The sequence below is a fragment of the Triturus cristatus genome, chromosome 12 (assembly GCF_964204655.1).
Source record: "Triturus cristatus chromosome 12, aTriCri1.1, whole genome shotgun sequence".
Lineage (NCBI taxonomy): Eukaryota > Metazoa > Chordata > Amphibia > Caudata > Salamandridae > Triturus > Triturus cristatus.
In genome coordinates, this window is record NC_140595.1 from 718,662,198 (window position 1) to 718,734,286 (window position 72,089).

Below are 72,089 nucleotides of genomic sequence, written 5' to 3' on the forward strand. Positions count from 1 at the left end.
GCAGCACATTATTATTGGCTCCTTACATGTAAGAATAATTTTCATCACGCAAATGTTGAATACTATTTAAAAAGAAAAGTCTTGTTCTGTGACCTTTAGAATGGTTCATCTTAAATTGAAATAAAAAAAGTGGTATTGTGAAGATTTTTAAAGTAATGCCTTGAATGAAAAAGGGAAAAGACAATGACAAAGAGCAAAATAGAGATAAAAGATGATTCTGGAGTTGAATTCAAGTAATGCATTCTTGAACAAGGCATAAATCAAAATTCTTTGAATATGGTAAGCAGTATATTAATGAGGTGTTTATGAATAAGATGAGTGTTCTCATCTAAAGTGATTGAGTAGAGCATTGTATGAACTTAGAAAAGATTATGAAAGTGAAAAACTCAGGATTTTCTTGAAAACTTTAAGGCAAACTGTGCCTTAAAGCATTTTCAAGAGGTTGCTGTGGCTTAGCTTGTTAAAGTGCCTGTCTAGTAAACAGGAGATCCGGAGTTCAAATCTCAGCAGTGCCTTCTTTATCTTAATATTAAATAAAACATTATTTTCATTAAATCGTACTTTGATACAATTAAATTAGAAAAGTCTGATTCATCTTTCTGTTGAACAGATCATCTTAAACCCGATAAAAAATCAGAGTGTTCTCATGATTATAGTACCAATACTGTGATCGCAAAATGAAAAAGGTAGATCAATGAGGAAGTCACAGTTGAAATATTACCCTAAATTTGAGCAATATTGATGTTTTAAGTAAAACAATTATTTGTAACTATTCAATATAGGGAATTGAGTTTAAAAATAGTTTTTTTTAATACCACATAGTTATTCTTGTTTAGAGATTAGGAATCGTTTCTTTTATAACATTGGAATACATATAAAGAATCTTTATTGCAGGCACCGAATTCGATCGCCAATACTAAATTAATGATTCCTTCTTTGCTACTACAGTAGGTGCTGTGGCTAAGTGGTTAAACTGCCTGTCTCGCAAACAGGAAATCCTGAGTTCAAATCTCAGCAGCACCTTATTATTGGCTCCTTACATGTAAGAATAATTTTAATCATGCAAATGTTGAATACTATTTAAAAAGAAAAGTCTTGTTCTGTGACCTTTAGAATGGTTCATCTTAAATTGAAATAGAAAAAGTGGTATTGTGAAGATTTTTAAAGTAATGCCTTGAATGAAAAAGGGAAAAGACAATGACAAAGAGCAAAATAGAGATAAAAGATCATTCTGGAGTTGAATTCAAGTAATTCATTCTTGAACAAGGCATAATTCAAAATTCTATGAATATGGTAAGCAGTATATTAATGAGGTGTTTATGAATAAGATGAGTGTTCTCATCTAAAATGATTGAGTAGAGCATTGTATGAACTTAGAAAAGATTATGAAAGAGAAAAACTCAGGATTTTCTTGAAAACTATAAGGCAAACTGTCCCTTTCAGCATTTTCAAGAGGGTTCTGTGGCTTAGTTGGTTAAAGCCCCTTTCTAGTAAACAGTAGATCCTGAGTTCAAATCTCAGCAGCGCCTTCATTTTCTTATTCTTAAATAAAAAATTATTTTCATTAAGTCGTACTTTGATACAATTAAATTAGAAAAGTCTGATTCATCTTTCTGTTGAACAGATCATCTTAAACCTAATAAAAAATAAAAGTGTTCTCATGATTATAGTAGCAATACTGTGATCGCAAAATGAAAATTGTATATCAATGAGGAAGTCACAGATCAAATATTACCCTAAATTTGAGCAATATTGATGTTTTTATGTAAAACAATTATTTGTAACTATTCAATATAGGGAATTGAGTTTAAAAATAGTTTTTTTTTAAACCACATAGTTATTCTTGTTTAGAGATTAGGAATCCTTTCTTTTATAACATTGGAATACATATAAAGAATCTTTATTGCAGGCACCGAATTCGATCGCCAATACTAAATTAATGATTCCTTCTTTGCTACAACAGTAGGTGCTGTGGCTAAGTGGTTAAACTGCTTGTCTTGCAAACAGGAAATCCTGAGTTCAAATCTCAGCAGCACCCTATTATTGGCTCCTTACATGTAAGAATAATTTTAATCACGCAAATGTTGAATACTATTTAAAAAGAAAAGTCTTGTTCTGTGACCTTTAGAATGGTTCATCTTAAATTGAAATAGAAAAAGTGGTATTGTGAAGATTTTTAAAGTAATGCCTTGAATGAAAAAGGGAAAAGACAATGACAAAGAGCAAAATAGAGATAAAAGATCATTCTGGAGTTGAATTCAAGTAATGCATTCTTGAACAAGGCATAATTCAAAATTCTATGAATATGGTAAGCAGTATATTAATGAAGTGTTTATGAATAAGATTAATGTTCTCATCTAAAGTGATTGAGTAGAGCATTGTATGAACTTAGAAAAGATTATGAAAGAGAAAAACTCAGGATTTTCTTGAAAACTATAAGGCAAACTGTCCCTTTAAGCATTTTCAAGAGGGTGCTGTGGCTTAGTTGGTTAAAGCACCTGTCTAGGAAATAGGAGATCCTGAGTTCAAATCTCAGCAGCGCCTTCATTTTCTTATTCTTAAATAAAAAATTATTTTCATTAAGTCGGACTTTGATACAATTAAATTAGAAAAGTCTGATTCATCTTTCTGTTTAACAGATCATCTTAAACCTGATAAAAAATCAGAGTGTTCTCATGATTATAGTAGTAATACTGTGATTGCAAAATGAAAATGGTGTATCAATGAGGAAGTCACAGATGAAATATAACCCTAAATTTGAGCAATATTGATTTGTTTATGTAAAACAAATATTTGTAACTATTCAATATAGGGAATTGAGTTTAAAAAGAGTTTTTTTAATACCACATAGTTATTCTTGTTTAGAGATTAGAAATCCTTTCTTTTATAACATTGGAATACAGATAAAGAATCTTTATTGCAGGCACCGAATTCGATCGCCAATACTAAATTAATGATTCCTTCATTGTTACTACAGTAGGTGCTGTGGCTAAGTGGTTAAAGTGCCTATCTCGTAAACAGAAAATCCTGAGTTCAAATCTCAGCAGCACCTTATTATTGGCTCCTTAATTGTAAGAATAATTTTCATCACGCAAATGTTGAATACTATTTAAAAAGAAAAGTCTTGTTATGTGACCTTTAGAATGGTTCATCTTAAATTGGAATAAAAAAAGTTGTATTGTGAAGATTTTTAAAGTAATGCCTTGAATGAAAAAAGGAAAAGACAATGACAAAGAGCAAAATAGAGATAAAAGATCATTCTGGAGTTGAATTCAAGTAATGCATTCTTGAACAAGGCATAATTCAAAATTCTATGAATATGGTAAGCAGTATATTAATGAGGTGTTTATGAATAAGATGAGTGTTCTCATCTAAAGTGATTGAGTAGAGCATTGTATGAACTTAGAAAAGATTATGAAAGAGAAAAACTCAGGATTTTCTTGAAAACTATAAGGCAAACTGTCCCTTTCAGCATTTTCAACCGGGTTCTGTGGCTTAGTTGCTTAAAGCGCCTTTCTAGTAAACAGGAGATCCTGAGTTCAAATCTCAGCAGCGCCTTCATTTTCTTATTCTTAAATAAAAAATTATTTTCAATAAGTCGTACTTTGATACAATTAAATTAGAAAAGTCTGATTCATCTTTCTGTTGAACAGATCATCTTAAACCTAATAAAAAATAAAAGTGTTCTCATGATTATAGTAGCAATACTGTGATCGCAAAATGAAAATTGTATATCAATGAGGAAGTCACAGATTAAATATTACCCTAAATTTGAGCAATATTGATGTTTTTATGTAAAACAATTATTTGTAACTATTCAATATAGGGAATTGAGTTTAAAAATAGTTTTTTTTAATACCACATAGTTATTCTTGTTTAGAGATTAGGAATCCTTTCTTTTATAACATTGGAATACATATAAAGAATCTTTATTGCAGGCACAAAATTCGATCGCCAATACTAAATTAATGATTCCTTCTTTGCTACAACAGTAGGTGCTGTGGCTAAGTGGTTAAACGGCCTGTCTTGCAAAGAGGAAATCCTGAGTTCAAATCTCAGCAGCTCCTTACATGTAAGAATAATTTTAATCACGCAAATGTTGAATACTATTTAAAAAGAAAAGTCTTGTTCTGTGACCTTTAGAATGGTTCATCTTAAATTGAAATAGAAAAAGTGGTATTGTGAAGATTTTTAAAGTAATGCCTTGAATGAAAAAGGGAAAAGACAATGACAAAGAGCAAAATAGAGATAAAAGATCATTCTGGAGTTGAATTCAAGTAATGCATTCTTGAACAAGGCATAATTCAAAATTCTATGAATATGGTAAGCAGTATATTAATGAAGTGTTTATGAATAAGATTAATGTTCTCATCTAAAGTGATTGAGTAGAGCATTGTATGAACTTAGAAAAGATTATGAAAGAGAAAAACTCAGGATTTTCTTGAAAACTATAAGGCAAACTGTCCCATTAAGCATTTTCAAGAGGGTGCTGTGGCTCAGTTGGTTAAAGCACCTGTCTAGCAAACAGGAGATCCTGAGTTCAAATCTCAGCAGCGCCTTCATTATCTTATTCTTAAATAAAAAAATATTTTCATTAAGTCGTACTTTGATACAATTAAATTACAAAAGTCTGATTCATCTTTCTGTTGAACAGATCATCTTAAACCTAATAAAAAATAAAAGTGTTCTCACGATTATAGTAGCAATACTGTGATCGCAAAATGAAAAAGGTATATCAATGAGGAAGTCACAGTTGAAATATTACCCTAAATTTGAGCAATATTGATGTTTTTATGTAAAACAATTATTTGTAACTATTCAATAAAGGGAATTGAGTTTAAAAATAGTTTTTTTTAATACCACATAGTTATTCTTGTTTAGAGATTAGGAATCCTTTCTTTTATAACATTGGAATATATATAAAGAATCTTTATTGCAGGCACCGAATTCGATCGCCAATACTAAATTAATGATTCCTTCATTGTTACTACAGTAGGTGCTGTGGCTAACTGGTTAAAGTACCTGTTTTGTGAATAGGAAATCCTGAGTTCAAATCTCAGCAGCACCTTATTATTGGCTCCTTACATGTAAGAATAATTTTCATCACGCAAAAAAGAAAAGTCTTGTTCTGTGACCTTTAGAATGGTTCATCTTAAATTGAAAGAAAAAACGTGTTATTGTGAAGATTTTTAAAGTAATGCCTTGAATGAAAAAAGGAAAAGACAATGACAAAGAGCAAAATAGAGATAAAAGATGATTCTGGAGTTGAATTCAAGTAATGCATTCTTGAACAAGGCATAATTCAAAATTCTATGAATATGGTAAGCAGTATATTAATGATGTGTTTATGAATAAGATGAGTGTTCTCATCTAAAGTGATTGAGTAGAGCATTGTATGAACTTAGAAAAGATTATGAAAGAGAAAAACTCAGGATTTTCTTGAAAACTATAAGGCAAACTGTCCCTTAAAGCATTTTAAAGAGGATACTGTGGCTTAGCTAGTTAAAGCGCCTGTCTAGTAAACAGGAGATCATGAGCTCAAATCTCAGAAGTGCCTTCATTTTCTTATTCTTAAATAAAAAATAATTTTCATTAAGTCGGACTTTGATACAATTAAATTAGAAAAGTCTGATTCATCTTTCTGTTTAACAGATCATCTTAAACCTGATAAAAAATCAGAGTGTTCTCATGATTATAGTAGCAATACTGTGATTGCAAAATGAAAATGGTGTATCAATGAGGAAGTCACAGATGAAATATAACCCTAAATTTGAGCAATATTGATTTGTTTATGTAAAACAAATATTTGTAACTATTCAATATAGGGAATTGAGTTTAAAAAGAGTTTTTTTAATACCACATAGTTATTCTTGTTTAGAGATTAGAAATCCTTTCTTTTATAACATTGGAATACAGATAAAGAATCTTTATTGCAGGCACCGAATTCGATCGCCAATACTAAATTAATGATTCCTTCATTGTTACTACACTAGGTGCTGTGGCTAAGTGGTTAAAGTGCCTATCTCGTAAACAGAAGATCCTGAGTTCAAATCTCAGCAGCACCTTATTATTGGCTCCTTACATGTAAGAATAATTTTCATCACGCAAATGTTGAATACTATTTAAAAAGAAAAGTCTTGTTCTGTGACCTTTAGAATGGTTCATCTTAAATTGAAATAAAAAAAGTTGTATTGTGAAGATTTTTAAAGTAATGCCTTGAATGAAAAAAGGAAAAGACAATGACAAAAGAGCAAAATAGAGATAAAAGATCATTCTGAAGTTGAATTCAAGTAATGCATTCTTGAACAAGGCATAATTCAAAATTCTATGAATATGGTAAGCAGTATATTAATGAGGTGTTTATGAATAAGATGAGTGTTCTCATCTAAAGTGGTTGAGTAGAGCATTGTATGAACTTAGAAAAGATTATGAAAGAGAAAAACTCAGGATGTTCTTGAAAACTATAAGGCAAACTGTCCCTTTAAGCATTTTCAAGAGGGTGCTGTGGCTTAGTTGGTTAAAGCGCCTTTCTAGTAAACAGGAGATCCTGAGTTCAAATCTCAGCAGCGCTTTCATTTTCTTATTCTTAAATAAAAAATTATTTTCATTAAGTCGTACTTTGATACAATTAAATTAGAAAAGTCTGATTCATCTTTCTGTTGAACAGATCATCTTAAACCTAATAAAAAATAAAAGTGTTCTCATGAATATAGTAGCAATACTGTGATCGCAAAATGAAAAAGGTATATCGATGAGGAAGTCACAGTTGAAATATTACCCTAAATTTGAGCAATATTGATGTTTTTATGTAAAACAATTATTTGTAACTATTCAATAAAGGGAATTGAGTTTAAAAATAGTTTTTTTTAATACCACATAGTTAGTCTTGTTTAGAGATTAGGAATCCTTTCTTTTATAACAATGGAATACATATAAAGAATCTTTATTGCAGGCACCGAATTCGATCGCCAATACTAAATTAATGATTCCTTCATTGTTACTACAGTAGGTGCTGTGGCTAAGTGGTTAAAGTGCCTGTCTCGTAAACAGGAAATCCTAAGTTCAAATCTCAACAGCACTTTATTATTGGCTCCCTACATGTAAGAATCATTTTCATCACGCAAATGTTGAATACTATTTAAAAAGAAAAGACTTGTTCTGTGACATTTAGAATGGTTCATCTTAAATTGAAATAAAAAAAGTGGTATTGTGAAGATTTTTAAAGTAATGCCTTGAATGAAAAAGGGAAAAGACAATGACAAAGAGCAAAATAGAGATAAAAGATCATTCTGGAGTTGAATTCAAGTAATGCATTCTTGAACAAGGCATAATTCAAAATTTTATGAATATGGTAAGCAGTATATTAATGAGGTGTTTATGAATAAGATGAGTGTTCTCATCTAAAGTGATTGAGTAGAGCATTGTATGAACTTAGAAAAGATTATGAAAGAGAAAACTCAGGATTTTCTTGAAAACTATAAGGCAAACTGTCCCTTTAAGTATTTTCAAGAGGGTGCTGTGGCTTAGCTGGTTAAAGCACCTGTCTAGTAAACAGGAGATCCTTAGTTCAAATCTCAGCAGCGCCTTCATTTTCTTATTCTTAAATAAAAAATTATTTTCATTAAGTCGTACTTTGATACAATTAAATTAGAAAAGTCTGATTCATCTTTCTGTTGAACAGATCATCTTAAACCTAATAAAAAATAAAAGTGTTCTCATGATTATAGTAGCAATACTGTGATCGCAAAATGAAAATTGTATATCAATGAGGAAGTCACAGATTAAATATTACCCTAAATTTGAGCAATATTGATGTTTTTATGTAAAACAATTATTTGTAACTATTCAATATAGGGAATTGAGTTTAAAAATAGTTTTTTTTAATACCACATAGTTATTCTTGTTTAGAGATTAGGAATCCTTTCTTTTATAACATTGGAATACATATAAAGAATCTTTATTGCAGGCACAAAATTCGATCGCCAATACTAAATTAATGATTCCTTCTTTGCTACAACAGTAGGTGCTGTGGCTAAGTGGTTAAACGGCCTGTCTTGCAAAGAGGAAATCCTGAGTTCAAATCTCAGCAGCTCCTTACATGTAAGAATAATTTTAATCACGCAAATGTTGAATACTATTTAAAAAGAAAAGTCTTGTTCTGTGACCTTTAGAATGGTTCATCTTAAATTGAAATAGAAAAAGTGGTATTGTGAAGATTTTTAAAGTAATGCCTTGAATGAAAAAGGGAAAAGACAATGACAAAGAGCAAAATAGAGATAAAAGATCATTCTGGAGTTGAATTCAAGTAATGCATTCTTGAACAAGGCATAATTCAAAATTCTATGAATATGGTAAGCAGTATATTAATGAAGTGTTTATGAATAAGATTAATGTTCTCATCTAAAGTGATTGAGTAGAGCATTGTATGAACTTAGAAAAGATTATGAAAGAGAAAAACTCAGGATTTTCTTGAAAACTATAAGGCAAACTGTCCCATTAAGCATTTTCAAGAGGGTGCTGTGGCTCAGTTGGTTAAAGCACCTGTCTAGCAAACAGGAGATCCTGAGTTCAAATCTCAGCAGCGCCTTCATTATCTTATTCTTAAATAAAAAATTATTTTCATTAAGTCGTACTTTGATACAATTAAATTACAAAAGTCTGATTCATCTTTCTGTTGAACAGATCATCTTAAACCTAATAAAAAATAAGTGTTCTCACGATTATAGTAGCAATACTGTGATCGCAAAATGAAAAAGGTATATCAATGAGGAAGTCACAGTTGAAATATTACCCTAAATTTGAGCAATATTGATGTTTTTATGTAAAACAATTATTTGTAACTATTCAATAAAGGGAATTGAGTTTAAAAATAGTTTTTTTTAATACCACATAGTTATTCTTGTTTAGAGATTAGGAATCCTTTCTTTTATAACATTGGAATATATATAAAGAATCTTTATTGCAGGCACCGAATTCGATCGCCAATACTAAATTAATGATTCCTTCATTGTTACTACAGTAGGTGCTGTGGCTAACTGGTTAAAGTACCTGTTTTGTGAATAGGAAATCCTGAGTTCAAATCTCAGCAGCACCTTATTATTGGCTCCTTACATGTAAGAATAATTTTCATCACGCAAAAAAGAAAAGTCTTGTTCTGTGACCTTTAGAATGGTTCATCTTAAATTGAAAGAAAAAACGTGTTATTGTGAAGATTTTTAAAGTAATGCCTTGAATGAAAAAAGGAAAAGACAATGACAAAGAGCAAAATAGAGATAAAAGATGATTCTGGAGTTGAATTCAAGTAATGCATTCTTGAACAAGGCATAATTCAAAATTCTATGAATATGGTAAGCAGTATATTAATGATGTGTTTATGAATAAGATGAGTGTTCTCATCTAAAGTGATTGAGTAGAGCATTGTATGAACTTAGAAAAGATTATGAAAGAGAAAAACTCAGGATTTTCTTGAAAACTATAAGGCAAACTGTCCCTTAAAGCATTTTAAAGAGGATACTGTGGCTTAGCTAGTTAAAGCGCCTGTCTAGTAAACAGGAGATCATGAGCTCAAATGTCAGAAGTGCCTTCATTTTCTTATTCTTAAATAAAAAATAATTTTCATTAAGTCGGACTTTGATACAATTAAATTAGAAAAGTCTGATTCATCTTTCTGTTTAACAGATCATCTTAAACCTGATAAAAAATCAGAGTGTTCTCATGATTATAGTAGCAATACTGTGATTGCAAAATGAAAATGGTGTATCAATGAGGAAGTCACAGATGAAATATAACCCTAAATTTGAGCAATATTGATTTGTTTATGTAAAACAAATATTTGTAACTATTCAATATAGGGAATTGAGTTTAAAAAGAGTTTTTTTAATACCACATAGTTATTCTTGTTTAGAGATTAGAAATCCTTTCTTTTATAACATTGGAATACAGATAAAGAATCTTTATTGCAGGCACCGAATTCGATCGCCAATACTAAATTAATGATTCCTTCATTGTTACTACACTAGGTGCTGTGGCTAAGTGGTTAAAGTGCCTATCTCGTAAACAGAAGATCCTGAGTTCAAATCTCAGCAGCACCTTATTATTGGCTCCTTACATGTAAGAATAATTTTCATCACGCAAATGTTGAATACTATTTAAAAAGAAAAGTCTTGTTCTGTGACCTTTAGAATGGTTCATCTTAAATTGAAATAAAAAAAGTTGTATTGTGAAGATTTTTAAAGTAATGCCTTGAATGAAAAAAGGAAAAGACAATGACAAAAGAGCAAAATAGAGATAAAAGATCATTCTGAAGTTGAATTCAAGGAATGCATTCTTGAACAAGGCATAATTCAAAATTCTATGAATATGGTAAGCAGTATATTAATGAGGTGTTTATGAATAAGATGAGTGTTCTCATCTAAAGTGGTTGAGTAGAGCATTGTATGAACTTAGAAAAGATTATGAAAGAGAAAAACTCAGGATGTTCTTGAAAACTATAAGGCAAACTGTCCCTTTAAGCATTTTCAAGAGGGTGCTGTGGCTTAGTTGGTTAAAGCGCCTTTCTAGTAAACAGGAGATCCTGAGTTCAAATCTCAGCAGCGCTTTCATTTTCTTATTCTTAAATAAAAAATTATTTTCATTAAGTCGTACTTTGATACAATTAAATTAGAAAAGTCTGATTCATCTTTCTGTTGAACAGATCATCTTAAACCTAATAAAAAATAAAAGTGTTCTCATGAATATAGTAGCAATACTGTGATCGCAAAATGAAAAAGGTATATCGATGAGGAAGTCACAGTTGAAATATTACCCTAAATTTGAGCAATATTGATGTTTTTATGTAAAACAATTATTTGTAACTATTCAATAAAGGGAATTGAGTTTAAAAATAGTTTTTTTTAATACCACATAGTTAGTCTTGTTTAGAGATTAGGAATCCTTTCTTTTATAACAATGGAATACATATAAAGAATCTTTATTGCAGGCACCGAATTCGATCGCCAATACTAAATTAATGATTCCTTCATTGTTACTACAGTAGGTGCTGTGGCTAAGTGGTTAAAGTGCCTGTCTCGTAAACAGGAAATCCTAAGTTCAAATCTCAACAGCACTTTATTATTGGCTCCCTACATGTAAGAATCATTTTCATCACGCAAATGTTGAATACTATTTAAAAAGAAAAGACTTGTTCTGTGACATTTAGAATGGTTCATCTTAAATTGAAATAAAAAAAGTGGTATTGTGAAGATTTTTAAAGTAATGCCTTGAATGAAAAAGGGAAAAGACAATGACAAAGAGCAAAATAGAGATAAAAGATCATTCTGGAGTTGAATTCAAGTAATGCATTCTTGAACAAGGCATAATTCAAAATTTTATGAATATGGTAAGCAGTATATTAATGAGGTGTTTATGAATAAGATGAGTGTTCTCATCTAAAGTGATTGAGTAGAGCATTGTATGAACTTAGAAAAGATTATGAAAGAGAAAACTCAGGATTTTCTTGAAAACTATAAGGCAAACTGTCCCTTTAAGTATTTTCAAGAGGGTGCTGTGGCTTAGCTGGTTAAAGCACCTGTCTAGTAAACAGGAGATCCTTAGTTCAAATCTCAGCAGCGCCTTCATTTTCTTATTCTTAAATAAAAAATTATTTTCATTAAGTCGTACTTTGATACAATTAAATTAGAAAAGTCTGATTCATCTTTCTGTTGAACAGATCATCTTAAACCTAATAAAAAATAAAAGTGTTCTCATGATTATAGTAGCAATACTGTGATCGCAAAATGAAAATTGTATATCAATGAGGAAGTCACAGATTAAATATTACCCTAAATTTGAGCAATATTGATGTTTTTATGTAAAACAATTATTTGTAACTATTCAATATAGGGAATTGAGTTTAAAAATAGTTTTTTTTAATACCACATAGTTATTCTTGTTTAGAGATTAGGAATCCTTTCTTTTATAACATTGGAATACATATAAAGAATCTTTATTGCAGGCACAAAATTCGATCGCCAATACTAAATTAATGATTCCTTCTTTGCTACAACAGTAGGTGCTGTGGCTAAGTGGTTAAACGGCCTGTCTTGCAAAGAGGAAATCCTGAGTTCAAATCTCAGCAGCTCCTTACATGTAAGAATAATTTTAATCACGCAAATGTTGAATACTATTTAAAAAGAAAAGTCTTGTTCTGTGACCTTTAGAATGGTTCATCTTAAATTGAAATAGAAAAAGTGGTATTGTGAAGATTTTTAAAGTAATGCCTTGAATGAAAAAGGGAAAAGACAATGACAAAGAGCAAAATAGAGATAAAAGATCATTCTGGAGTTGAATTCAAGTAATGCATTCTTGAACAAGGCATAATTCAAAATTCTATGAATATGGTAAGCAGTATATTAATGAAGTGTTTATGAATAAGATTAATGTTCTCATCTAAAGTGATTGAGTAGAGCATTGTATGAACTTAGAAAAGATTATGAAAGAGAAAAACTCAGGATTTTCTTGAAAACTATAAGGCAAACTGTCCCATTAAGCATTTTCAAGAGGGTGCTGTGGCTCAGTTGGTTAAAGCACCTGTCTAGCAAACAGGAGATCCTGAGTTCAAATCTCAGCAGCGCCTTCATTATCTTATTCTTAAATAAAAAATTATTTTCATTAAGTCGTACTTTGATACAATTAAATTACAAAAGTCTGATTCATCTTTCTGTTGAACAGATCATCTTAAACCTAATAAAAAATAAAAGTGTTCTCACGATTATAGTAGCAATACTGTGATCGCAAAATGAAAAAGGTATATCAATGAGGAAGTCACAGTTGAAATATTACCCTAAATTTGAGCAATATTGATGTTTTTATGTAAAACAATTATTTGTAACTATTCAATAAAGGGAATTGAGTTTAAAAATAGTTTTTTTTAATACCACATAGTTATTCTTGTTTAGAGATTAGGAATCCTTTCTTTTATAACATTGGAATATATATAAAGAATCTTTATTGCAGGCACCGAATTCGATCGCCAATACTAAATTAATGATTCCTTCATTGTTACTACAGTAGGTGCTGTGGCTAACTGGTTAAAGTACCTGTTTTGTGAATAGGAAATCCTGAGTTCAAATCTCAGCAGCACCTTATTATTGGCTCCTTACATGTAAGAATAATTTTCATCACGCAAAAAAGAAAAGTCTTGTTCTGTGACCTTTAGAATGGTTCATCTTAAATTGAAAGAAAAAACGTGTTATTGTGAAGATTTTTAAAGTAATGCCTTGAATGAAAAAAGGAAAAGACAATGACAAAGAGCAAAATAGAGATAAAAGATGATTCTGGAGTTGAATTCAAGTAATGCATTCTTGAACAAGGCATAATTCAAAATTCTATGAATATGGTAAGCAGTATATTAATGATGTGTTTATGAATAAGATGAGTGTTCTCATCTAAAGTGATTGAGTAGAGCATTGTATGAACTTAGAAAAGATTATGAAAGAGAAAAACTCAGGATTTTCTTGAAAACTATAAGGCAAACTGTCCCTTAAAGCATTTTAAAGAGGATACTGTGGCTTAGCTAGTTAAAGCGCCTGTCTAGTAAACAGGAGATCATGAGCTCAAATCTCAGAAGTGCCTTCATTTTCTTATTCTTAAATAAAAAATAATTTTCATTAAGTCGGACTTTGATACAATTAAATTAGAAAAGTCTGATTCATCTTTCTGTTTAACAGATCATCTTAAACCTGATAAAAAATCAGAGTGTTCTCATGATTATAGTAGCAATACTGTGATTGCAAAATGAAAATGGTGTATCAATGAGGAAGTCACAGATGAAATATAACCCTAAATTTGAGCAATATTGATTTGTTTATGTAAAACAAATATTTGTAACTATTCAATATAGGGAATTGAGTTTAAAAAGAGTTTTTTTAATACCACATAGTTATTCTTGTTTAGAGATTAGAAATCCTTTCTTTTATAACATTGGAATACAGATAAAGAATCTTTATTGCAGGCACCGAATTCGATCGCCAATACTAAATTAATGATTCCTTCATTGTTACTACACTAGGTGCTGTGGCTAAGTGGTTAAAGTGCCTATCTCGTAAACAGAAAATCCTGAGTTCAAATCTCAGCAGCACCTTATTATTGGCTCCTTACATGTAAGAATAATTTTCATCACGCAAATGTTGAATACTATTTAAAAAGAAAAGTCTTGTTCTGTGACCTTTAGAATGGTTCATCTTAAATTGAAATAAAAAAAGTTGTATTGTGAAGATTTTTAAAGTAATGCCTTGAATGAAAAAAGGAAAAGACAATGACAAAAGAGCAAAATAGAGATAAAAGATCATTCTGAAGTTGAATTCAAGTAATGCATTCTTGAACAAGGCATAATTCAAAATTCTATGAATATGGTAAGCAGTATATTAATGAGGTGTTTATGAATAAGATGAGTGTTCTCATCTAAAGTGGTTGAGTAGAGCATTGTATGAACTTAGAAAAGATTATGAAAGAGAAAAACTCAGGATGTTCTTGAAAACTATAAGGCAAACTGTCCCTTTAAGCATTTTCTAGAGGGTGCTGTGGCTTAGTTGGTTAAAGCGCCTTTCTAGTAAACAGGAGATCCTGAGTTCAAATCTCAGCAGCGCTTTCATTTTCTTATTCTTAAATAAAAAATTATTTTCATTAAGTCGTACTTTGATACAATTAAATTAGAAAAGTCTGATTCATCTTTCTGTTGAACAGATCATCTTAAACCTAATAAAAAATAAAAGTGTTCTCATGAATATAGTAGCAATACTGTGATCGCAAAATGAAAAAGGTATATCGATGAGGAAGTCACAGTTGAAATATTACCCTAAATTTGAGCAATATTGATGTTTTTATGTAAAACAATTATTTGTAACTATTCAATAAAGGGAATTGAGTTTAAAAATAGTTTTTTTTAATACCACATAGTTAGTCTTGTTTAGAGATTAGGAATCCTTTCTTTTATAACAATGGAATACATATAAAGAATCTTTATTGCAGGCACCGAATTCGATCGCCAATACTAAATTAATGATTCCTTCATTGTTACTACAGTAGGTGCTGTGGCTAAGTGGTTAAAGTGCCTGTCTCGTAAACAGGAAATCCTAAGTTCAAATCTCAACAGCACTTTATTATTGGCTCCCTACATGTAAGAATCATTTTCATCACGCAAATGTTGAATACTATTTAAAAAGAAAAGACTTGTTCTGTGACATTTAGAATGGTTCATCTTAAATTGAAATAAAAAAAGTGGTATTGTGAAGATTTTTAAAGTAATGCCTTGAATGAAAAAGGGAAAAGACAATGACAAAGAGCAAAATAGAGATAAAAGATCATTCTGGAGTTGAATTCAAGTAATGCATTCTTGAACAAGGCATAATTCAAAATTTTATGAATATGGTAAGCAGTATATTAATGAGGTGTTTATGAATAAGATGAGTGTTCTCATCTAAAGTGATTGAGTAGAGCATTGTATGAACTTAGAAAAGATTATGAAAGAGAAAACTCAGGATTTTCTTGAAAACTATAAGGCAAACTGTCCCTTTAAGTATTTTCAAGAGGGTGCTGTGGCTTAGCTGGTTAAAGCACCTGTCTAGTAAACAGGAGATCCTTAGTTCAAATCTCAGCAGCGCCTTCATTTTCTTATTCTTAAATAAAAAATTATTTTCATTAAGTCGTACTTTGATACAATTAAATTAGAAAAGTCTGATTCATCTTTCTGTTGAACAGATCATCTTAAACCTAATAAAAAATAAAAGTGTTCTCATGATTATAGTAGCAATACTGTGATCGCAAAATGAAAATTGTATATCAATGAGGAAGTCACAGATTAAATATTACCCTAAATTTGAGCAATATTGATGTTTTTATGTAAAACAATTATTTGTAACTATTCAATATAGGGAATTGAGTTTAAAAATATTTTTTTTTAATACCACATAGTTATTCTTGTTTAGAGATTAGGAATCCTTTCTTTTATAACATTGGAATACATATAAAGAATCTTTATTGCAGGCACCGAATTCGATCGCCAATACTAAATTAATGATGCCTTCATTGTTACTACAGTAGGTGCTGTGGCTAAGTGGTTAAACTGCCTGTCTCGCAAACAGGAAATCTTGAGTTCAAATCTCAGCAGCACATTATGATTGGCTCCTTACATGTAAGAATAATTTTCATCACGCAAATGTTGAATACTATTTAAAAAGAAAAGTCTTGTTCTGTGACCTTTAGAATGGTTCATCTTAAATTGAAATAAAAAAAGTGGTATTGTGAAGATTTTTAAAGTAATGCCTTGAATGAAAAAGGGAAAAGACAATGACAAAGAGCAAAATAGAGATAAAAGATGATTCTGGAGTTGAATTCAAGTAATGCATTCTTGAACAAGGCATAATTCAAAATTTTATGAATATGGTAAGCAGTATATTAATGAGGTGTTTATGAATAAGATGAGTGTTCTCATCTAAAGTGATTGAGTAGAGCATTGTATGAACTTAGAAAAGATTATGAAAGAGAAAACTCAGGATTTTCTTGAAAACTATAAGGCAAACTGTCCCTTTAAGTATTTTCAAGAGGGTGCTGTGGCTTAGCTGGTTAAAGCACCTGTCTAGTAAACAGGAGATCCTTAGTTCAAATCTCAGCAGCGCCTTCATTTTCTTATTCTTAAATAAAAAATTATTTTCATTAAGTCGTACTTTGATACAATTAAATTAGAAAAGTCTGATTCATCTTTCTGTTGAACAGATCATCTTAAACCTAATAAAAAATAAAAGTGTTCTCATGATTATAGTAGCAATACTGTGATCGCAAAATGAAAATTGTATATCAATGAGGAAGTCACAGATTAAATATTACCCTAAATTTGAGCAATATTGATGTTTTTATGTAAAACAATTATTTGTAACTATTCAATATAGGGAATTGAGTTTAAAAATATTTTTTTTTAATACCACATAGTTATTCTTGTTTAGAGATTAGGAATCCTTTCTTTTATAACATTGGAATACATATAAAGAATCTTTATTGCAGGCACCGAATTCGATCGCCAATACTAAATTAATGATGCCTTCATTGTTACTACAGTAGGTGCTGTGGCTAAGTGGTTAAACTGCCTGTCTCGCAAACAGGAAATCTTGAGTTCAAATCTCAGCAGCACATTATGATTGGCTCCTTACATGTAAGAATAATTTTCATCACGCAAATGTTGAATACTATTTAAAAAGAAAAGTCTTGTTCTGTGACCTTTAGAATGGTTCATCTTAAATTGAAATAAAAAAAGTGGTATTGTAAAAGATTTTTAAAGTAATGCCTTGAATGAAAAAGGGAAAAGACAATGACAAAGAGCAAAATAGAGATAAAAGATGATTCTGGAGTTGAATTCAAGTAATGCATTCTTGAACAAGGCATAAATCAAAATTCTTTGAATATGGTAAGCAGTATATTAATGAGGTGTTTATGAATAAGATGAGTGTTCTCATCTAAAGTGATTGAGTAGAGCATTGTATGAACTTAGAAAAGATTATGAAAGTGAAAAACTCAGGATTTTCTTGAAAACTTTAAGGCAAACTGTGCCTTAAAGCATTTTCAAGAGGTTGCTGTGGCTTAGCTTGTTAAAGTGCCTGTCTAGTAAACAGGAGATCCGGAGTTCAAATCTCAGCAGTGCCTTCTTTATCTTAATATTAAATAAAACATTATTTTCATTAAATCGTACTTTGATACAATTAAATTAGAAAAGTCTGATTCATCTTTCTGTTGAACAGATCATCTTAAACCCGATAAAAAATCAGAGTGTTCTCATGATTATAGTACCAATACTGTGATCGCAAAATGAAAAAGGTAGATCAATGAGGAAGTCACAGTTGAAATATTACCCTAAATTTGAGCAATATTGATGTTTTAAGTAAAACAATTATTTGTAACTATTCAATATAGGGAATTGAGTTTAAAAATAGTTTTTTTTAATACCACATAGTTATTCTTGTTTAGAGATTAGGAATCGTTTCTTTTATAACATTGGAATACATATAAAGAATCTTTATTGCAGGCACCGAATTCGATCGCCAATACTAAATTAATGATTCCTTCTTTGCTACTACAGTAGGTGCTGTGGCTAAGTGGTTAAACTGCCTGTCTCGCAAACAGGAAATCCTGAGTTCAAATCTCAGCAGCACCTTATTATTGGCTCCTTACATGTAAGAATAATTTTAATCATGCAAATGTTGAATACTATTTAAAAAGAAAAGTCTTGTTCTGTGACCTTTAGAATGGTTCATCTTAAATTGAAATAGAAAAAGTGGTATTGTGAAGATTTTTAAAGTAATGCCTTGAATGAAAAAGGGAAAAGACAATGACAAAGAGCAAAATAGAGATAAAAGATCATTCTGGAGTTGAATTCAAGTAATTCATTCTTGAACAAGGCATAATTCAAAATTCTATGAATATGGTAAGCAGTATATTAATGAGGTGTTTATGAATAAGATGAGTGTTCTCATCTAAAATGATTGAGTAGAGCATTGTATGAACTTAGAAAAGATTATGAAAGAGAAAAACTCAGGATTTTCTTGAAAACTATAAGGCAAACTGTCCCTTTCAGCATTTTCAAGAGGGTTCTGTGGCTTAGTTGGTTAAAGCCCCTTTCTAGTAAACAGTAGATCCTGAGTTCAAATCTCAGCAGCGCCTTCATTTTCTTATTCTTAAATAAAAAATTATTTTCATTAAGTCGTACTTTGATACAATTAAATTAGAAAAGTCTGATTCATCTTTCTGTTGAACAGATCATCTTAAACCTAATAAAAAATAAAAGTGTTCTCATGATTATAGTAGCAATACTGTGATCGCAAAATGAAAATTGTATATCAATGAGGAAGTCACAGATCAAATATTACCCTAAATTTGAGCAATATTGATGTTTTTATGTAAAACAATTATTTGTAACTATTCAATATAGGGAATTGAGTTTAAAAATAGTTTTTTTTTAAACCACATAGTTATTCTTGTTTAGAGATTAGGAATCCTTTCTTTTATAACATTGGAATACATATAAAGAATCTTTATTGCAGGCACCGAATTCGATCGCCAATACTAAATTAATGATTCCTTCTTTGCTACAACAGTAGGTGCTGTGGCTAAGTGGTTAAACTGCTTGTCTTGCAAACAGGAAATCCTGAGTTCAAATCTCAGCAGCACCTTATTATTGGCTCCTTACATGTAAGAATAATTTTAATCACGCAAATGTTGAATACTATTTAAAAAGAAAAGTCTTGTTCTGTGACCTTTAGAATGGTTCATCTTAAATTGAAATAGAAAAAGTGGTATTGTGAAGATTTTTAAAGTAATGCCTTGAATGAAAAAGGGAAAAGACAATGACAAAGAGCAAAATAGAGATAAAAGATCATTCTGGAGTTGAATTCAAGTAATGCATTCTTGAACAAGGCATAATTCAAAATTCTATGAATATGGTAAGCAGTATATTAATGAAGTGTTTACGAATAAGATTAATGTTCTCATCTAAAGTGATTGAGTAGACCATTGTATGAACTTAGAAAAGATTATGAAAGAGAAAAACTCAGGATTTTCTTGAAAACTATAAGGCAAACTGTCCCTTTAAGCATTTTCAAGAGGGTGCTGTGGCTTAGTTGGTTAAAGCACCTGTCTAGGAAATAGGAGATCCTGAGTTCAAATCTCAGCAGCGCCTTCATTTTCTTATTCTTAAATAAAAAATTATTTTCATTAAGTCGGACTTTGATACAATTAAATTAGAAAAGTCTGATTCATCTTTCTGTTTAACAGATCATCTTAAACCTGATAAAAAATCAGAGTGTTCTCATGATTATAGTAGTAATACTGTGATTGCAAAATGAAAATGGTGTATCAATGAGGAAGTCACAGATGAAATATAACCCTAAATTTGAGCAATATTGATTTGTTTATGTAAAACAAATATTTGTAACTATTCAATATAGGGAATTGAGTTTAAAAAGAGTTTTTTTAATACCACATAGTTATTCTTGTTTAGAGATTAGAAATCCTTTCTTTTATAACATTGGAATACAGATAAAGAATCTTTATTGCAGGCACCGAATTCGATCGCCAATACTAAATTAATGATTCCTTCATTGTTACTACACTAGGTGCTGTGGCTAAGTGGTTAAAGTGCCTATCTCGTAAACAGAAAATCCTGAGTTCAAATCTCAGCAGCACCTTATTATTGGCTCCTTAATTGTAAGAATAATTTTCATCACGCAAATGTTGAATACTATTTAAAAAGAAAAGTCTTGTTATGTGACCTTTAGAATGGTTCATCTTAAATTGGAATAAAAAAAGTTGTATTGTGAAGATTTTTAAAGTAATGCCTTGAATGAAAAAAGGAAAAGACAATGACAAAGAGCAAAATAGAGATAAAAGATCATTCTGGAGTTGAATTCAAGTAATGCATTCTTGAACAAGGCATAATTCAAAATTCTATGAATATGGTAAGCAGTATATTAATGAGGTGTTTATGAATAAGATGAGTGTTCTCATCTAAAGTGATTGAGTAGAGCATTGTATGAACTTAGAAAAGATTATGAAAGAGAAAAACTCAGGATTTTCTTGAAAACTATAAGGCAAACTGTCCCTTTCAGCATTTTCAACCGGGTTCTGTGGCTTAGTTGGTTAAAGCGCCTTTCTAGTAAACAGGAGATCCTGAGTTCAAATCTCAGCAGCGCCTTCATTTTCTTATTCTTAAATAAAAAATTATTTTCAATAAGTCGTACTTTGATACAATTAAATTAGAAAAGTCTGATTCATCTTTCTGTTGAACAGATCATCTTAAACCTAATAAAAAATAAAAGTGTTCTCATGATTATAGTAGCAATACTGTGATCGCAAAATGAAAATTGTATATCAATGAGGAAGTCACAGATTAAATATTACCCTAAATTTGAGCAATATTGATGTTTTTATGTAAAACAATTATTTGTAACTATTCAATATAGGGAATTGAGTTTAAAAATAGTTTTTTTTAATACCACATAGTTATTCTTGTTTAGAGATTAGGAATCCTTTCTTTTATAACATTGGAATACATATAAAGAATCTTTATTGCAGGCACAAAATTCGATCGCCAATACTAAATTAATGATTCCTTCTTTGCTACTACAGTAGGTGCTGTGGCTAAGTGGTTAAACGGCCTGTCTTGCAAAGAGGAAATCCTGAGTTCAAATCTCAGCAGCTCCTTACATGTAAGAATAATTTTAATCACGCAAATGTTGAATACTATTTAAAAAGAAAAGTCTTGTTCTGTGACCTTTAGAATGGTTCATCTTAAATTGAAATAGAAAAAGTGGTATTGTGAAGATTTTTAAAGTAATGCCTTGAATGAAAAAGGGAAAAGACAATGACAAAGAGCAAAATAGAGATAAAAGATCATTCTGGAGTTGAATTCAAGTAATGCATTCTTGAACAAGGCATAATTCAAAATTCTATGAATATGGTAAGCAGTATATTAATGAAGTGTTTATGAATAAGATTAATGTTCTCATCTAAAGTGATTGAGTAGAGCATTGTATGACCTTAGAAAAGATTATGAAAGAGAAAAACTCAGGATTTTCTTGAAAACTATAAGGCAAACTGTCCCATTAAGCATTTTCAAGAGGGTGCTGTGGCTCAGTTGGTTAAAACACCTGTCTAGTAAACAGGAGATCCTGAGTTCAAATCTCAGCAGCGCCTTCATTATCTTATTCTTAAATAAAAAATTATTTTCATTAAGTCGTACTTTGATACAATTAAATTACAAAAGTCTGATTCATCTTTCTGTTGAACAGATCATCTTAAACCTAATAAAAAATAAAAGTGTTCTCACGATTATAGTAGCAATACTGTGATCGCAAAATGAAAAAGGTATATCAATGAGGAAGTCACAGTTGAAATATTACCCTAAATTTGAGCAATATTGATGTTTTTATGTAAAACAATTATTTGTAACTATTCAATAAAGGGAATTGAGTTTAAAAATAGTTTTTTTTAATACCACATAGTTATTCTTGTTTAGAGATTAGGAATCCTTTCTTTTATAACATTGGAATATATATAAAGAATCTTTATTGCAGGCACCGAATTCGATCGCCAATACTAAATTAATGATTCCTTCATTGTTACTACAGTAGGTGCTGTGGCTAACTGGTTAAAGTACCTGTTTTGTGAATAGGAAATCCTGAGTTCAAATCTCAGCAGCACCTTATTATTGGCTCCTTACATGTAAGAATAATTTTCATCACGCAAAAAAGAAAAGTCTTGTTCTGTGACCTTTAGAATGGTTCATCTTAAATTGAAAGAAAAAACGTGTTATTGTGAAGATTTTTAAAGTAATGCCTTGAATGAAAAAAGGAAAAGACAATGACCAAGAGCAAAATAGAGATAAAAGATGATTCTGGAGTTGAATTCAAGTAATGCATTCTTGAACAAGGCATAATTCAAAATTCTATGAATATGGTAAGCAGTATATTAATGATGTGTTTATGAATAAGATGAGTGTTCTCATCTAAAGTGATTGAGTAGAGCATTGTATGAACTTAGAAAAGATTATGAAAGAGAAAAACTCAGGATTTTCTTGAAAACTATAAGGCAAACTGTCCCTTAAAGCATTTTAAAGAGGATACTGTGGCTTGGCTAGTTAAAGCGCCTGTCTAGTAAACAGGAGATCATGAGCTCAAATCTCAGAAGTGCCTTCATTTTCTTATTCTTAAATAAAAAATAATTTTCATTAAGTCGGACTTTGATACAATTAAATTAGAAAAGTCTGATTCATCTTTCTGTTTAACAGATCATCTTAAACCTGATAAAAAATCAGAGTGTTCTCATGATTATAGTAGCAATACTGTGATTGCAAAATGAAAATGGTGTATCAATGAGGAAGTCACAGATGAAATATAACCCTAAATTTGAGCAATATTGATTTGTTTATGTAAAACAAATATTTGTAACTATTCAATATAGGGAATTGAGTTTAAAAAGAGTTTTTTTAATACCACATAGTTATTCTTGTTTAGAGATTAGAAATCCTTTCTTTTATAACATTGGAATACAGATAAAGAATCTTTATTGCAGGCACCGAATTCGATCGCCAATACTAAATTAATGATTCCTTCATTGTTACTACACTAGGTGCTGTGGCTAAGTGGTTAAAGTGCCTATCTCGTAAACAGAAAATCCTGAGTTCAAATCTCAGCAGCACCTTATTATTGGCTCCTTACATGTAAGAATAATTTTCATCACGCAAATGTTGAATACTATTTAAAAAGAAAAGTCTTGTTCTGTGACCTTTAGAATGGTTCATCTTAAATTGAAATAAAAAAAGTTGTATTGTGAAGATTTTTAAAGTAATGCCTTGAATGAAAAAAGGAAAAGACAATGACAAAAGAGCAAAATAGAGATAAAAGATCATTCTGAAATTGAATTCAAGTAATGCATTCTTGAACAAGGCATAATTCAAAATTCTATGAATATGGTAAGCAGTATATTAATGAGGTGTTTATGAATAAGATGAGTGTTCTCATCTAAAGTGGTTGAGTAGAGCATTGTATGAACTTAGAAAAGATTATGAAAGAGAAAAACTCAGGATTTTCTTGAAAACTATAAGGCAAACTGTCCCTTTAAGCATTTTCAAGAGGGTGCTGTGGCTTAGTTGGTTAAAGCGCCTTTCTAGTAAACAGGAGATCCTGAGTTCAAATCTCAGCAGCGCTTTCATTTTCTTATTCTTAAATAAAAAATTATTTTCATTAAGTCGTACTTTGATACAATTAAATTAGAAAAGTCTGATTCATCTTTCTGTTGAACAGATCATCTTAAACCTAATAAAAAATAAAAGTGTTCTCATGAATATAGTAGCAATACTGTGATCGCAAAATGAAAAAGGTATATCGATGAGGAAGTCACAGTTGAAATATTACCCTAAATTTGAGCAATATTGATGTTTTTATGTAAAACAATTATTTGTAACTATTCAATAAAGGGAATTGAGTTTAAAAATAGTTTTTTTTAATACCACATAGTTAGTCTTGTTTAGAGATTAGGAATCCTTTCTTTTATAACAATGGAATACATATAAAGAATCTTTATTGCAGGCACCGAATTCGATCGCCAATACTAAATTAATGATTCCTTCATTGTTACTACAGTAGGTGCTGTGGCTAAGTGGTTAAAGTGCCTGTCTCGTAAACAGGAAATCCTAAGTTCAAATCTCAACAGCACTTTATTATTGGCTCCCTACATGTAAGAATCATTTTCATCACGCAAATGTTGAATACTATTTAAAAAGAAAAGACTTGTTCTGTGACATTTAGAATGGTTCATCTTAAATTGAAATAAAAAAAGTGGTATTGTGAAGATTTTTAAAGTAATGCCTTGAATGAAAAAGGGAAAAGACAATGACAAAGAGCAAAATAGAGATAAAAGATCATTCTGGAGTTGAATTCAAGTAATGCATTCTTGAACAAGGCATAATTCAAAATTTTATGAATATGGTAAGCAGTATATTAATGAGGTGTTTATGAATAAGATGAGTGTTCTCATCTAAAGTGATTGAGTAGAGCATTGTATGAACTTAGAAAAGATTATGAAAGAGAAAACTCAGGATTTTCTTGAAAACTATAAGGCAAACTGTCCCTTTAAGTATTTTCAAGAGGGTGCTGTGGCTTAGCTGGTTAAAGCGCCTGTCTAGTAAACAGGAGATACTTAGTTCAAATCTCAGCAGTGGCTTCATTTTCTTATTCTTAAATAAAAAATTATTTTCATTAAGTCGTACTTTGATACAATTAAATTAGAAAAGTCTGATTCATCTTTCTGTTGAACAGATCATCTTAAACCTAATAAAAAATAAAAGTGTTCTCATGATTATAGTAGCAATACTGTGATCGCAAAATGAAAATTGTATATCAATGAGGAAGTCACAGATTAAATATTACCCTAAATTTGAGCAATATTGATGTTTTTATGTAAAACAATTATTTGTAACTATTCAATATAGGGAATTGAGTTTAAAAATAGTTTTTTTTAATACCACATAGTTATTCTTGTTTAGAGATTAGGAATCCTTTCTTTTATAACATTGGAATACATATAAAGAATCTTTATTGCAGGCACAAAATTCGATCGCCAATACTAAATTAATGATTCCTTCTTTGCTACAACAGTAGGTGCTGTGGCTAAGTGGTTAAACGGCCTGTCTTGCAAAGAGGAAATCCTGAGTTCAAATCTCAGCAGCTCCTTACATGTAAGAATAATTTTAATCACGCAAATGTTGAATACTATTTAAAAAGAAAAGTCTTGTTCTGTGACCTTTAGAATGGTTCATCTTAAATTGAAATAGAAAAAGTGGTATTGTGAAGATTTTTAAAGTAATGCCTTGAAGGAAAAAGGGAAAAGACAATGACAAAGAGCAAAATAGAGATAAAAGATCATTCTGGAGTTGAATTCAAGTAATGCATTCTTGAACAAGGCATAATTCAAAATTCTATGAATATGGTAAGCAGTATATTAATGAAGTGTTTATGAATAAGATTAATGTTCTCATCTAAAGTGATTGAGTAGAGCATTGTATGACCTTAGAAAAGATTATGAAAGAGAAAAACTCAGGATTTTCTTGAAAACTATAAGGCAAACTGTCCCATTAAGCATTTTCAAGAGGGTGCTGTGGCTCAGTTGGTTAAAGCACCTGTCTAGTAAACAGGAGATCTTGAGTTCAAATCTCAGCAGCGCCTTCATTATCTTATTCTTAAATAAAAAATTATTTTCATTAAGTCGTACTTTGATACAATTAAATTACAAAAGTCTGATTCATCTTTCTGTTGAACAGATCATCTTAAACCTAATAAAAAATAAAAGTGTTCTCACGATTATAGTAGCAATACTGTGATCGCAAAATGAAAAAGGTATATCAATGAGGAAGTCACAGTTGAAATATTACCCTAAATTTGAGCAATATTGATGTTTTTATGTAAAACAATTATTTGTAACTATTCAATAAATCAATCAATCAATCAATCAATCAATCAATCAATCAATCAGTGACACTTATAGAGCGCGCTACATACCCGTAGGGTCTCAAGGCGCTGGGGAGGGGTGGTGCCGCTACTGCTCGAACAGCCAGGTCTTCAGCTTCTTCCTGAAGGAGAGGTGGTCTTGGGTCAGGCGCAGGTCGGACGGGAGGGAGTTCCAGGTCTTGGCGGCCAGGTAGGAGAAGGATCTTCCTCCTGTAGTCGCTCTTCGGATGCGGGGGACAGCGGCGAGGGCGTGGTTAGCTGATCGGAGGTGGCGTTTGGGAGCGTAGAAGTTGACTCGGCTGTTGAGGTAGCTCGGGCCTTGGTCGTGTAGGGCTTTGTGTGCGTGGGTGAGGAGGCGGAATGTGATTCTCTTGTTGACGGGGAGCCAGTGAAGGCCTCTCAGATGTCCGGAGATGTGGCTGGATCGTGGGATGTCGAGGATGAGTCTGGCTGAGGCGTTTTGGATCCGCTGGAGTCTCTTCTGGAGCTTGGCGGTGGTCCCGGCGTAGAGGGCGTTGCCGTAGTCCAGTCGGCTGGTGACGAGGGCCTGGGTGACGGTCTTCCTGGTCTCTGTGGGGATCCACCAGAAGATCTTCCGTAGCATGCGTAGGATGTTGAAGCACGCCGAGGAGACGCTGTTGACTTGTCTGGTCATGGAGAGGGAGGAGTCCAGGATGAAGCCCAGGTTTCGTGCATGGTCAGTTGGTTTGGGTGCGGTGCCCAGGGCGGGGGTCCACCAGGAGTCGTCCCAGGCCACAAAGGGAATTGAGTTTAAAAATAGTTTTTTTTAATACCACATAGTTATTCTTGTTTAGAGATTAGGAATCCTTTCTTTTATAACATTGGAATATATATAAAGAATCTTTATTGCAGGCACCGAATTCGATCGCCAATACTAAATTAATGATTCCTTCATTGTTACTACAGTAGGTGCTGTGGCTAACTGGTTAAAGTACCTGTTTCGTGAATAGGAAATCCTGAGTTCAAATCTCAGCAGCACCTTATTATTGGCTCCTTACATGTAAGAATAATTTTCATCACGCAAAGAAGAAAAGTCTTGTTCTGTGACCTTTAGAATGGTTCATCTTAAATTGAAAGAAAAAACGTGGTATTGTGAAGATTTTTAAAGTAATGCCTTGAATGAAAAAGGGAAAAGACAATGACAAAGAGCAAAATAGAGATAAAAGATGATTCTGGAGTTGAATTCAAGTAATGCATTCTTGAACAAGGCATAATTCAAAATTCTATGAATATGGTAAGCAGTATATTAATGATGTGTTTATGAATAAGATGAGTGTTCTCATCTAAAGTGATTGAGTAGAGCATTGTATGAACTTAGAAAAGATTATGAAAGAGAAAAACTCAGGATTTTCTTGAAAACTATAAGGCAAACTGTCCCTTAAAGCATTTTAAAGAGGATACTGTGGCTTAGCTGGTTAAAGCGCCTGTCTAGTAAACAGGAGATCATGAGCTCAAATCTCAGAAGTGCCTTCATTTTCTTATTCTTAAATAAAAAATAATTTTCATTAAGTCGGACTTTGATACAATTAAATTAGAAAAGTCTGATTCATCTTTCTGTTTAACAGATCATCTTAAACCTGATAAAAAATCAGAGTGTTCTCATGATTATAGTAGCAATACTGTGATTGCAAAATGAAAATGGTGTATCAATGAGGAAGTCACAGATGAAATATAACCCTAAATTTGAGCAATATTGATTTGTTTATGTAAAACAAATATTTGTAACTATTCAATATAGGGAATTGAGTTTAAAAAGAGTTTTTTTAATACCACATAGTTATTCTTGTTTAGAGATTAGAAATCCTTTCTTTTATAACATTGGAATACAGATAAAGAATCTTTATTGCAGGCACCGAATTCGATCGCCAATACTAAATTAATGATTCCTTCATTGTTGCTACAACAGTAGGTGCTGTGGCTAAGTGGTTAAACGGCCTGTCTTGCAAAGAGGAAATCCTGAGTTCAAATCTCAGCAGCTCCTTACATGTAAGAATAATTTTAATCACGCAAATGTTGAATACTATTTAAAAAGAAAAGTCTTGTTCTGTGACCTTTAGAATGGTTCATCTTAAATTGAAATAGAAAAAGTGGTATTGTGAAGATTTTTAAAGTAATGCCTTGAAGGAAAAAGGGAAAAGACAATGACAAAGAGCAAAATAGAGATAAAAGATCATTCTGGAGTTGAATTCAAGTAATGCATTCTTGAACAAGGCATAATTCAAAATTCTATGAATATGGTAAGCAGTATATTAATGAAGTGTTTATGAATAAGATTAATGTTCTCATCTAAAGTGATTGAGTAGAGCATTGTATGACCTTAGAAAAGATTATGAAAGAGAAAAACTCAGGATTTTCTTGAAAACTATAAGGCAAACTGTCCCATTAAGCATTTTCAAGAGGGTGCTGTGGCTCAGTTGGTTAAAGCACCTGTCTAGTAAACAGGAGATCTTGAGTTCAAATCTCAGCAGCGCCTTCATTATCTTATTCTTAAATAAAAAATTATTTTCATTAAGTCGTACTTTGATACAATTAAATTACAAAAGTCTGATTCATCTTTCTGTTGAACAGATCATCTTAAACCTAATAAAAAATAAAAGTGTTCTCACGATTATAGTAGCAATACTGTGATCGCAAAATGAAAAAGGTATATCAATGAGGAAGTCACAGTTGAAATATTACCCTAAATTTGAGCAATATTGATGTTTTTATGTAAAACAATTATTTGTAACTATTCAATAAAGGGAATTGAGTTTAAAAATAGTTTTTTTTAATACCACATAGTTATTCTTGTTTAGAGATTAGGAATCCTTTCTTTTATAACATTGGAATATATATAAAGAATCTTTATTGCAGGCACCGAATTCGATCGCCAATACTAAATTAATGATTCCTTCATTGTTACTACAGTAGGTGCTGTGGCTAACTGGTTAAAGTACCTGTTTCGTGAATAGGAAATCCTGAGTTCAAATCTCAGCAGCACCTTATTATTGGCTCCTTACATGTAAGAATAATTTTCATCACGCAAAGAAGAAAAGTCTTGTTCTGTGACCTTTAGAATGGTTCATCTTAAATTGAAAGAAAAAACGTGGTATTGTGAAGATTTTTAAAGTAATGCCTTGAATGAAAAAGGGAAAAGACAATGACAAAGAGCAAAATAGAGATAAAAGATGATTCTGGAGTTGAATTCAAGTAATGCATTCTTGAACAAGGCATAATTCAAAATTCTATGAATATGGTAAGCAGTATATTAATGATGTGTTTATGAATAAGATGAGTGTTCTCATCTAAAGTGATTGAGTAGAGCATTGTATGAACTTAGAAAAGATTATGAAAGAGAAAAACTCAGGATTTTCTTGAAAACTATAAGGCAAACTGTCCCTTAAAGCATTTTAAAGAGGATACTGTGGCTTAGCTGGTTAAAGCGCCTGTCTAGTAAACAGGAGATCATGAGCTCAAATCTCAGAAGTGCCTTCATTTTCTTATTCTTAAATAAAAAATAATTTTCATTAAGTCGGACTTTGATACAATTAAATTAGAAAAGTCTGATTCATCTTTCTGTTTAACAGATCATCTTAAACCTGATAAAAAATCAGAGTGTTCTCATGATTATAGTAGCAATACTGTGATTGCAAAATGAAAATGGTGTATCAATGAGGAAGTCACAGATGAAATATAACCCTAAATTTGAGCAATATTGATTTGTTTATGTAAAACAAATATTTGTAACTATTCAATATAGGGAATTGAGTTTAAAAAGAGTTTTTTTAATACCACATAGTTATTCTTGTTTAGAGATTAGAAATCCTTTCTTTTATAACATTGGAATACAGATAAAGAATCTTTATTGCAGGCACCGAATTCGATCGCCAATACTAAATTAATGATTCCTTCATTGTTACTACACTAGGTGCTGTGGCTAAGTGGTTAAAGTGCCTATCTCGTAAACAGAAAATCCTGAGTTCAAATCTCAGTAGCACCTTATTATTGGCTCCTTACATGTAAGAATAATTTTCATCACACAAATGTTGAATACTATTTAAAAAGAAAAGTCTTGTTCTGTGACCTTTAGAATGGTTCATCTTAAATTGAAATAAAAAAAGTTGTATTGTGAAGATTTTTAAAGTAATGCCTTGAATGAAAAAAGGAAAAGACAATGACAAAAGAGCAAAATAGAGATAAAAGATCATTCTGAAGTTGAATTCAAGTAATGCATTCTTGAACAAGGCATAATTCAAAATTCTATGAATATGGTAAGCAGTATATTAATGAGGTGTTTATGAATAAGATGAGTGTTCTCATCTAAAGTGGTTGAGTAGAGCATTGTATGAACTTAGAAAAGATTATGAAAGAGAAAAACTCAGGATTTTCTTGAAAACTATAAGGCAAACTGTCCCTTTAAGGATTTTCAAGAGGGTGCTGTGGCTTAGTTGGTTAAAGCGCCTTTCTAGTAAACAGGAGATCCTGAGTTCAAATCTCAGCAGCGCTTTCATTTTCTTATTCTTAAATAAAAAATTATTTTCATTAAGTCATACTTTGATACAATTAAATTAGAAAAGTCTGATTCATCTTTCTGTTGAACAGATCATCTTAAACCTAATAAAAAATAAAAGTGTTCTCATGATTATAGTAGCAATACTGTGATCGCAAAATGAAAATTGTATATCAATGAGGAAGTCACAGATTAAATATTACCCTAAATTTGAGCAATATTGATGTTTTTATGTAAAACAATTATTTGTAACTATTCAATATAGGGAATTGAGTTTAAAAATAGTTTTTTTTAATACCACATAGTTATTCTTGTTTAGAGATTAGGAATCCTTTCTTTTATAACATTGGAATACATATAAAGAATCTTTATTGCAGGCACCGAATTCGATCGCCAATACTAAATTAATGATTCCTTCTTTGCTACAACAGTAGGTGCTGTGGCTAAGTGGTTAAACGGCCTGTCTTACAAACAGGAAATCCTGAGTTCAAATCTCAGCAGCACCTTATTATTGGCTCCTTACATGTAAGAATAATTTTAATCACGCAAATGTTGAATACTATTTAAAAAGAAAAGTCTTGTTCTGTGACCTTTAGAATGGTTCATCTTAAATTGAAATAGAAAAAGTGGTATTGTGAAGATTTTTAAAGTAATGCCTTGAATGAAAAAGGGAAAAGACAATGACAAAGAGCAAAATAGAGATAAAAGATCATTCTGGAGTTGAATTCAAGTAATGCATTCTTGAACAAGGCATAATTCAAAATTCTATGAATATGGTAAACAGTATATTAATGAAGTGTTTATGAATAAGATTAATGTTCTCATCTAAAGTGATTGAGTAGAGCATTGTATGAACTTAGAAAAGATTATGAAAGAGAAAAACTCAGGATTTTCTTGAAAACTATAAGGCAAACTGTCCCATTAAGCATTTTCAAGAGGGTGCTGTGGCTCAGTTGGTTAAAGCACCTGTCTAGTAAACAGGAGATCCTGAGTTCAAATCTCAGCAGCGCCTTCATTTTCTTATTCTTAAATAAAAAATTATTTTCATTAAGTCGTACTTTGATACAATTAAATTAGAAAAGTCTGATTCATCTTTCTGTTGAACAGATCATCTTAAACCTAATAAAAAATAAAAGTGTTCTCACGATTATAGTAGCAATACTGTGATCGCAAAATGAAAAAGGTATATCAATGAGGAAGTCACTGTTGAAATATTACCCTAAATTTGAGCAATATTGATGTTTTTATGTAAAACAATTATTTGTAACTATTCAATAAAGGGAATTGAGTTTAAAAATAGTTTTTTTAATACCACATAGTTATTCTTGTTTAGAGATTAGGAATCCTTTCTTTTATAACATTGGAATATATATAAAGAATCTTTATTGCAGGCACCGAATTCGATCGCCAATACTAAATTAATGATTCCTTCATTGTTACTACAGTAGGTGCTGTGGCTAACTGGTTAAAGTACCTGTTTCGTGAATAGGAAATCCTGAGTTCAAATCTCAGCAGCACCTTATTATTGGCTCCTTACATGTAAGAATAATTTTCATCACGCAAAAAAGAAAAGTCTTGTTCTGTGACCTTTAGAATGGTTCATCTTAAATTGAAAGAAAAAATGTGGTATTGTGAAAATTTTTAAAGTAATGCCTTGGATGAAAAAGGGAAAAGACAATGACAAAGAGCAAAATAGAGATAAAAGATGATTCTGGAGTTGAATTCAAGTAATGCATTCTTGAACAAGGCATAATTCAAAATTCTATGAATATGGTAAGCAGTATATTAATGATGTGTTTATGAATAAGATGAGTGTTCTCATCTAAAGTGATTGAGTAGAGCATTGTATGAACTTAGAAAAGATTATGAAAGAGAAAAACTCAGGATTTTCTTGAAAACTATAAGGCAAACTGTCCCTTAAAGCATTTTAAAGAGGATACTGTGGCTTAGCTGGTTAAAGCGCCTGTCTAGTAAACAGGAGATCATGAGCTCAAATCTCAGAAGTGCCTTCATTTTCTTATTCTTAAATAAAAAATAATTTTCATTAAGTCGGACTTTGATACAATTAAATTAGAAAAGTCTGATTCATCTTTCTGTTTAACAGATCATCTTAAACCTGATAAAAAATCAGAGTGTTCTCATGATTATAGTAGCAATACTGTGATTGCAAAATGAAAATGGTGTATCAATGAGGAAGTCACAGATGAAATATAACCCTAAATTTGAGCAATATTGATTTGTTTATGTAAAACAAATATTTGTAACTATTCAATATAGGGAATTGAGTTTAAAAAGAGTTTTTTTAATACCACATAGTTATTCTTGTTTAGAGATTAGAAATCCTTTCTTTTATAACATTGGAATACAGATAAAGAATCTTTATTGCAGGCACCGAAATCGATCACCAATACTAAATTAATGATTCCTTCATTGTTACTACACTAGGTGCTGTGGCTAAGTGGTTAAAGTGCCTATCTCGTAAACAGAAAATCCTGAGTTCAAATCTCAGTAGCACCATATTATTGGCTCCTTACATGTAAGAATAATTTTCATCACGCAAATGTTGAATACTATTTAAAAAGAAAAGTCTTGTTCTGTGACCTTTAGAATGGTTCATCTTAAATTGAAATAAAAAAAGTTGTATTGTGAAGATTTTTAAAGTAATGCCTTGAATGAAAAAAGGAAAAGACAATGACAAAAGAGCAAAATAGAGATAAAAGATCATTCTGAAGTTGAATTCAAGTAATGCATTCTTGAACAAGGCATAATTCAAAATTCTATGAATATGGTAAGCAGTATATTAATGAGGTGTTTATGAATAAGATGAGTGTTCTCATCTAAAGTGGTTGAGTAGAGCATTGTATGAACTTAGAAAAGATTATGAAAGAGAAAAACTCAGGATTTTCTTGAAAACTATAAGGCAAACTGTCCCTTTAAGGATTTTCAAGAGGGTGCTGTGGCTTAGTTGGTTAAAGTGCCTTTCTAGTAAACAGGAGATCCTGAGTTCAAATCTCAGCAGCGCTTTCATTTTCTTATTCTTAAATAAAAAATTATTTTCATTAAGTCGTACTTTGATACAATTAAATTAGAAAAGTCTGATTCATCTTTCTGTTGAACAGATCATCTTAAACCTAATAAAAATAAAAGTGTTCTCATGAATATAGTAGCAATACTGTGATCGCAAAATGAAAAAGGTATATCGATGAGGAAGTCACAGTTGAAATATTACCCTAAATTTGAGCAATATTGATGTTTTTATGTAAAACAATTATTTGTAACTATTCAATAAAGGGAATTGAGTTTAAAAATAGTTTTTTTTAATACCACATAGTTATTCTTGTTTAGAGATTAGGAATCCTTTCTTTTATAACAATGGAATACATATAAAGAATCTTTATTGCAGGCACCGAATTCGATCGCCAATACTAAATTAATGATTCCTTCATTGTTACTACAGTAGGTGCTGTGGCTAAGTGGTTAAAGTGCCTGTCTCGTAAACAGGAAATCCTAAGTTCCAATCTCAACAGCACTTTATTATTGGCTCCCTACATGTAAGAATCATTTTCATCACGCAAATGTTGAATACTATTTAAAAAGAAAAGTCTTGTTCTGTGACATTTAGAATGGTTCATCTTAAATTGAAATAAAAAAAGTGGTATTGTGAAGATTTTTAAAGTAATGCCTTGAATGAAAAAGGGAAAAGACAATGACAAAGAGCAAAATAGAGATAAAAGATCATTCTGGAGTTGAATTCAAGTAATGCATTCTTGAACAAGGCATGAATCAAAATTCTTTGAATATGGTAAGCAGTATATTAATGAGGTGTTTATGAATAAGATGAGTGTTCTCATCTAAAGTGATTGAGTAGAGCATTGTATGAACTTAGAAAAGATTATGAAAGTGAAAAACTGAGGATTTTCTTGAAAACTTTAAGGCAAACTGTGCCTTAAAGCATTTTCAAGAGGTTGCTGTGGCTTAGCTTGTTAAAGTCCCTGTCTAGTAAACAGGAGATCCGGAGTTCAAATCTCAGCAGCGCTTTCATTTTCTTATTCTTAAATAAAAAATTATTTTCATTAAGTCGTACTTTGATACAATTAAATTAGAAAAGTCTGATTCATCTTTCTGTTGAACAGATCATCTTAAACCTCATAAAAAATAAAAGTGTTCTCATGGTTATAGTAGCAATACTGTGATCGCAAAATGAAAAATGTATATCAATGCAGAAGTTACAGTTGAAATATTACCCTAAATTTGAGCAATATTGATGTTTTTATGTAAAACAACTATTTGTAACTATTCAATATAGGGAATTAGTTTAAAAATAGTTTTGTTTAATACCACATAGTTATTCTTGTTTAGAGATTAGGAATCCTTTCTTTTATAACATTGGAATACATATAAAGAATCTTTATTGCAGGCACCGAATTCGATCGCCAATACTAAATTAATGATTCCTTCATTGTTACTACAGTAGGTGCTGTGGCTAACTGGTTAAAGTGCCTGTCTCGTAAACAGAAAATCCTGAGTTCAAATCTCAGCAGCACCTTATTATTGGCTCCTTACATGTAAGAATAATTTTCATCACGCAAATGTTGAATACTATTTAAAAAGAAAAGTCTTGTTCTGTGACCTTTAGAATGGTTCATCTTAAATTGGAATAAAAAAAGTTGTATTGTGAAGATTTTTAAAGTAATGCCTTGAATGAAAAAAGGAAAAGACAATGACAAAGAGCAAAATAGAGATAAAAGATCATTCTGGAGTTGAATTCAAGTAATGCATTCTTGAACAAGGCATAATTCAAAATTCTATGAATATGGTAAGCAGTATATTAATGAGGTGTTTATGAATAAGATGAGTGTTCTCATCTAAAGTGATTGAGTAGAGCATTGTATGAACTTAGAAAAGATTATGAAAGAGAAAAACTCAGGATTTTCTTGAAAACTATAAGGCAAACTGTCCCTTTCAGCATTTTCAAGAGGGTTCTGTGGCTTAGTTGGTTAAAGCGCCTTTCTAGTAAACAGGAGATCCTGAGTTCAAATCTCAGCAGCACCTTCATTTTCTTATTCTTAAATAAAAAATTATTTTCATTAAGTCGTACTTTGATACAATTAAATTAGAAAAGTCTGATTCATCTTTCTGTTGAACAGATCATCTTAAACCTAATAAAAAATAAAAGTGTTCTCATGATTATAGTAGCAATACTGTGATCGCAAAATGAAAATTGTATATCAATGAGGAAGTCACAGATTAAATATTACCCTAAATTTGAGCAATATTGATGTTTTTATGTAAAACAATTATTTGTAACTATTCAATATAGGGAATTGAGTTTAAAAATAGTTTTTTTTAACACCACATAGTTATTCTTGTTTAGAGATTAGGAATCCTTTCTTTTATAACATTGGAATACATATAAAGAATCTTTATTGCAGGCACCGAATTCGATCGCCAATACTAAATTAATGATTCCTTCTTTGCTACAACAGTAGGTGCTGTGGCTAAGTGGTTAAACGGCCTGTCTTGCAAAGAGGAAATCCTGAGTTCAAATCTCAGCAGCACCTTATTATTGGCTCCTTACATGTAAGAATAATTTTAATCACGCAAATGTTGAATACTATTTAAAAAGAAAAGTCTTGTTCTGTGACCTTTAGAATGGTTCATCTTAAATTGAAATAGAAAAAGTGGTATTGTGAAGATTTTTAAAGTAATGCCTTGAATGAAAAAGGGAAAAGACAATGACAAAGAGCAAAATAGAGATAAAAGATCATTCTGGAGTTGAATTCAAGTAATGCATTCTTGAACAAGGCATAATTCAAAATTCTATGAATATGGTAAGCAGTATATTAATGAAGTGTTTATGAATAAGATTAATGTTCTCATCTAAAGTGATTGAGTAGAGCATTGTATGAACTAAGAAAAGATTATGAAAGAGAAAAACTCAGGATTTTCTTGAAAACTATAAGGCAAACTGTCCCATTAAGCATTTTCAAGAGGGTGCTGTGGCTCAGTTGGTTAAAGCACCTGTCTAGTAAACAGGAGATCCTGAGTTCAAATCTCAGCAGCGCCTTCATTATCTTATTCTTAAATAAAAAATTATTTTCATTAAGTCGTACTTTGATACAATTAAATTACAAAAGTCTGATTCATCTTTCTGTTGAACAGATCATCTTAAACCTAATAAAAAATAAAAGTGTTCTCACGATTATAGTAGCAATACTGTGATCGCAAAATGAAAAAGGTATATCAATGAGGAAGTCACAGTTGAAATATTACCCTAAATTTGAGCAATATTGATGTTTTTATGTAAAACAATTATTTGTAACTATTCAATAAAGGGAATTGAGTTTAAAAATAGTTTTTTTTAATACCACATAGGTATTCTTGTTTAGAGATTAGGAATCCTTTCTTTTATAACATTGGAATATATATAAAGAATCTTTATTGCAGGCACCAAATTCGATCGCCAATACTAAATTAATGATTCCTTCATTGTTACTACAGTAGGTGCTGTGGCTAACTGGTTAAAGTACCTGTTTCGTGAATAGGAAATCCTGAGTTCAAATCTCAGCAGCACCTTATTATTGGCTCCTTACATGTAAGAATAATTTTCATCACGCAAAAAAGAAAAGTCTTGTTCTGTGACCTTTAGAATGGTTCATCTTAAATTGAAAGAAAAAACGTGGTATTGTGAAGATTTTTAAAGTAATGCCTTGAATGAAAAAGGGAAAAGACAATGACAAAGAGCAAAATAGAGATAAAAGATGATTCTGGAGTTGAATTCAAGTAATGCATTCTTGAACAAGGCATAATTCAAAATTCTATGAATATGGTAAGCAGTATATTAATGATGTGTTTATGAATAAGATGAGTGTTCTCATCTAAAGTGATTGAGTAGAGCATTGTATGAACTTAGAAAAGATTATGAAAGAGAAAAACTCAGGATTTTCTTGAAAACTATAAGGCAAACTGTCCCTTAAAGCATTTTAAAGAGGATACTGTGGCTTAGCTAGTTAAAGCGCCTGACTAGTAAACAGGAGATCATGAGCTCAAATCTCAGAAGTGCCTTCATTTTCTTATTCTTAAATAAAAAATAATTTTCATTAAGTCGGACTTTGATACAATTAAATTAGAAAAGTCTGATTCATCTTTCTGTTTAACAGATCATCTTAAACCTGATAAAAAATCAGAGTGTTCTCATGATTATAGTAGCAATACTGTGATTGCAAAATGAAAATGGTGTATCAATGAGGAAGTCACAGATGAAATATAACCCTAAATTTGAGCAATATTGATTTGTTTATGTAAAACAAATATTTGTAACTATTCAATATAGGGAATTGAGTTTAAAAAGAGTTTTTTTAATACCACATAGTTATTCTTGTTTAGAGATTAGAAATCCTTTCTTTTATAACATTGGAATACAGATAAAGAATCTTTATTGCAGGCACCGAATTCGATCGCCAATACTAAATTAATGATTCCTTCATTGTTACTACACTAGGTGCTGTAGCTAAGTGGTTAAAGTGCCTATCTCGTAAACAGAAAATCCTGAGTTCAAATCTCAGGAGCACCTTATTATTGGCTCCTTACATGTAAGAATAATTTTCATCACGCAAATGTTGAATACTATTTAAAAAGAAAAGTCTTGTTCTGTGACCTTTAGAATGGTTCATCTTAAATTGAAATAAAAAAAGTTGTATTGTGAAGATTTTTAAAGTAATGCCTTGAATGAAAAAAGGAAAAGACAATGACAAAAGAGCAAAATAGAGATAAAAGATCATTCTGAAGTTGAATTCAAGTAATGCATTCTTGAACAAGGCATAATTCAAAATTCTATGAATATGGTAAGCAGTATATTAATGAGGTGTTTATGAATAAGATGAGTGTTCTCATCTAAAGTGGTTGAGTAGAGCATTGTATGAACTTAGAAAAGATTATGAAAGAGAAAAACTCAGGATTTTCTTGAAAACTATAAGGCAAACTGTCCCTTTAAGCATTTTCAAGAGGGTGCTGTGGCTTAGTTGGTTAAAGCGCCTTTCTAGTAAACAGGAGATCCTGAGTTCAAATCTCAGCAGCGCTTTCATTTTCTTATTCTTAAATAAAAAATTATTTTCATTAAGTCGTACTTTGATACAATTAAATTAGAAAAGTCTGATTCATCTTTCTGTTGAACAGATCATCTTAAACCTAATAAAAAATAAAAGTGTTCTCATGAATATAGTAGCAATACTGTGATCGCAAAATGAAAAAGGTATATCGATGAGGAAGTCACAGTTGAAATATTACCCTAAATTTGAGCAATATTGATGTTTTTATGTAAAACAATTATTTGTAACTATTCAATAAAGGGAATTGAGTTTAAAAATAGTTTTTTTTAATACCACATAGTTATTCTTGTTTAGAGATTAGGAATCCTTTCTTTTATAACAATGGAATACATATAAAGAATCTTTATTGCAGGCACCGAATTCGATCGCCAATACTAAATTAATGATTCCTTCATTGTTACTACAGTAGGTGCTGTGGCTAAGTGGTTAAAGTGCCTGTCTCGTAAACAGGAAATCCTAAGTTCAAATCTCAACAGCACTTTATTATTGGCTCCCTACATGTAAGAATCATTTTCATCACGCAAATGTTGAATACTATTTAAAAAGAAAAGTCTTGTTCTGTGACATTTAGAATGGTTCATCTTAAATTGAAATAAAAAAAGTGGTATTGTGAAGATTTTTAAAGTAATGCCTTGAATGAAAAAGGGAAAAGACAATGACAAAGAGCAAAATAGAGATAAAAGATCATTCTGGAGTTGAATTCAAGTAATGCATTCTTGAACAAGGCATAATTCAAAATTTTATGAATATGGTAAGCAGTATATTAATGAGGTGTTTATGAATAAGATGAGTGTTCTCATCTAAAGTGATTGAGTAGAGCATTGTATGAACTTAGAAAAGATTATGAAAGAGAAAACTCAGGATTTTCTTGAAAACTATAAGGCAAACTGTCCCTTTAAGTATTTTCAAGAGGGTGCTGTGGCTTAGCTGGTTAAAGCGCCTGTCTAGTAAACAGGAGATACTTAGTTCAAATCTCAGCAGTGGCTTCATTTTCTTATTCTTAAATAAAAAATTATTTTCATTAAGTCGTACTTTGATACAATTAAATTAGAAAAGTCTGATTCATCTTTCTGTTGAACAGATCATCTTAAACCTAATAAAAAATAAAAGTGTTCTCATGATTATAGTAGCAATACTGTGATTGCAAAATAAAAATTGTATATCAATGAGGAAGTCACAGATTAAATATTACCCTAAATTTGAGCAATATTGATGTTTTTATGTAAAACAATTATTTGTAACTATTCAATATAGGGAATTGAGTTTAAAAATATTTTTTTTAATACCACATAGTTATTCTTGTTTAGAGATTAGGAATCCTTTCTTTTATAACATTGGAATACATATAAAGAATCTTTATTGCAGGCACCGAATTCGATCGCCAATACTAAATTAATGATGCCTTCATTGTTACTACAGTAGGTGCTGTGGCTAAGTGGTTAAACTGCCGGTCTCGCAAACAGGAAATCTTGAGTTCAAATCTCAGCAGCACATTATTATTGGCTCCTTACATGTAAGAATAATTTTCATCACGCAAATGTTGAATACTATTTAAAAAGAAAAGTCTTGTTCTGTGACCTTTAGAATGGTTCATCTTAAATTGAAATAAAAAAAAGTGGTATTGTGAAGATTTTTAAAGTAATGTCTTGAATGAAAAAGGGAAAAGACAATGACAAAGAGCAAAATAGAGATAAAAGATGATTCTGGAGTTGAATTCAAGTAATGCATTCTTGAACAAGGCATAAATCAAAATTCTTTGAATATGGTAAGCAGTATATTAATGAGGTGTTTATGAATAAGATGAGTGTTCTCATCTAAAGTGATTGAGTAGAGCATTGTATGAACTTAGGAAAGATTATGAAAGTGAAAAACTCAGGATTTTCTTGAAAACTTTAAGGCAAACTGTGCCTTAAAGCATTTTCAAGAGGTTGCTGTGGCTTAGCTTGTTAAAGTGCCTGTCTAGTAAACAGGAGATCCGGAGTTCAAATCTCAGCAGTGCCTTCTTTATCTTAATATTAAATAAAACATTATTTTCATTAAATCGTACTTTGATACAATTAAATTAGAAAAGTCTGATTCATCTTTCTGTTGAACAGATCATCTTAAACCTGATAAAAAATCAGAGTGTTCTCATGATTATAGTACCAATACTGTGATCGCAAAATGTAAAAGGTAGATCAATGAGGAAGTCACAGTTGAAATATTACCCTAAATTTGAGCAATATTGATGTTTTTATGTAAAACAATTATTTGTAACTATTCAATATAGGGAATTGAGTTTAAAAATAGTTTTTTTTAATACCACATTGGTATTCTTGTTTAGAGATTAGGAATCGTTTCTTTTATAACATTGGAATACATATAAAGAATCTTTATTGCAGGCACCGAATTTGATCGCCAATACTAAATTAATGATTCCTTCTTTGCTACTACAGTAGGTGCTGTGGCTAAGTGGTTAAACTGCCTGTCTCCCAAACAGGAAATCCTGAGTTCAAATCTCAGCAGCACCTTATTATTGGCTCCTTACATGTAAGAATAATTTTAATCATGCAAATGTTGAATACTATTTAAAAAGAAAAGTCTTGTTCTGTGACCTTTAGAATGGTTCATCTTAAATTGAAATAGAAAAAGTGGTATTGTGAAGATTTTTAAAGTAATGCCTTGAATGAAAAAGGGAAAAGACAATGACAAAGAGCAAAATAGAGATAAAAGATCATTCTGGAGTTGAATTCAAGTAATTCATTCTTGAACAAGGCATAATTCAAAATTCTATGAATATGGTAAGCAGTATATTAATGAGGTGTTTATGAATAAGATGAGTGTTCTCATCTAAAGTGATTGAGTAGAGCATTGTATGAACTTAGAAAAGATTATGAAAGAGAAAAACTCAGGATTTTCTTGAAAACAATAAATCAAACTGTCCCTTTAAGTATTTTCAAGAGGGTGCTGTGGCTTAGCTGCTTAAAGCGCCTGTCTAGTAAACAGGAGATCCTGAGTTCAAATCTCAGCAGCGCTTTCTTTATCTTAATATTAAATAAAACATTATTTTCATTAAATCGTACTTTGATACAATTAAATTAGAAAAGTCTGATTCATCTTTCTGTTGAACAGATCATCTTAAACCTCATAAAAAATAAAAGTGTTCTCATGATTATAGTAGCAATACTGTGATCGCAAAATGAAAAAGGTATATCAATGAGGAAGTCACAGTTGAAATATTACCCTAAATTTGAGCAATATTGATGTTTTTATGTAAAACAATTATTTGTAACTATTCAATATAGGGAATTAGTTTAAAAATAGTTTTTTTTAATACCACATAGTTATTCTTGTTTAGAGATTAGGAATCCTTTCTTTTATAACATTGGAATACATATAAAGAATCTTTATTGCAGGCACCGAATTCGATCACCAATACTAAATTAATGATTCCTTCATTGTTACTACAGTAGGTGCTGTGGCTAACTGGTTAAAGTACCTGTCTCGTAAACAGGCAAAACTGAGTTCAAATCTCAGCTGCACCTTATTATTGGCTCCTTACATGTAAGATTAATTTTCATCACGCAAATGTTGAATACCATTTAAAAAGAAAAGTCTTGTTCTGTGACCTTTAGAATGGTTCATCTTAAATTGAAAGAAATAACGTGGTATTGTGAAGATTTTTAAAGTAATGCCTTGAATGAAAAAGGGAAAAGACAATGACAAAGAGTAAAATAGAGATAAAACATCATTCTGGAGTTGAATTCAAGTAATGCATTCTTGAACAAGGCATAATTCAAAATTCTATGAATATGGTAAGCAGTATATTAATGAGGGGTTTATGAATAGGATGAGTGTTCTCATCTAAAGTGATTGAGTAGAGCATTGTATGAACTTAGAAAAGATTATGAAAGAGAAAAACTCAGGATTTTCTTGAAAACTATAAGGCAAACTGTTCCTTAAAGCAATCTGTAGAGGGTCCTGTGGCTTAGCTGGTTAAAGCGCCTGTCTAGTAGACAGGAGATCCTGAGTTCAAATCTCAGCAGCGCCTTTTATTCTCTTATTCTTAAATAAAAAAATAATTTTCATTAAGTCGTATTTTGAGACAATTAAATTAGAAAAGTCTGATTCATCTTTCTGTTGAACAGATCATCTTAAACCTGATAAAAAATCAGTGTTCTCATGATTATAGTAGCAATACTATGATTGCAAAATGAAAATGGTATATCAATGAGGAAGTCACAGATGAAATATAACCCTACATTTGAGCAATATTGATTTTTTTATGTAAAACAATTATTTGTAACTATTCAATATAGGGAATTGAGTTTAAAAAGAGTTTTGTTTAATACCACATAGTTATTCTTGTTTAGAGATTAGGAATCCTTTCTTTTATAACATTGGAATACATATAAAGAATCTTTATTGCAGGCACCGAATTCGATCGCCAGTACTAAATTAATGATTCCTTCATTGTTACTACAGTAGGTGCTGTGGCTAAGTGGTTAAAGGACCTGTCTCGTAAACAGGAAATTCTGAGTTCAAATCTCAGCAGTACCTGATTGTTGGCTCCTTACATGTAAGAATAATTTTCATCACGCGAATGTTGAATACTATTTAAAAAGAAAAGTCTTGTTCAGTGACCTTTAGAATGGTTCATCTTAAATTGAAATAAAAAAAGTGGTAGTGTGAAGATTTTTAAAGTAATGCCTTGAATGAAAAAGGGAGAAGACAATGACAAAGAGCAAAATAGAGATAAAAGATGATTCTGGAGTTGAATTCAAGTAATGCATTCTTGAACAAGGCATAATTCAAAATTCTATGAATATGGTAAGCAGTATATTAATGAGGTGTTTATGAAATATGATGAGTGTTCTCGTCTAAAGTGATTGAGTAGAGCATTGTATGAACTTAGAGAAGATTATGAAAGTGAAAAACTCAGGATTTTCTTGAAAACTTTAAGGCAAACTATGACTTAAAGCATTTTCAGGAGGGTGCTGTGGCTTAGCTGGTTAAAGTGCTTGTCTAGTAAACAGGAGATCCTGAGTTCAAATCTCAGCAGTGCCTTCTTTATCTTAATATTAAATAAAACATTATTTTCATTAAATCGTACTTTGATACAATTGAATTAGAAAAGTCTGATTCATCTTTCTGTTGAACAGATCATCTTAAACCTGATAAAAAATCAGAGTGTTCTCATGATTATAGTAGCAATACTGTGATTGCAAAATGAAAATGGTGTATCAATGAGGAAGTCACAGATGAAATATAACCCTAAATTTGAGCAAAATTTATTTTTTTTATGTAAAACAATTATTTGTAACTATTCAATATAGGGAATTGAGTTTAAAAAGAGTTTTTTTTAATACCACATAGTTATTCTTGTTTAGAGATTAGGAATCCTTTCTTTTATAACATTGGAATACATATAAAGAATCTTTATTGCAGGCACCGAATTCGATCACCAATACTAAATTAATGATTCCTTCGTTGTTACTACTGTAGGTCCTGTGGCTAAGTGGTTAAATTCCCTGTCTCGTAAACAGGAAATCCTGAGTTCAAATCTCAGCAGCACCTTATTATTGGCTCCTTACATGTAAGAATAATTTTCTTCATGCAAGTTTTGAATACTATTTAAAAAGAAAAGTCTTGTTCTGTGACCTTTAGAACGGTTCATCTTAAATTGAAATAAAAACGTGGTATTGTGAAGATTTTTAAAGTAATGCCTTGAATGAAAAAGAGAAAAGACAATGACAAAGAGCAAAATAGAGATAAAGGATCATTCTGGAGTTGAATTCAAGTAATGCATTCTTGAACAAGGCATAATTCAAAATTATATCAGTATGGTAAGCAGTATATTAATGAGGTGTTTATGAATAATATGAGTGTTCTCATCTAAAGTGATTGAGTAGAGCATTTTATGAACTTAGAAAAGATTATGAAAGAGAAAAACTCAGGATTTTCTTGAAAACTATAAGGCAAACTGTCCCTTTAAGTATTTTCAAGAGGGTGCTGTGGCTTAGCTTGTTTAAGTGCCAGTCTAGTAAACAAGAAGTCCTGAGTTCAAATTTCAGCAGTGCCTTTTTTTTCTTATTCTTAAATAAAAAATTATTTTCAATAAGTCGTACTTTGATACAATTAAATTAGAAAAGTCTGATTCATCTTTCTGTTGAACAGATCATCTTAAACCTAATAAAAAATCAGTGTTCTCATGATTATAGTAGCAATACTGTGATTGCAAAATGAAAATGGTATATCAATGAGGAAGTCAAAGATGAAATATTACCCTAAATTTGAGCAATATTGATGTTTTTATGTAAAACAATTATTTGTAACTATTCAATATAGGGAATTGAGTTTAAAAAGAGTTTTTTAATACCACATAGTTATTCATGTTTAGAGATTAGGAATCCATTCTTTTTTAACATTGGAATACGTATAAAAAATCTTTATTGCAGGCACCGAATTCGATCGCCAATACTAAATTAACGATTCCTTCATTATTACTACAGTAGGTGTTGCGGCTAAGTGGTTAAAGTGCCTGTCACGTAAACAGGAAATCCTGAGTTCAAATCTCAGCAGCACATTATTATTGGCTCCTTACATGTAAGAATAATTTTCATCACGCAAATGGTGAATACTATGTAAAAAGAAAAGTCTTGTTCTGTGACCTTTAGAATGGTTCATCTTAAATTGAAATAAAAAACGTGGTATTGTGAAGATTTTTAAATTAATGCCTTGAATGAAAAAGGGAAAAGACAATGACAAAGAGCAAAATAGAGATAAAAGATAATTCTGGAGTTGAATTCAAGTAATGCATTTTTGAACACGGCATAACTCAAAATTCTGTGAATATGGTAAGCAGTATATTAATGAGGTGTTTATGAATAAGATGAGTGTTCTCATCTAAAGTGATTGAGTAGAGCATTGTATGAACTTAGAAAGGGTTAAGAAAGTGAAAAACTCAGGATATTCTTGAAAATTATATGGCAAACTGTTCCTTAAAGCACTTTTCATTGGGTGCTGTGGCTTAGCTGGTTAAAGCGCTTGTCTAGTAAACAGGAGATCCTGAGTTCAAATCTCAGCAGCGCCTTCTTTTTCTTATTCTTAAATAAAAAGTTATTTTCATTGAGTCGTACTTTGATACAATTAAATTAGAAAAGTCTGATTCATCTTTCTGTTGAACAGATCATCTTAAACCTAATAAAAAATAAAAGTGTTCTCATGATTATAGTAGCAATACTGTGATCGCAAAATGAAAAAGGTATATCAATGAGGAAGTCACAGTTGAAATATTACCCTAAATTTGAACAATATTGATGTTTTTATGTAAAACAATTATTTGTAACTATTCAATATAGGGAATTGAGTTTAATAGGAGTTTTTTTTTTTAATACCACATAGATATTCTTGTTTAGAGATTAGGAATCCTTTCTTTTTTAACATTGGAATACACATAAAAAATCTTTATTGCAGGCACCGAATTCGATCGCCAATACTAAATTAATGATTCCTTCATTTTTACTAGAGTAGGTGCTGTGGCTAAGTGGTTAAAGTGCCTGTCTCGTAAACAGGAAATCCTGAGTTCAAATCTGAGCAGCACCTTATTACTGGATCTTTACATGTACGAATAATTTTCATCACGCAAATGTTGAATACCGTTTAAAAACAAAAGTCTTGTTCTGTGACATTTAGAATAGTTCATCTTAAATTGAAATAACAATTGTGGTATTGTGAAGATTTTTAAAGTAATGCCTTAAATGAAAAAGGGAAAAGACAATGACAAAGAGCAAAATAGAGATAAAAGATCATTCTGGAGTTGAATTCGAGAAATGCATTCTTGAACAAGGCATAATTCAAAATTCTATGAACATGGTAAGCAGTATATTAATGAGATGTTTATGAATAACATGAGTGTTCTCATCTAAAGTGATTGAGTAGAGCATTGTATGAACTTAGAAAAGAGTATGAAAGAGAAAAACTCAGGATTTTCTTGAAAACTATAAGGCAAACTGTCCCTTAAATCTTTTTCAAGAGGGTGCTGTGGCTTTGCTGGTTAAAGCGCCGTCTAGTAAACAGGAGATCCTGAGTTCAAATATCAGCAGCGCCTTCTTTTTCTTATTCTTAAATAAAAAAATATTTTCATTAAGTCGTACTTTGATACAATTAAATTAGAAAAGTCTGATTCATCTTTCTGTTGAACAGATCATCTTAAACCTAATAAAAAATCAAAGTGTTTTCATGATTATAGTAGCAATACTGTGATTGCAAAATGAAAAAGGTGTATCAATGAGGAAGTCACAGTTGAAATATTACGCTAAATTGGAGCAATATTGCTGTTTTTATGTAAAACAATTATTTGTAACTATTCAATATAGGGAATTGAGTTTAAAAATAGTGTTTTTTTAATACCACATAGTTATTCATGTTTAGAGATTAGGAATCCATTCTTTTTTAACATTGGAATACATATAAAAAATCTTTATTGCAGGCACCGAATTCAATCGCCAATACTAAATTAACGATTCCTTCATTGTTACTACAGTAGGTGCTGCGGCTAAGTGGTTGAAGTGCCTGTCACGTAAACAGGAAATCCTGAGTTAAAATCTCAGCAGCACCTTTTTAGTGGCTCCTTACATGGAGAATAATTTTCATCACGCAAATGTTGAATACTATGTAAAAAGAAAAGTCTTGTTCTGTGACCTTTAGAATGGTTCATCATAAATTGAAATAAAAAACGTGGTATTGTGAAGATTTTTAAAGTAATGTCTTGAATGAAAAAGGGAAAAGACAATGACAAAGAGCAAAATAGAGAAAAAAGATCATTCTGGAGTTGAATTCAAGTAATGCATTCTTGAACAAGGCATAATTCAAATTTCTATGAATATGGTAAGTAGTATGTTAATGAGGTGTTTATGAAATATGATGAGTGTTCTCGTCTAAAGTGATTGAGTAGAGCATTGTATGAACTTAGAGAAGATTATGAAAGTGAAAAACTCAGGATATTCTTGATAATTATATGGCAAACTGTTCTTTAAAGTACTTTCCATAGGGTGCTGTGGCTTAGCTGGTTTAAGCGCCTGTCTAGTAAACAGGAAATCCTGAGTTCAAATCTCAGCCGCTCCTTCATTTTCTTATTCTTAAATAAAAAAATATTTTCATTAAGTCGTACTTTGATACAAGTAAATTAGAAAAATCTGATTCATCTTTCTTTTGAACATATCATCTTAACCCCTTCGATGCTCATGACGGAGCGGTTCCGTCATGAGCATCGGTTGAGCTGTACTCATGACGGAACCGCTCCGTCATGAGCACAGCCCCTGGGGGAAGCGCTGGCCCTCCCCCCCTGGGGCATCGATCGTGCCCCCACAGAGGGGGATGGCAGCGGAAGAGTTTCCGCTGCCACCCCCGAGCCCCCCCACGCTTCCTGATGACGTCAGCGCGCACAGTGCGCGCCGGCGTCATCAGGAAGCGTTGGACGCGCTGGAATTCATTTCTTCCAGCGCGTCCAACGGGGAGGGTGAGTATTTTGCTGCGGTATGGCGGGTGGGGGCGGAATTCAAAGGCCTTGATGCATCGGGGGAGAGGAAAGAGTATTTCCTCTCCCCTGATGTCTCAATGCTGGGCCTTCCTGTCCCACGATCGCGCACAGCGTCGCGATCGTGGAGCAGGGATGCCCCACTAGACACCAGGGATGTCCTTTTGGTGATTTGGGAAGCGACCCCTTGGGTAAGGGCCGCTTCCCTAGGTGGCTGATATTTACACAGACTTTTCTGCCCCCCCCCTTCCCGGGGGCAGATCGGTCCACTTTCGGTCCGTTTCTGACCCCAGGGGGGGCAGAAAAGCCCACTAGACACCAGGGATGTGTTTTTATTTATATGGGAAGCGGTCCCTTGAGTAAGGGTCGCTTCCCTGGGTGGCTAATATTTACACAGACTTTTCTGCCCCCCCCCCCGGGGGCAGATCAGTCCACTTTCGGCCCGTTTCTGCCCCCGGGGGGGCAGAAAAGCGCACTAGACACCAGGGACGTGTTTTTATTTATATGGGAAGCGGCCCCTTGGGCAAGGGTCGCTTCCCTTGGGGAATAATTTTTGCTAAGACTTTTCTGTCCCCCCTGGGGGCAGATCGGTCCACTTTCGGTCCATTTCTGCCCCCACGGGGGACAGAAAAGCCCACTAGACACCAGGGATGTGGTTATATTGATATGGGAAGCGACCCCTTGGGCAAGGGTCGCTTCCTTGGGGGCATAATTTTCTGGAAGACTTTTCTGCTCCCCCTGGGGGAAGATCGGTCGACTTTCGGTCCGTCCGCAGCGGGGGCAGAAAAAGCCACTAGACACTAGAGAATTAGTGTAAATAAAAATGGAAGTGACCCCTTTGGCAAGTGTCGCTTCCAGGGGGCAATTTTTATAATATGTATTTGGCCCACCCGCCCCGGGACAGAGTAGCCTTTTTTTTCCTGCTGTTTTCTGCCCCACCTGGCACATAACCCGATTGACCATTTGGGTAGTAACATAGCATGTTTATTGTTATATTTTTTGAGAATTGCAATAGTAATGTTTTTTTTTTTACTTTTTTGTTCTAGGTGAAGGCTTTTGCTCTTTTCAGTTTGCCGAGTTACTGGTGGTTCTGCTGTTTGTTATAATGTTTATTGTTATATTTTTTGTGATTTCCAATTGTAATGTTTTTTTTTTGTTTACTTTTTTGTTCTAGGTGAAGGCTTTTCTTCTTTCCACGTTGACGTTTTGTTACTGGTGGTTCTGCTGTTTGTGTAGTTTGGTAAGAGACTGTTTTTTTGTACAATGTAAATGTGTTTGATTTCTCTGCCTGTTTTTTTTTTGCAAATGGTGTAATAATAGCAGTATGTTTGGTTTTTGAGTGTCAAAAACTTTTTGCATTGGTGCTCGATGTGTATTTTGTTGTCTTGTGAGTAATTTGTTTTTTTTCCTTCTTTCTAGTTTGATATCGTTGGTTTTTGCTGTCTCACTGCAGAGTTGGTTTCTGGTGAGTGCAGCTGTCTCTTGTAATTGGATTGTATAGTTTTTGAGTACATTGATCTTTGTGATAAAGGTACACATTTCTTTACTTACTTGGTGTGCACATTGTTGGTTGTTGTTGACTTGTTTGTGCAGTCTTCTATCTTAGTAAGTATAATGGCTAGCCACAGGATTACTGCTCAGCAGGTTGTTGGTTTGCTGTTTGAGTCTTCCTCTGATATTGGTTCAGAGACTGACTCTGCATCTGAGGGAGAGGAGGCAGGGGACGATTCTGGCAGTGAGTTGTCTCTCCGTATGGAGTCATCGGATGATGAAGATACTCTTAGTGCGGATGAAGTGCCTGTGTTAGAGGCGGAGACTGATGTGCCGATAGTGCGGCAAGAGGCATCTGGGCTGCAGCCTGGGGCTGCAAGGCTTCCCGTTGGTGTAGTGCGGCAAGAGGCATCTGGGCTGAAGGCTGGGGCTGCAAGGCTTCCCTTTGAAAGTGATGACCTCTGGGTTGCCCCTGGCATGGTGCAGCCGGCATTGCCAGAGTTTACTGGTGTTCCAGGGTCTAGAGTGAATATTGAGAACTTTTTGCCGGTCAATTTTTTTCAGTTGTTTATGGACGATGTGTTTTTGGCAGAGATTGTTGAGCAGACTAATTTGTATGCCGAGCAGTTTTTGAGGGACAACAGTGCCAGTCTTAAGCCACACTCTAGAGCTACCCGGTGGACTCCCACAAATGTTGAAGAGATGAAGAAGTTCTTGGGTTTAACTTTTTTGATGGGCTTGCTAAGGAAGCCATCAATGAATTCATATTGGTCTAGCAGTCCCTTGATGGCAACGTCTATTTTTCCGGCAGTCATGAGTCGTGACAGGTATTTGCTTCTGCTTCGGATGATGCATTTTGTTGATAATGGTTTAGCGTTGCCACGAGATCACCCTGACTGTGACCGTCTTTTTAAGATTAGGCCTGTCCTTGATCACTTTGTTGATCGATTTTCTGAGATTTATGCCCCTGGAAAAGAAATTGCAGTGGATGAGTCTTTGGTGTTGGTCAAGGGCCGCTTGGTTTTTAGGCAATACATTCCTAGTAAGAGGGCACGCTATGGAATAAAGCTGTATATGCTGTGTGACAGTAGGACTGGATATGTCTCAAATTTCAGGGTGTACACCGGTAAGGAATCTAGGTTTAACCTCCCTGGTTGTCCGTCCACTTTTGGAGTGACTGAGAAAATTGTTTGGGAACTTGGTAGAGGATTTTTTAACAAAGGCCACCATTTATATGTAGATAACTTCTACACTGGTGTGCGGTTGTTCAGGGAATTGGCCAAAGTGGACACTCTTGCTTGTGGCACAATCCGCTCTAACCGTAAAGGTTTCCCGAAAGAACTTGTTTGTCAAAAGCTTGTGCGGGGACAGTGCAGTGCGTTGCGTTGCCAGGAGCTTCTTGCTGTGAAGTTTACAGACAGGAGAGATGTCTACATGCTGACTACCATCTATGATGAAAGCACTGCACCTGTGACTGTTTGGGGTCAGGTCGCTGAAGCGCAAACCTGTGTGCATTTTAGACTATAATAGGCACATGGGTGGTGTTGACAGAGTAGATCAGAGGTTGGAACCTTACACTGCTCTTCGTATGGCTTACATTTGGTACAAGAAGTTGGCTATCCATCTTTTCCACTTGGCAATGTTTAATGCTTTTGTTGTGTTCCAGGATTCTTGCCATGAGTCAAAGATGACTTTTTCTAAGTTTCAGGAGTCTGTAATAGGCAGCCTTGTTGTAGTGGAACAGGCAAGTGTTCCTAGAGTTGGAGTGGTGGAGGATGTTGCTAGATTGAAAGAATGCCACTTTCCAGATCACATTCCTCCCACACCCGCAAAAGATTTTCCCAGTAGGAGATGTAGAGTCTGTTGGCGAAGAGGTTCGCGGAAGGAGAGTCGTATGTACTGCCCCGACTGTCCTTCTCATCCTGCACTGTGTCTCCCTGCTTGTTTCAGAGCGTACCACACGCGAAATAATTTTTGGGAGCATTCATGAGTGGTAAAGTGATTCTGTTTCAAGGTTGGTGTTAGTGCAATGTATTTAGTTGCTGATTTTCTGTTAGAAGATTTGTATCTATTTGCAATTTGTTTGTGTTTTTATTTTTTTCTACAAAAATCCTAAATGGGATGGCGGTGTGTGTAGGCTTGCGCTTGGCTGTTGGTGTGTGTGGACTGGCACTTGGTTGGTGGTGTGCGTGGAATGGTGCTTGGCTGGCGGTGTGCGTGGACTGGCGGTGTGCATGGACTGGCGGTGTGCGTGGACTGGTGCGTGGCTGGTGGTGTGCGTGGACTGGAGCTTGGCTGGTGGTGTGCGTGGAATGGTGCTTGGCTGGCGGTGTGCGTGGACTGGTACTTGGCTGGCGGTGTGCGTGGACTGGTGGTGTGTGCGGACTGGTGTTTGGCTGGTGGTGTCCGTGGACTGGAGCTTGGCTGGTGGTGTGCGTGGACTGAAGCTTGGCTGGCGGTGTGCGTGGAATGGTGCTTGGCTGGCGGTGTGCGTGAACTGGTACTTGGCTGGCGGTGTGCGTGGACTGGTGGTGTGTGCGGACTGGTGCTTGGCTGGTGGTGTCCGTGGACTGGAGCTTGGCTGGCGGTGTGGGTGGATTGGTGATTGGCTGCTGGTGTGCCTGGACTGGCGATTGGCTGGCGGTGTGCCTGGACTGGCGATTGGCTGGCGGTATGCGTGGACTGGCGCTTGGCTTGCAGTGTGTGTGGACTGGTGCTCGGCTTGCTGTGTGTGAGTAGTGACTTTCTGCTGGTCACTACACACACTGCTAGCTGAGTGCCACTCCACGCAATGCATCAGCCTGTGTAGTTGCTGTGTCTGGATTGTGGGCGTGTGAAAGTGATGGGCCCTTGAATGGCGCTGTGTGCTGGTGTGAGTTTTGTTATGTGATGGGCCCGCGGCTGGCGGTGTGAATGGTTTTGTATGTCTCACACGTATGAAAGGTGTATGAATGGCCTGTAAAGAGGTTGGTGCCTTGTCGTGGGTTTACAGCTCACGAGCTGTGAGTCAATGGTTCAGTTTCTCGCCCTTTCAATTATTGCCAGCGCATTTCATTTCTGTGAAATCACTTGCTAATACAATTGTATCTACTGATCCATCATTCACCCTCGTGCCAAATCCAACCAGTATGCGTGTGTGCTTGCAGATTAGATGGCTGTGCAGTAATATTTGTCTTTCTGAAGCAGGGTGTACCTTGTCCCTTTTTGGTGAATTATGAAATGTGTTGCTTTTGTGCCTGGTGGTGCGAATGGTCTTGTTTGTATCACGTATGAAAGGTGTGTGAATGGCCTGTAAAGTGGTTGGTGCCTTGACGTGGCTTTACAGCTCACGAGCTGCGAGTCATTGGTTTGGTTTTTTGTGTATTTAATTATTGACAGTGCATTTCATTTTTGTGAAATCTCTTGTTAATAACATTTAATACACTGAACCATGACTCGCCCTCGTGCCAAATCCAACCAGTATGTGTGTGTGTTTGAGGAATAGATGGTTGTGCAGGAATCTTTGTCTTTAGTTTCTCTGCCAAGGTACACTTTCCATGCAAGAATAACCCACCAACTGTAGATATTGTCGAAAACCCATGGGAGTTCATGGTGATGTCTCTCTTGTGAATTCAAATTTTTTTTTTATCCCCAATGTCCTGTAAACCTCAAAATGTCTGCCACATTTTCTTTGCAATATTATTCCAAAATTCACACGCTGTAGGAACAATAGTTAATCTGGTTTTGCAAGGGGGGTCACTTTGGTTTTTGGCCCGGTGCTCGGCGGCCATCTAAGGAAACCTACCAAACCCACACATTTCTGAAAACTAGACACCCGGCGGCTTCCAGGGAGGTATGGCTTGCGTGGATCCCCCAACGTTTCCTTACCCAGAATCGCCTGCAAACCTCAATTTTTGCTGAAAAAATCACTTTTTTCTCACATTTTGGGGTGGGAAAGTTGTGGCATCACCGGGCTCACACAAATTGACCACCACCCAGCATTCCCCCAGGTCTCCCGGTAAAAATGATGCCTCACTTGTGTGGGAGGCCCAAGTACCCGCAGCAGGCAAGGGCCCAAAACGTAGTGAGGCGACATCAAAATGGCCTATTGTAAAACCACCTGGTTTTGCAAGGAGGGTCACTTTGGTTTTTGGCCCGGTGCTCGGCGGCCATCTAGGGAAACCTACCAAACCCACACATTTCTGAAAACTAGACACCCGGCGGCTTCCAGGGAGGTATGGCTTGCGTGGATCCCCCAACGTTTCCTTACCCAGAATCCCCTGCAAACCTCAATTTTTGCTGAAAAAAATCACTTTTTTCACACATTTTGGGGTGGGAAAGTTGTGGCATCACCGGGCTCACACAAATTTACCACCACCCAGCTTTCCCCCAGGTCTCCCAGTAAAAATGGTGCCTCACTTGTGTGGGAGGCCCAAGTACCCGCGGCAGGCAAGGGCCCAAAACGTAGTGAGGCGACATCGAAATGGCCTATCGCAAAACCACCTGGTTTTGCAAGGGGGGTCACTTTGGTTTTTGACCCGGTGCTCGGCGGCCATCTAGGGAAACCTACCAAACCCATGCATTTCTGAAAACTAGACACCCGGCGGCTTCCAGGGAGGTATGGCTTGCGTGGATCCCCCAACGTTTCCTTACCCAGAATCCCCTGCAAACCTCAATTTTTGTTGAAAAAATCACTTTTTTCACACATTTTGGGGTGGGAAAGTTGTGGCATCACCGTGCTCACACAAATTTACCACCACCCAGCACTCCCCCAGGTCTCCCGGTAAAAATGGCGCCTCACTTGTGTGGGAGGCCCAAGTACTCGCGGCAGGCAAGGGCCCAAAACATAGTGAGGCGACATCAAAATGGCCTATTGCGGTTTTGCAAGGGGGGTCACTTTGGTTTTTGGCCCGGTGCTCGGCGGCCATCTAGGGAAACCTACCAAACCCATGCATTTCTGAAATCTAGACACCCGGCGGCTTCCAGGGAGGTATGGCTTGCATGGATTCCCCAATGTTTCCTTACCCAGAATCCCCTGCAAACCTCAATTTTAGCTGAAAAAATCACTTTTTTTCACACATTTTGGGGTGGAAAAGTTGTGGCATCACCGGGCTCACATAAATTTACCACCACTCAGCATTCCCTCAGGTCTCCCAGTAAAAATGGCGCATCACTTGTGTGGGAGGCCCAAGTACCCGCAGCAGGCAAGGGCCCAAAACGTAGTGAGGCGACATCAAAATGGCCTATTGCAAAACCACCTGGTTTTGCAAGGGGGGTCACTTTGGTTTTTGGCCCGGTGCTCGGCGGCCATCTAGGGAAACCTACCAAACCCACGCATTTCTGAAAACTAGACACCCGGCGGCTTCCAGGGAGGTATGGCTTGCATGGATCCCCCAACGTTTCCTTACCCAGAATCCCCTGCAAACCTCCATTTTGGGGTGGAAAAGTTGTGGCATCACCGGGCTCACACAAATTTACCACCACCCAGCGTTCCCCCAGGTCTCCCGGTAAAAATGGTGCCTCACTTGTGTGGGAGGCCCAAGTACCCGCGGCAGGCAAGGACCCAAAACGTAGTGAGGCGACATCGAAATGGCCTATCGCAAAACCACCTGGTTTTGCAAGCTGGTCACTTTGGTTTTTGACCCGGTGCTCAGCGGCCATCTAGGGAAACCTACCAAACTCATGCATTTCTGAAAACTAGACACCCGGCGGCTTCCAGGGAGGTATGGCTTGCGTGGATCCCCCAACGTTTCCTTACCCAGAATCCCCTGCAAACCTCAATTTTTGTTGAAAAATTCACTTTTTTCACACATTTTGGGGTGGGAAAGTTGTGGCATCACCGGGTTCACACAAATTTACCACCACCCAGCGTTCCCCCAGGTCTCCCGGTAAAAATGGTGCCTCACTTGTGTGGGAGGCCCAAGTACCCGCGGCAGGCAAGGGCCCAAAACGTAGTGAGGCAACATCAAAATGGCCTATCGCAAAACCACCTAGTTTTGCAAGGGGGGTCACTTTGGTTTTTGGCCCGGTGCTCGGCGGCCATCTAGGGAAACCTACCAAACCCACACATTTCTGAAAACTAGACACCCGGCGGCTTCCAGGGAGGTATGGCTTGCATGGATCCCCCAAGGTTTCCTTACCCAGAATCCCCTGCAAACCTCAATTTTTGTTGAAAAAATCACTTTTTTCACACATTTTGGGGTGGGAAAGTTGTGGCATCACCGGGCTCGCACAAATTTACCACCACCCAGCGTTCCCCCAGGACTCCCGGTAAAAATGGTGCCTCACATGTGTGGGAGGCCCAAGTACCCGCGGCAGGCAAGGGCCCAAAACGTAGTGAGGTGACATCAAAATGGCCTATCGCAAAACCACCTAGTTTTGCAAGGGGGGTCACTTTGGTTTTTGGCCCGGTGCTCGGCGGCCATCAAGGGAAACCTACCAAACCCACACATTTCTGAAAACTAGACACCCGGCAGCTTCCAGGGAGGTATGGCTTGCGTGGATCCCCCAACGACTCCTTACCCAGAATCCCCTGCAAACCTCAATTTTAGCTGAAAAAATCACTTTTTTTCACACATTTTGGGGTGGAAAAGTTGTGGCATCACCGGGCTCACACAAATTTACCACCACCCAGCGTTCCCCCAGGTCTCCCGCTAAAAATGGCGCCTCACTTCTGTGGGAGGCCCAAGTACCCGCAGCAGGCAAGGGCCCAAAACGTAGTGAGGCAACATCAAAATGGCCTATTGCAAAACCACCTGGTTTTGCAAGGGGGGTCACTTTGGTTTTTGGCCCGGTGCTCGGCGGCCATCTAGGGAAACCTACCAAACCCACACATTTCTGAAAACTAGACACCCGGTGGCTTCCAGGGAGGTATGGCTTGCGTGGATCCCCCAGCGTTTCCTTACCCAGATTCCCCTGCAAACCTCAATTTTTGCTGAAAAAATCACTTTTTTCACACATTTTGGGGTGGGAAAGTTGTGGCATCACCGGGCTCACACAAATATACCACCACCCAGCGCTCCCCCAGGTCTCCCGGTAAAAATGGTGCCTCACTTGTGTGGGACGCCCAAGTACCCGCGGCAGGCAAGGGCCCAAAACGTAGTGAGGTGACATCGAAATTGCCTATCGCAAAACCACCTGGTTTTGTAAGGGGGGTCACTTTGTTTTTTGACCCGGTGCTCGGCGGCCAACTAGGGAAACCTACCAAACCCATGCATTTCTGAAAACTAGACTCCCGGCGGCTTCCAGGGAGGTATGGCTTGTGTGGATCCCCCAACGTTTCCTTACCCAGAATCCCCTGCAAACCTCAATTTTTGTTGAAAAATTGACTTTTTTCACACATTTTGGGGTGGGAAAGTTGTGGCATCACCGGGCTCACACAAATTTACCACCACCCAGCGTTCCCCCAGGTCTCCCGGTAAAAATGGTGCCTCACTTGTGTGGGAGGCCCAAGTACCCGCGGCAGGCAAGGGCCCAAAACGTAGTGAGGCGACATCGAAATGGCCTATCGCAAAACCACCTAGTTTTGCAAGGGGGTCACTTTGGTTTTTGACCCGGTGCTTGGCGGCCATCTAGGGAAACCTACCAAACCCATGCATTTCTGAAAACTAGACACCCGGCGGCTTCCAGGGAGGTATGGCTTGCGTGGATCCCCCAACGTTTCCTTACCCAGAATCCCCTGCAAACCTCAATTTTTGTTGAAAAATTCACTTTTTTCACACATTTTGGGGTGGGAAAAATGTGGCATCACCGGGCTCACACAAATTTACCACCACCCAGCGTTCCCCCAGGACTCCCGGTAAAAATGGTGCCTCACTTGTGTGGGAGGCCCAAGTACCCGCGGCAGGCAAGGGCCCAAAACGTAGTGAGGCGACATCAAAATGGCCTATCGCAAAACCACCTAGTTTTGCAAGGTGGGTCACTTTGGTTTTTGGCCCGGTGCTCGGCGGCCATCTAGGGAAACCTACCAAACCCATGCATTTCTGAAAACTAGACACCCGGCAGCTTCCAGGGAGGTATGGCTTGCGTGGATCCCCCAACGATTCCTTACCCAGAAACCCCTGCAAACCTCAATTTTAGCTGAAAAAATCACTTTTTTCACACATTTTGGGGTGGAAAAGTTGTGGCATCACCGGGCTCACACAAATTTACCACCACCCAGCGTTCCCCCAGGTCTCCCGCTAAAAATGGCGCCTCACTTGTGTGGGAGGCCCAAGTACCCGCAGCAGGCAAGGGCCCAAAACGTAGTGAGGCAACATCAAAATGGCCTATTGCAAAACCACCTGGTTTTGCAAGGGGGGTCACTTTGGTTTTTGGCCCGGTGCTCGGCGGCCATCTAGGGAAACCTACCAAACCCACACATTTCTGAAAACTAGACACCCGGTGGCTTCCAGGGAGGTATGGCTTGCGTGGATCCCCCAACGTTTCCTTACCCAGAATCCCCTGCAAACCTCAATTTTTGCTGAAAAAATCACTTTTTTCCCACATTTTGGGGTGGGAAAGTTGTGGCATCACCGGGCTCACACAAATTTACCACCACCCAGCGTTCCCCCAGGTCTCCCGGTAAAAATGGTGCCTCACTTGTGTGGGAGGCCCAAGTACCCGCGGCAGGCAAGGGCCCAAAACGTAGTGAGGCGACATCGAAATTGCCTATCGCAAAACCACCTGGTTTTGCAAGGGGGGTCACTTTGGTTTTTGACCCGGTGATCGGCGGCCATCTAGGGAAACCTACCAAACCCACGCATTTCTGAAAACTAGACTCCCGGCGGCTTCCAGGGAGGTATGGCTTGCGTGGATCCCCCAAAGTTTCCTTTCCCAGAATCCCCTGCAAACCTCAATTTTAGCTGAAAAAATCACTTTTTTCACACATTTTGGGGTGGCAAAGTTGTGGCATCACTGGGCACAGACAAATTTACCACCACCCAGCGTTTCCCCAGGTCTCCCGGTAAAAATGGCGCCTCACTTGTGTGGGAGGCCCAAGTACCCGCAGCAGGCAAGGGCCCAAAACGTAGTGAGGCGACATCAAAATGGCCTATTGCAAAACCACCTGGTTTTGCAAGGGGGGTCACTTTGGTTTTTGGCCCGCTGCTCGGCGGCCATCTAGGGAAACCTACCAAACCCATGCATTTCTGAAAACTAGACACCCGGCGGCTTCCAGGGAGGTATGGCTTGTGTGGATCCCCCAACGTTTCCTTACCCAGAATCCCCTGCAAACCTCAATTTTTGTTGAAAAATTGACTTTTTTCACACATTTTGGGGTGGGAAAGTTGTGGCATCACCGGGCTCACACAAATTTACCACCACCCAGCGTTCCCCCAGGTCTCCCGGTAAAAATGATGCCTCACTTGTGTGGGAGGCCCAAGTACCCGCGGCAGGCAAGGGCCCAAAACGTAGTGAGGCGACATCGAAATGGCCTATCGCAAAACCACCTGGTTTTGCAAGGGGGGTCACTTTGGTTTTTGACCCAGTGCTCGGCGGCCATCAAGGAAAACCTACCAAACCCATGCATTTCTGAAAACTAGACACCCGGCGGCTTCCAGGGAGGTATGGCTTGCGTGGATCCCCCAACGTTTCCTTACCCAGAATCCCCTGCAAATCTCTATTTTTGTTGAAAAATTCACTTTTTTCATACATTTTGGGGTGGGAAAGTTGTGGCATCACCGGGCTCACACAAATTTACCATCACCCAGCGTTCCCCCAGGTCTCCCGGTAAAAATGGTGCCTCACTTGTGTGGGAGGCCCAAGTACCCGCGGCAGGCAAGGGCCCAAAACGTAGTGAGGCGACATCAAAATGGCCTATCGCAAAACCACCTAGTTTTGCAAGGGGGGTCACTTTGGTTTTTGGCCCGGTGCTCGGCAGCCATCTAGGGAAACCTACCAAACCCACTCATTTCTGAAAACTAGACACCCGGCGGCTTCCAGGGAGGTATGGCTTGCGTGGATCCCCCAGCGATTCCTTACCCAGAATCCCCTGCAAACCTCAATTTTAGCTGAAACAATCACTTTTTTCACACATTTTGGGGTGGAAAAGTTGTGGCATCACCGGGATCACACAAATCTACCACCACCCAGCGTTCCTCCAGGTCTCCCGGTAAAAATGGCGCCTCACTTGTGTGGGAGGCCCAAGTACCCGCAGCAGGCAAGGGCCCAAAACGTGGTGAGGCGACATCAAAATGGCCTATTGCAAAACCACCTGGTTTTGCAAGGGGGGTCACTTTGGTTTTTGGCGCGGTGCTTGGCGGCCATCTAGGGAAACCTACCAAACCCATGCATTTCTGAAAACTAGACACCCGGCGGCTTCCAGGGAGGTATGGCTTGCGTGGATCCCCCAACGTTTCCTTACCCAGAATCCCCTGCAAACCTCAATTTTTGTTGAAAAATTCACTTTTTTCACACATTTTGGGGTGGGAAAGTTGTGGCATCACCGGGCTCACACAAATTTACCACCACCCAGCGTTCTCCCAGGTCTCCCGGTAAAAATGGTGCCTCACTTGTGTTGGAGGCCCAAGTACCCGCGGCAGGCAAGGGCCCAAAACGTAGTGAGGCGACATCAAAATGGCCTATCGCAAAACCACCTAGTTTTGCAAGGGGGGTCACTTTGGTTTTTGACCCGGTGCTCGGCGGCCATCTAGGGAAACCTACCAAACCCATGCATTTCTGAAAACTAGACACCCGGCGGCTTCCAGAGAGGTATGGCTTGCGTGGATCCTCCAACATTCCCTTACCCAGAATCCCCTGCAAACCTCAATTTTTGTTGAAAAATTCACTTTTTTCACACATTTTGGGGTGGGAAAGTTGTGGCATCACCGGGCTCACACAAATTTACCACCACCCAGCGTTCCCCCAGGTCTCCAGGTAAAAATGGCGCCTCACTTGTGTGGGAGGCCCAAGTACCCGCAGCAGGCAAGGGCCCAAAACGTAGTGAGGCGACATCAAAATGGCCTATTGTAAAACCACCTGGTTTTGCAAGGGGTTCACTTTGGTTTTTGGCCCGGTGCTCGGCGGCCATCTAGGGAAACCTACCAAACCCATGCATTTCTGAAAACTAGACACCTGGCGGCTTCCAGGGAGGTATGGCTTGCGTGGATCCCCCAACGTTTCCTTACCCAGAATCCCCTGCAAATCTCAATATTTGTTGACAAATTCACTTTTTTCATCCATTTTGGGGTGGGAAAGTTGTGGCATCACCGAGCTCACACAAATTTACCACCACCCAGCGTTCCCCCAGGTCTCCCGGTAAAAATGGTGCCTCACTTGTGTGGGAGGCCCAAGTACCCGTGGCAGGCAAGGGCCAAAAACGTAGTGAGGCGACATCAAAATGGCCTATCGCAAAACCACCTAGTTTTGCAAGGGGAGTCACTTTGGTTTTTGGCCCGGTGCTCGGCGGCCATCTAGGGAAACCTACCAAACCCATGCATTTCTGAAAACTAGACACCCGGCGGCTTCCAGGGAGGTATGGCTTGCGTGGATCCCCCAACGATTCCTTACCCAGAATCCCCTGCAAACCTCAATTTTAGCTGAAAAAATCACTTTTTTCACACATTTTGGGGTGGAAAAGTAGTGGCATCACCGGGATCACACAAATCTACCACCACCCAGCGTTTCCCCAGGTCTCCCGGTAAAAATGGCGCCTCACTTGTGTGGGAGGCCCAAGTACCCGCAGCAGGCAAGGGCCCAAAACGTGGTGAGGCGACATCAAAATGGCCTATTGCAAAACCATCAGGTTTTGCAAGGGGGGTCACTTTGGTTTTTGGCCCGGTGCTCGGCGGCCATCTAGGGAAACCTACCAAACCCACACATTTCTGAAAACTAGACACCCAAAGGCTTCCAGGGAGGTATGGCTTGCGTGGATCCCCCAACGTTTCCTTTCCCAGAATCCCCTGCAAACCTCAATTTTTGCTGAAAAAATCACTTTTTTCACACATTTTGGGGTGGGAAAGTTGTGGCATCACTGGGCTCACACAAATTTACCACCACCCAGCGTTCCCCCAGGTCTCCCGGTAAAAATGGTGCCTCACTTGTGTGGGAGACCCAATTACCTGCGGCAGGCAAGGGCCCAAAACGTAGTGAGGCGACATCAAAATGGCCTATCGCAAAACCACCTGGTTTTGCAAGGGGGGTCACTTTGGTTTTTGACCCGGTGCTCGGCGGTCATCTAGGGAAACCTACCAAACCCATGCATTTCTGAAAACTAGACACCCGGCGGCTTCCAGGGAGGTATGGCTTGCGTGGATCCCCCAACGTTTCCTTACCCAGAATCCCCTGCAAACCTCAATCTTTGTTGAAAAATTCACTTTTTTTCACACATTTTGGGGTGGGAAAGTTGTGGCATCACCGGGCTCACACAAATTTACCACCACCCAGCATTCCCCCAGGTCTCCTGGTAAAAATGGTGCCTCACTTGTGTGGGAGGCCCAAGTACCCGTGGCAGGCAAGGGCCCAAAACGTAGTGAGGCGACATCAAAATGGCCTATCGCAAAACCACCTAGTTTTGCAAGGGGGGTCACTTTGGTTTTTGACCCGGTGCTCGGCGGCCATCTAGGGACACCTACCAAACCCATGCATTTCTGAAAACTAGACACCCGGCGGCTTCCAGGGAGGTATGGCTTGCGTGGATCCTCCAACATTTCCTTACCCAGAATCCCCTGCAAACCTCAATTTTTGTTGAAAAATTCACTTTTTTCACACATTTTGGGGTGGGAAAGTTGTGGCATCACCGGGCTCACACAAATTTACCACCACCCAGCGTTCCCCCAGGTCTCCCGTTAAAAATGGTGCCTCACTTGTGTGGGAGGCCCAAGTACCCGCGGCAGGCAAGGGCCCAAAACGTAGTGAGGCGACATCAAAATGGCCTATCGCAAAACCACTTGGTTTTGCAAGGGGGTCACTTTGGTTTTTGACCTGGTGCTCGGCGGCCATCTAGGGAAACCTACCAAACCCACGCATTTCTGAAAACTAGACACCCGGCGGCTTCCAGGGAGGTATGGCTTGCGTGGATCCCCCAACGTTTCCTTACCCAGAATCCCCTGCAAACCTCAATTTTTGTTGAAAAATTCACTTTTTTCACACATTTTGGGGTGGGAAAGTTGTGGCATCACCGGGCTCACACAAATTTACCACCACCCAGCGTTTCCCCAGGTCTCCCGGTAAAATGGTGCCTCACTTGTGTGGGAGGCCCAAGTACCCGCGGCAGGCAAGGGCCCAAAACGTAGTGAGGCGATATCAAAATGGCCTATCGAAAAACCACCTGGTTTTGCAAGAGGGGTCACTTTGGTTTTGACCCGGTGCTCGGTGGCCATCTAGGGAAACCTACCAAACCCACGCATTTCTAAAAACTAGACACCCGGCGGCTTCCAGGCGACATCAACATTGCCTATTCCAAATGTCACATCACTACGTTTTGGGCATTGCCTGCCGCGGGTACTTGGGCCTCCCACACAAGTGAGGCACCATTTTTACAAGGAGACCTGGGGGAACGCTGGGTGGTGGTAAATTTGTGTGAGCCCGGTGATGCCACAACTTTCCCACCCCAAAATGTGTGAAAAAAGTGATTTTTTCAGCAAAAATTGAGGTTTGCAGGGGATTCTGGGTAAGGAAACGTTGGGGGATCCACGCAAGCCATACCTCCCTGGAAGCCGCCGGGTGTCTAGTTTTCAGAAATGCGTGGGTTTGGTAGGTTTCCCTAGATGGCCGCGGAGAACCGGGTCAAAAACCAAAGTGACCCCCCTTGCAAAACCAGGTGGTTTTGCGATAGGCCATTTTGATGTGGCCTCACTACGTTTTGGGCCCTTGCCTGCCGCGGGTACTTGGGCCTCCCACACAAGTGAGGCACCATTTTACCGGGAGACCTGGGGGAACGCTGGGTGGTGGTAAATTTGTGTGAGCCCGGTGATGCCACAACTTTCCCACCCCAAAATGTGTGAAAAAAGTGAATTTTTCAACAATAATTAAGGTTTGCAGGGGATTCTGGGTAAGGAAACGTTGGGGGATCCACGCAAGCCATACCTCCCTGGAAGCCGCCAGGTGTCTAGTTTTCAGAAATGCGTGGGTTTGGTAGGTTTCCCTAGATGGCCGCCGAGCACCGGGTCAAAAACCAAAGTGACATCCCTTGCAAAACCAGGTGGTTTTTCGATAGGCCATTTTGATGTCGCCTCACTACGTTTTGGGCCCTTGCCTGCCGCGGGTACTTGGGCCTCCCACACAAGTGAGGCACCATTTTTACCGGGAGACCTGGGGGAACGCTGGGTGGTTGTAAATTTGTGTGAGCCAGGTGATGCCACAACTTTCCCACCCCAAAATGTGTGAAAAAAGTGATTTTTTCAGCAAAAATTGAGGTTTGCAGGGGATTCTGGGTAAGGAAACGTTGGGGGACCATGCAAGCCATACCTCCCTGGAAGCCGCCGGGTGTCTAGTTTTCAGAAATGTGTGGGTTTGCTAGGTTTCCCTAGATGGCCGCCGAGCACCGGGTCAAAAACCAAAGTGACCCCCCTTGCAAAACCAGGTGGTTTTGCGATCGGCCATTTTGATGTGGCCTCACTACGTTTTGGGCCCTTGCCTGCCGCGGGTACTTGGGCCTCCCACACAAGTGAGGCACCATTTTTACTGGGAGACCTGGGGGAACGCTGGGTGGTGGTAAATTTGTGTGAGCCCGGTGATGCCACAACTTTCCCACCCCAAAATGTGTGAAAAAAGTGTTTTGTTCAGCAAAAATTGAGGTTTGCAGGGGATTCTGGGTAAGGAAACATTGGGGGATCCACGCAAGCCATACCTCCCTGGAAGCCGCCGGGTGTCTAGTTTTCAGAAATGTGTGGGTTTGCTAGGTTTCCCTAGATGGCAGCCGAGCACCGGGTCAAAAACCAAAGTGACCTCCTTGCAAAACCAGGTGGTTTTGCGATAGGCCATTTTGATGCCGCCTCACTACGTTTTGGGCCCTTGCCTGCCGCGGGTACTTGGGCCTCCCACACAAGTGAGGCACCATTTTTACCGGGAGACCTGGGGGAACGCTGGGTGGTGATAAATTTGTGTGAGCCTGGTGATGCCACAACTTTCCCACCCCAAAATGTGTGAAAAAAGTGATTTTTTCAGCAAAAATTTAGGTTTGCAGGGGATTCTGTGTAAGGAAACGTTGGGGGAGCCACGCAAGCCATACCTCCCTGGAAGCCGCCGGGTGTCTAGTTTTCAGAAATGTGTGGGTTTGCTAGGTTTCCCTAGATGGCCGCCGAGCACCGGGACAAAAACCAAAGGGACCCCCCTTGCAAAACCAGGTGGTTTTGCGATAGGCCATTTTGATGTCGCCTCACTATGTTTTGGGCCCTTGCCTGCCGCGGGTACTTGGCCTCCCACACAAGTGAGGCACCATTTTTACCGGGAGACCTGGGGGAACGCTGGGTGGTGGTAAATTTGTGTGAGCCCGGTGATGCCACAACTTTCCCACCCCAAAATGTGTGAAAAAAGTGATTTTTTCAGCAAAAATTGAGGTTTGCAGGGGATTCTGGGTAAGGAAACGTTGGGGGATCCACGCAAGCCATACCTCCCTGGAAGCCGCCGGGTGTCTAGTTTTCAGAAATGCATGGGTTTGGTAGGTTTCCCTAGATGGCCGCCGAGCACCGGGTCAAAAACCAAAGTGACCCCCCTTGCAAAACCAGGTGGTTTTGCGATAGGCCATTTTGATGTCGCCTCACTATGTTTTGGGCCCTTGCCTGCCGCGGGTACTCGGGCCTCCCACACAAGTGAGGCACCATTTTTACCGGGAGACCTGGGGGAACGCTGGGTGGGGGTAAATTTGTGTGAGCTCGGTGATGCCACAACTTTCCCACCCCAAAATGTGTGAAAAAAGTGATTTTTTCAGCAAAAATTAAGGTTTGCAGGGGATTCTGCGTAAGGAAGCGTTGGGGGATCCACGCAAGCCATACCTCCCTGGAAGCCGCCGGGTGTCTAGTTTTCAGAAATGCATGGGTTTGCTAGGTTTCCCTAGATGGCCGCCGAGCACCGGGTCAAAAACCAAAGTGACCCCCCTTGCAAAACCAGGTGGTTTTGCGATAGGCCATTTTGATGTTGCCTCACTACGTTTTGGGCCCTTGCCTGCCGCGGGTACTTGGGCCTCCCACACAAGTGAGGCACCATTTTTACCGGGAGACCTGGGGAAACGCTGGGTGGTGGTAAATTTGTGTGAGCCCGGTGATGCCACAACTTTCCCACCCCAAAATGTGTGAAAAAAGTGATTTTTTCAGCAAAAATTGAGGTTTGCAGGGGATTCTGGGTAAGGAAACGTTGGGGGATCCACGCAAGCCATACCTCCCTGGAAGACGCCGGGTGTCTAGTTTTCAGAAATGTGTGGGTTTGCTAGGTTTCCCTAGGTGCCGGCAGGGCTAGGGTTAAAAAACTACAGCTAGTCACTTTGCCAAAAAAGGGTCATTTTTCACTGCAAAATTGAGGTGTGACCACGTTGCGTTTTGCGCCGTTTCCTGTCGCGGGCACTAGGCCGACCCGAACAAGTGAGGTACCATTTTTCTCGTAGGACTTAGGGGAACGCGGGGTGGGTGGAAATTTGTGGATCCACGCAGATTCCAGAACTTTCCATCCCAGAAATGTGGGGAAAATGTGTTTTTTTTGTCATTTTTTTACGTTTGCAAGGGATTCTGGGCAACAGACCATGGTGGGAGGCAGTCAAGTCACCCCATCCTGGATTCCCCTGGGTGTCTAGTTTTCAAAAATGTATAGGTTTGCTAGGTTTCCCTAGGTGCCGGCAGGGCTAGGGTTCAAAAACTACAGCTAGTCACTTTGCCTAAAAAAGGGTCATTTTTCACTGCAAAATTGAGGTGTGACCACGTTGCGTTTTGCGCCATTTCCTGTCGCAGGCACTAGGCCGACCCGCACAAGTGAGGTACCATTTTTCTCGTAGGACTTTGTGGAACGTGGGGTGGGTGGAAATTTGTGGATCCACGCAGGTTCTAGAACTTTCCATCCCAGAAATGTGGGGAAAATGTGTGTTTTTTTGTCATTTTTTTATGTTTGCAAAGGATTCTGGGTAACAGACCATGGTGGGAGGCAGTCAAGTCACCCCATCCTGGATTCCCCTGGGTGTCTAGTTTTCAAAAATGTATAGGTTTGCTAGGTTTCCCTAGGTGCCGGCAGGGCTATGGTTAAAAAACTACAGCTAGTCACTTTGCCAAAAAAGGGTCATTTTTCACTGCAAAATTGAGGTGTGACCACGTTGCGTTTTGCGCCGTTTCCTGTTGCGGGCACTAGGCCGACCCGCGCAAGTGAGGTACCATTTTTCTCGTAGGACTTTGGGGAACGCGGGGTGGGTGGAAATTTGTGGATCTACGCAGATTCCAGAACTTTCCACCACAGAAATGTGGGGAAAATGTGGTTTTTTTGTCATTTTTTTACGTTTGCAAGGGATTCTGGGTAACAGACCATGGTGGGAGGCAGTCAAGTCACCCCATCCTGGATTTCCCTGCGTGTCTAGTTTTCAAAAATGTATAGGTTTGCTAGGTTTCCCTAGGTGCCGGCAGGGCTAGGGTTCAAAAACTACAGCTAGTCACTTTGCCAAAAAAGGGTCATTTTTCACTGCAAAATTGAGGTGTGACCACGTTGCGTTTTGCGCCGGTTCCTGTCACGGGCACTAGGCCGACCCGCACAAGTGAGGTACCATTTTTCTCGTAGGACTTTGGGGAACACGGGGTGGGTGGAAATTTGTGGATCCACGCAGATTCCAGAATTTTCCATTCCAGAAATGTGGGGAAAAGGTGTTTTTTTTTAATTTGTTTACGATTGCAAGGGATTCTGGGTAACAGACCATGGTGGGAGGCAGTCAAGTCACCCCATCCTGGATTCCCCTGGGTGTCTAGTTTTCAAAAATGTATAGGTTTGCTATGTTTCCCTTGGTGCCGGCAGGGCTAGGGTTCAAAAACTACAGCTAGTCACTTTGCCAAAAAAGGGTCATTTTTCACTGCAAAATTGAGGTGTGACCACGTTGCGTTTTGTGCCGTTTCCTGTCGCGGGCACTAGGCCGACCCGCACAAGTGAGGTACCATTTTTCTCGTAGGACTTTGGGGAACGCGGGGTGGGTGGATATTTGTGGATCCACGCAGATTCCAGAACTTTCCATCCCAGAAATGTGGGGAAAATGTGTTTTTTTTGTCATTTTTTTACGTTTGCAAGGGATTCTGGGTAACAGACCTTGGTGGGAGGCAGTCAAGTCACCCCATCCTGGATTCCCCTGGGTGTCTAGTTTTCAAAAATGTATAGGTTTGCTAGGTTTCCCTAGGTGCCGGCAGGGCTAGGGTTCAAAAACTACAGCTAGACTCTTCGCAAAAAAAGTGTAAATTTTCAGTGTGAAAATGTGGTGCGTTCACCTTAGGTTTTGAGCCACTTCCTGTCGTGGGCACTATGCCTACCCACACAAGTGAGGTACCATTTTTATCGGGAGAATTAGGGTAGTTCATATTTGTAAAGCAACTGTTATTACCTATTGATTTTTGATGCATTTCTCCCTTCCAAATGAAAGACATTGTGTAAAAAAAAGTCCTTTTGAAAAATGACCAATAATTGTCATGCAAGTATGAGTATTCCCAATTTCAAAAATGTGCAAATATGCACTGTTTCTAAACTCTGTAATTTGTTCCCATTTCAGAAATACATAGGTGTCTTTCATACCGATTTTTCCATGTATACATTTTCCCACAATAATTGCTATATACCCGAAACAAAAAAAAAAACATTACAAAATGCTGCTCAGTTTTTTACTCTGGGTTCGTTGGGCTCTTGGTGACCCTACAAGTCCTATATATCCCCACAACCAGGAAGGTCCACCGGATGTAACGGTACATTGCTTTCAAAGAGATGTCATAATTCAAAGAAGTTACAGGTGAAAACGTTGACTCAAAAGGCTGCTTTTTTCAACAAATTTTTAATTTTTCCTATATTTACCTGTTAGTTTCTATAAAGAAACCTTGATGGATCTACACAAATGACCCCTTTCTGAATTCAGAATTTTGCCTACTTTTCAAAAATGTATAGCTTTCCAGGATCCATTATTGCTTTTCTACCCATTTTTACCATTATCTGGAAGGAGGTTCAAAGCACAAAAAATAGCAAAAATAGGGTATGTCCCAGAAAAATGTCAAAACTGTGTAAAAAATGTTGGATTTCTGACAAAAAAGTGTCATTCCCTAAAAGCTGGAGAAATTTTGATTTAAGCCCCTCAAACCCTTTTCTGATATCATTTGCAGAGAAAAACCCAGACGCTTTCATTTGCAGCCACTTTTCCCCATTTTTCACAAAAAAACCAAAATTTTGCTGTATTTTGACTAATTTCTGGAAACCCTCTAGGAGAATCCACAAACCCTGGGTACCTTTAGAATCCCCATGATGTTGGAAGAAAAGGACGCAAATTTGGCGTGGATACCTAATGTGGTCAAAAATGTTACAGGGGCCTAAGCGCGCACTACCCCAAATAGCTCAAAAAAGGCTTAGCACAGGAGGGGAAAAGGCCTAGCAGCGAAGGGGTTAAACCTAAGAAAAAATCAAAGTGTTCTCATGATTATAGTAGCAATACTGTGATTGCAAAATGAAAAAGGTATATCAATGAGGAAGTCACAGTTGAAATATTACCCAAAATTTGAGCTATATTGATGTTTTTATGTAAAACAATTATTTGTAACTATTCAATATAGGGAATTGAGTTTAATAAGAGTTTTTTTTAATACCACATAGTTATTCATGTTTAGAGATTAGGAATCCTTTCTTTTTTATCATTGGAATACATATAAAAAATCTTTATTGCAGGCACCGAATTCGATCGCCAATACTAAATTAACGATTCCTTCATTGTTACAAGAGTAGGTGCTGCGGCTAAGTGGTTAAAGTGCCTGTCACATAAACAGGAAATCCTGAGTTCAAATCTCACCAGCACCTTTTAACTGGCTCCTTACATGGAAGAATAATTTTCATCATGCAAAATTTGAATACTATGTAAAAAGAAAAGTCTTGTTCTGTGACCTTTAGAATGGTTCATCTTAAATTGAAATAAAAAAAGTGGTATTGTGAAGATTTTTAAAGTAATGCCTTGAATGAAAAAAGGAAAAGACAATGACAAAGAGCAAAATAGAGATAAAAGATCATTCTGGAGTTGAATTCAAGTAATGCATTCTTGAACAAGGCATAATTCAAAATTCTGTGAATATGGTAAGCAGTATATTAATGAGGTGTTTATGAATAAGATGAGTGTTCTCATCTAAAGTGATTGAGTAGAGCATTGTATGAACTTAGAAAGGATTATGAAAGTGAAAAACTCAGGATATTCTTGAAATTTATATGGCAAACTGGTCCCTACAACACTTTCCATAGGGTGCTGTGGCTTAGCTGGTTAAAGCGCCTGTCTAGTAAACAAGAGATCCTGAGTTCAAATCTCAGCAGCGCTTATTTTCTTATTCTTAAATAAAAAGTTATTTTCATTAAGTCGTACTTTGATACAATTAAATTAGAAAAGTCTGATTCATCTTTCTGTTGAACAGATCATCTTAAACCTAATAAAAAATAAAAGTGTTCTCATGATTATTGTAGCAATACTGTGATCGCAAAATGAAAAAGGTATATCAATGAGTAAGTCACAGTTGAAATATTACCCTAAATTTGAACAATATTGATGTTTTTATGTAAAACAATTATTTGTAACTATTCAATATATGGAATTGAGTTTAATAGGAGTTTTTTTTAATACCACATAGTTATTCTTGTTTAGATATTAGGAATCCTTTCTTTTTTAACATTGGAATACATATAAAAAATCTTTATTGCAGGCACCGAATTCGATCGCCAATACTAAATTAATGACTCCTTCATTTTAACTAGCGTAGGTGCTGTGGCTAAGTGGTTAAAGTGCCTGTCTCGTACACAGGAAATCCTGAGTTCAAATCTCCGCAGTACCTTATTATTGGCTCCTTACATGTAAGAATTATTTTCATCACGCAAATGTTGAATACTATTTAAAAAGAAAAGTCTTGTTCTGTGACCTTTGAAATGGTTCATCTTAAATTGAAATAAAAAACGTGGTATTGTGAAGATTTTTAAAGTAATGCCTTGAATGAAAAATGGAAAAGACAATGACAAAGAGCAAAATAGAGATAAAAGATCATTCTGGAGTTGAATTCGAGTAATGCATTCTTGAACAAGGCATAATTCAAAATTCTATGAATATGGTAAGCAGTATATTAATGAGATGTTTATGAATAACATGAGTGTTCTCATCTAAAGTGATTGAGTAGAGCATTGTATGAACTTAAAAAAGAGAATGAAAGAGAAAAACTCAGGATTTTCTTGAAAACTATAAGGCAAACTGTCCCTTAAATCTTTTTCAAGAGGGTGCTGTGGCTTAGCTGGTTAAAGCGCCGTCTAGTAAACAGGAGATCCTGAGTTCAAATATCAGCATCGCCTTCTTATTCTTAAATAAAAAATTATTTTCATTAAGTCGTACTTTGACACAATTAAATTAGAAAAGTATGATTCATCTTTCTGTTGAACAGATCATCTTAAACCGAATAAAAAATCAAAGTGTTCTCATGATTATATTAGCAATACTGTGATTGCAAAATGAAAAAGGTGTATCAATAAGGGAAGTCACAGTTGAAATATTACCCTAAATTTGAGCAATATTGATGTTTTTATGTAAAACAATTATTTGTAACTATTCAATATAGGGAATTGAGTTGAAAAATAGTGTTTTTTTAATACCTCATAGTTATTCATGTTTAGAGATTAGGAATCCATTCTTTTTTAACATTGGAATACATATAAAAAATCTTTATTGCAGGCACCGAATTCGATCGCCAATACTAAATTAACGATTCCTTCATTGTTACTACAGTAGGTGCTGCGGCTAAGTGGTTAAAGTGCCTGTCACATAAACAGGAAATCCTGAGTTCAAATCTCAGCAGCACCTGTTTACTAGCTCCTTACATGGAAAAATAATTTTCATCACGCAAATGTTGAATACTATTTAAAAAGAAAAGTCTTGTTCTGTGACCTTTAAAATGGTTCATCTTAAATTGAAATAAAAAACGTGGTATTGTGAAGATTTTTAAAGTAATGCCTTGAATGAAAAATGGAAAAGACAATGACAAAGAGCAAAATAGAGATAAAAGATCATTCTGGAGTTGAATTCAAGTAATGCATTTTTGAACAAGACATAATTCAAAATTCTGTGAATATGGTAAGCAGTATATTAATGAGGTGTTTATGAATAAGATGAGTGTTCTCATCTAAAGTGATTGAGTAGAGCATTGTATGAACTTAGAAAGGATTATGAAAGTGAAAAACTCAGGATATTCTTGAAAATTATATGGCAAACTGTTCCTTAAAGCACTTTCCATAGGGTGCTGCGGCTTAGCTGGTTAAAGTGCCTGTCTAATAAACAGGAGATCCTGAGTTCACATCTCAGCAGTGCCTTCATTTTCTTA

The 72,089-nt window shown here is 36.5% G+C and overlaps 12 non-coding genes across 12 annotated transcripts; all 12 read left to right on the forward strand.

The window, feature by feature from the left end:
- The first annotated feature begins 2,470 nt into the window (after positions 1-2,470).
- TRNAP-AGG (transfer RNA proline (anticodon AGG)) lies at positions 2,471-2,544 on the forward strand. The gene has a single exon. It is a non-coding gene; the product is annotated as a tRNA-Pro (tRNA).
- Positions 2,545-4,485: 1,941 nt separating this feature from the next.
- On the forward strand, positions 4,486-4,559 carry TRNAA-AGC (transfer RNA alanine (anticodon AGC)). The gene has a single exon. It is a non-coding gene; the product is annotated as a tRNA-Ala (tRNA).
- Positions 4,560-5,992: 1,433 nt separating this feature from the next.
- TRNAT-CGU (transfer RNA threonine (anticodon CGU)) lies at positions 5,993-6,065 on the forward strand. The gene has a single exon. It is a non-coding gene; the product is annotated as a tRNA-Thr (tRNA).
- Positions 6,066-8,513: 2,448 nt separating this feature from the next.
- On the forward strand, positions 8,514-8,587 carry TRNAA-AGC (transfer RNA alanine (anticodon AGC)). Its single transcript has one exon. It is a non-coding gene; the product is annotated as a tRNA-Ala (tRNA).
- A 1,431-nt stretch (positions 8,588-10,018) lies between these two features.
- TRNAT-CGU (transfer RNA threonine (anticodon CGU)) lies at positions 10,019-10,091 on the forward strand. The gene has a single exon. It is a non-coding gene; the product is annotated as a tRNA-Thr (tRNA).
- A 2,448-nt stretch (positions 10,092-12,539) lies between these two features.
- On the forward strand, positions 12,540-12,613 carry TRNAA-AGC (transfer RNA alanine (anticodon AGC)). Its single transcript has one exon. It is a non-coding gene; the product is annotated as a tRNA-Ala (tRNA).
- A 7,012-nt stretch (positions 12,614-19,625) lies between these two features.
- TRNAP-AGG (transfer RNA proline (anticodon AGG)) lies at positions 19,626-19,699 on the forward strand. Its single transcript has one exon. It is a non-coding gene; the product is annotated as a tRNA-Pro (tRNA).
- A 5,969-nt stretch (positions 19,700-25,668) lies between these two features.
- On the forward strand, positions 25,669-25,742 carry TRNAT-AGU (transfer RNA threonine (anticodon AGU)). The gene has a single exon. It is a non-coding gene; the product is annotated as a tRNA-Thr (tRNA).
- A 2,702-nt stretch (positions 25,743-28,444) lies between these two features.
- On the forward strand, positions 28,445-28,518 carry TRNAT-AGU (transfer RNA threonine (anticodon AGU)). Its single transcript has one exon. It is a non-coding gene; the product is annotated as a tRNA-Thr (tRNA).
- A 2,954-nt stretch (positions 28,519-31,472) lies between these two features.
- On the forward strand, positions 31,473-31,546 carry TRNAT-AGU (transfer RNA threonine (anticodon AGU)). Its single transcript has one exon. It is a non-coding gene; the product is annotated as a tRNA-Thr (tRNA).
- Positions 31,547-36,527: 4,981 nt separating this feature from the next.
- Positions 36,528-36,601, forward strand: TRNAT-AGU (transfer RNA threonine (anticodon AGU)). Its single transcript has one exon. It is a non-coding gene; the product is annotated as a tRNA-Thr (tRNA).
- Positions 36,602-45,640: 9,039 nt separating this feature from the next.
- On the forward strand, positions 45,641-45,714 carry TRNAT-AGU (transfer RNA threonine (anticodon AGU)). The gene has a single exon. It is a non-coding gene; the product is annotated as a tRNA-Thr (tRNA).
- Positions 45,715-72,089: the final 26,375 nt, after the last annotated feature.